General features: G+C 40.4%; 1 protein-coding gene across 1 annotated transcript; it reads right to left on the reverse strand.

Moving 5' to 3' along the window:
• Positions 1 to 8244: 8244 nt before the first annotated feature.
• On the reverse strand, positions 8245 to 54173 carry CCDC81 (coiled-coil domain containing 81). Its single transcript, XM_003781343.1, has 15 exons — positions 54095 to 54173; positions 48857 to 48918; positions 47053 to 47209; positions 42675 to 42931; positions 40757 to 40836; positions 33141 to 33262; positions 31323 to 31437; positions 23425 to 23518; positions 22664 to 22810; positions 21673 to 21777; positions 20508 to 20680; positions 19223 to 19301; positions 18783 to 19003; positions 10772 to 10897; positions 8245 to 8386 (listed from the first exon to the last, which is right to left on the reverse strand). Exons 1-15 carry the CDS (start codon positions 54171 to 54173, stop codon positions 8245 to 8247), a joined length of 1959 nt encoding a protein of 652 aa, XP_003781391.1.
• Between the last annotated feature and the right edge of the window lie 8228 nt (positions 54174 to 62401).

Consider the following 62401-nt stretch of genomic DNA (forward strand, 5'->3'; position numbering starts at 1 on the left):
ATTTGTTTATGTGATATATTATATTTATGGATTTACATATATTGAACCATTCTTGGGACCTTAGGATAAAACCCACCTGGTTGTGATGTATAATTTGTTTGATCCAAGTTGTTGGATTCTGTTTGCTAGGATCTTATTGAATATTTTTGCACCACTATTCATTAGAGATACTGGTCTATAATTTTCTTTTCTTGTAGGGTCTTTTCCTGGTTTGAGTATCAGGGTGATATTTGCTTTAAAGAATGTTTTGGGAATATTCCTTCTTTTTCTATACTTTGGAAGAGGTTAAGTAATATAGGTACTAGTTCCTCTTTAAAGGTTTGGTAGAATTCTGATGTGAGGCCATCTGGTCCTGGGCTTTTCTTTTTGGGGAGATTTCTTATAGTTGTTGCTATTTCAGAATTTGTTATAGGCTTATTCAACATTTCCACTTCTTTCTGTCTAAGTCTAGAAGGGTGGCATGTTTCCAAGTATTGATCTATTTCCTTCAGATTTTTATACTTCTGAGAATAGAGTTTTATGTAATATTCATTAAATATTTGTTGATTGTCTGAGAAGTCTGTTGTTATTTGGCCTTTATCATTTCTGATTGATGAAATTAGGGATTTTACTCTTCTACTTCTGGTTAGGTTAGACAAAGGTTTATCTATTTTATTAACCTTTTCAAAAAACCAACTTTTTGATTGCTTGATCTGTTGTATGATTCTTTTGTTTTCAATTTCATTTATTTCTGCTCTAATTGTAGTTATTTCTTTCCTTCTGTGAGTTTAGAGTTAGAATGTTCTTCCTTTTCCAGGAAGGAAAGGATGTCCCATTAAGTTGTTGACTTCCTCTCTTTCTGTTCTCTTGAGGAAGGCTTGCAATGCTATAAATTTCCCTCTTAGGACTGCCTTTGCAGTATCCCAGAGGTTCTCATAGTTCATGTCTTCATTATCATTTTGTTCCAAAAAATTGGTAATTTCCTTCTTAATCTCATCTATGACCGTCTATCATTGGTAATTTCCTTCTTAATCTCATCTATGACCGTCTATCATTCAGACGTTATTTAGTTTTCATGTTTTTGTATGAGTTATCTAGTTATTTAGTTTTCATGTTTTTGTATGAGTATACAGATTCTTCTTGTTACTGAGTTCAACTTTTATTCAATGATGGCCCAAGAAAATACAAAGAATGATTTCTATTCTTTTAATTTGCTGAGGTTAGACTTGTGACCTAAGATGTGATCGATTTTGGAGGATGATCCATGGGCTGATGAGAAGAATGTGTATTCAGTTTTGTTAAGATGAAATGTTCTGTAGATGTCTGGTAAATGCAAATGTTGAATCGTTAAGTCTCTAAAATTTCTTTGCTTAGCTTCTTATTGAAAGATCTATCCAACCCTGCCAAAGGAGTGCTAAAAATCTCTCACTATTATGGTGCTGGAGAAAATCACATTGCTCATGTCTGTTAGAGTCTCTTATAAATTGAGGAGCATTCCGGTTGGGTGCATAGATGTTAATAATTGAAATCTCATCATGTTGAGTGTTGCCCTTAAAAAAAATGAAGTGACCATCCTTATCTTTCCTTGCTTTTGTTGGTTTAAAGCCTATTGTATCTGTGAATAAAATTACAACATCTGCTTTTTTCTGATTTCCATTTGCCTGAATTATAGATGACCATCCCTTCACCCTGGGTCTATGTTTATCTTTTAAGGTAAGGTGAAATTCTTGTATGCAGCAGATATCTTGCCTGAGTTTTTGTATCCAGTCAGCCAACCTGTGCCTCTTTAGAGGGAAATTTAAGCCATTCACATTAATAGAGAATATTGATAAGCCAGATAGTATTTTGGGTATTGAGTTTTTCAAAAGTCCAGGGGACATTTTTAATCCTTTTGCCACTTTTTAAGTTGGAATCTGATCAAAAGTTTTTGAGTGGTGGAGAATTGTTCTGTTCATTGTGGAGGATAGGCCTGAGAATATCCTAGAGAGCTGATTTAATTATTGGCAAATTTCTTCAACACATGAATATCATTAAAGTATTTAATTTCTCCATCATAGATGAAACTCAGTTTAGCTGGATACAGGATCCTGGGTTGAAAGTTATTTTGTTTAAGGAAATTAAAGGTCAATGACCACCCTCTTCTAGCTTGAAAGGTTTCAACAGAGAACTCTATAGTCATTCTAATGTTTTTCCCCTTGTAGGTTATGGCTTTCTTACATCTAGCTGCTTGCAGAATTTTCTTCTTCATATTAACTTTGGTGAAGCTAATTATAATGTTTCTATGAGAATTTTTATTTGGGTTGAGTTGTGCTGGTGTTCTGAAACTGTCTGCTATCTGAATTTCAGAATCTCTTGGCATGTCTGGAAAATTCTGTTTGATTATTTCATGAAGTAAAGCATCTGTATCCTTCGCAGCAACCTCATCACCTTCAGGAATTCTTATAAGACAAATATCAGATCTCTTCAAATTATCCCTTTCTGAGAGAATGATCCATTTTTGTTCTCCATTTATTTTCCTCTTTGAGCATTTGGGAGTGTTCAAAAGCTTTGTCTTCAATGTCAGAGATACTTTCTTCTGCCTGCTCCATTGTGTTACTGAGGGATTCTACTGTATTTCTCAGATCTTTGAGGGCTGCAAGTTCTTGCCTTAATGTGTCAAAATCTTTGGTGACTTTGTCTTTGAATCCGTTGAATTAATGAGACATCTTTTGAATTACTCCTTGAAATTCTAATTCCATATTTCCCTCCATTCTGTTGATCGTATTTGCTATCCAATTCTGAACTCAATTTCTGACATCTCAGCCATTTGTCTATGAATGGGATCTTGTGCTGTGTCTGCTATATCATTCCTTCAGGAAGTTGATCTACTCTAATTATTCATGTTGCCATAGTTTTTCCACTGATTCCACCTCATAATTGTTTTTCACTGTTGGCTAGATGGGCAGGTAAGGTGAAATTTGATTGAGAGTTCCTGGAGTTGTGGTCAACCAGCCCTTTGTCGAGGATCTGGGACTGATGACTCAGCTTTTTCCTCTATAGCTTTGCAAAGGACCCATACAGTATTACAGTCTGAGGCTGAGGAAACTTGCTTGGTGTGGTGGGGTTAGGTGGCTGTGTCTTGTATTCAGTTGGTTCTTGTCTGATCCTAGTGGATCAGTGACTCTGGTGAAGTCTTAGCTATGGAGAAATACAAGCAACTAAAACATCCCACTCACCATGGACAACAACTGGAGGAGGAAAATCAACCCTTCCCATTATCACACAACCAGGGTACCACCCAAGAGGGTCCTTGGGTGATTGGCCCAGGTTAGGAGTTCCAAACCAATTGACCCAATCAGTACAAACTCTCAAGTGGAAGAGTTCAAAAGGTCTCCAGCAACTAGATGGTGGAGGTCTACTGGCTGCTCAAATTTAGTTCATGCCAGTGCTCTGTGGAGTCAGAAAGGTCTGCCAATAGCAGAATTGGACCAGGGGCTGTGTTTCTTTCTCCACTTTGCTCCTCTTTCATGCCCAGTCACGGGTGACCCCACACGGTTGAGGTCCTACTCCCTCCAATAAGCAGATGTGCTGGGGTTTTGCACCTGTCAGAGTCAAAGGAAGGTCAGTGCCTCTGCCGCCCAGCCACTACCCCCTGCCACCAGCTGGCTGGGGGACCTGAGGCCTGCCTGCCTTGGGTACTCAATAGCCACTGGCAAGTGTTCCACTTGAACTCAGTCTAATCCTGAGGGTAACAAGTCAGCAAATGCTTTTCTCCCTTAGGCTCCTCAAGTTTGCACCAGCCACTCTGCAGCATCAGTATCCCTATAGAGTGGGATACCGATTTACTCTGGCAGTCCTCAGAGTTGGGGAGATTAGACCCTGGCAGGATCACTCTATTGTTGCTGAATCTTTGTGGGAAGTGACCCTGTGCAGCTCCTAGGGGACTGCCACAGCCAGGGAGTCCTTGCTGTAGGAGCAGCTCCAGGAGTGCAAGGCACACAGATCCAGCAGCAGGGTGGGAGACACTGCACACGGCTCTGGCAGTGCCTGGCACCCAGTGACTTTGGCAAAGAGAGTGCTTGGCTCATGCCTCTGGCCGAGTGGGGCACAGTGCGGAGGCTCCTGCAGGGTGGGTCATGGGGGTGGGGCATGGCTCTAGCAGGGTGGGTCGTGAGGCTCTGGACATGTGGGCGCAGGGTGCTTGGTCTGGTGGGGGGCGCTGTTCATAAGCCTCCTCCCACAGTCTCTGCAGGGGTTAGGCTTCTGGTTCCTTAGGCAAGGGGGGAAAGGTGGACTGGATCTGAAGTTCAGAATGGCAGGGAAAATGTTAGTTCAATTTTTCTGCCTGGCAAGAGAGTGCTCAGGGTCACAACGGGGTCCCTCTGGGAAAATAGATCCCACTTCCTACAGCTCTCACTCATGGGGTGAGATAAGAGGTCCTCAGTTCATGGCTCACCTGTAGAAAACCTACAGGATCAAAAACACAACTTTCATGGGGGAGGGGATGGACACTTTTCCTTTGGGATGAACTTTGTACCTGAAGTTTACTTTCTCAGAGTCGCAGCTGGCCTCAGCAGAGGTGACCTGCTGTTATCACTCTTCTCTCTGGACCTCAGCTCCCACTCTTCAGCTTAATTGGGTACTTTCTGGACATTATCCTTCCCTCTGGATGGAAGCTTCTGTCGGAGGCTGGCTCCAGCCAGCCATCTTGCCCCTTCCCCCCCCCTTTTTAAAATTTCACTGAAGTCCCTAAGGGACGGGAGAAAGATATTGGTGCAGAATAAATATTTTAATAATTCCCAACTTTGTGAAAAACATACATTTATAGATTAAAAAAACTTAATGAATTTATAGATTAAAAAAACTTAATGAACCCTGAACATAATAAACTCAAAAAAAAAACCACCAAAAATACATCATAATCAAACTACAAAGAAAAGAGAAAAATCTTGAAAGCAGCCAAATTAAACAATATATTACACGTAGAGAAAACAACAGTTTTATTATCAGAACCCATGAAATTAGAAATCATAGAATAATATATTTAAAGTGCTTAAAGAAAATAATTGTGCACCCAGATCTCTATATCCAGCAAAAATATCCTTCAGAAATAAATGCAAAATAAAGACATTCTCAGATGAATAAAAACAAAAAATTCTGTAGCCACCAAATCTGCTCTAACAAAATGCGGAAGGAAGTTCTTCAGACTGAAGAGAAATGATACCAGAAAAATAACTGGATTGTGGGGAATAAAAGAACAGCAAAAGAAATAGTTAATATCTAGGCAATACAATAGACTATTTTTCTTTTTTAGTTTTTTTTTAAAAACTATATGATATTTAAAACAAAATTGCCTGATAGAGTTCAATATCCAGCATATATAAGGTACTCAAACAACTTTATAAAAAGGAAACAAAGATTTCTATCAACAAAGAAAGAAATTAACAGAGTTAAGAGACAATATCCAGATTGGGAGAAATATTTGCAAGCCATACATCTGATAAGGGATTAATATCCAGCATATATAAGGTACTCAGACAACTTTATAGAAAGGAAACAAATAATCAATTGAGAAATGGGCAGCAGACCTGAATAGACATTTTTGAAAAAACATATGCTGACAGATCCAGGAAAAAATGTTCAACATCACTAATCATTAGATAGATACGAATTAAATCTACAATGAGAGATCACCTCATAGCTGTGAGAATGGCTATTATCAAAGATAAGTGTTGGTGAAGATGTGGAAAAAAGGAACCCTTACTCTTGGTGGGAATGTAAATTAGTACAACCATTTTGGAAAATTGTATGTAGGTTCCTAAAATACTAAAAGTAAAATTACCATATGGATCCATCAATTCTACTTCTGGGTATTTGCCCAAAAGATTTGAAACAAAATTGATCTTGAGGGGCCAACGACAACTTGGACTTTACCTAACAAACACCAACAATGTAACTTAATCATCTGGGCCCTCATATTAATCTGAAATGAAAAAACAAATGATCTAATAGAAGTAAACGGTAGAACAAAGGGCACATGGATAAAATTGGAGAACATTGTGCTAAATGAAATATGCCAAACACAGAAAAATTAGTCCCACACATTTTCACTTGTATGTGGAATCTAAAACAATGGAACTTGCAGAGCAGAGTAGAATGATAGGAGCTGGGAGTGGGAGGAATGGGAGATGACAAAGAGTACCAGGCCTCAATTAATTAGGAAAAATAAGTTTGAACTTTTTTTTGAGGTCTATTACACAGTGTGGTGAATACCGCTAATAACTGAGTACTGAACTTTTCGATATAGCTAAGAAAATAAGTTTCAGCTGCTCTCATCACAAAAATGTTAAATATTTGAGGTAATGGATGTGTTAATAAGACTAATTTAATCGTTCCACATTGTATTCAAAAACTCGTAATACTGTTTTGTATTCCATAAATATATAAAACTATAATTTGTCAATATATAAGTTTAAGAAAATTTAGGCTCAGCGCCTGTAGCTCAGTGGCTATGGTGCCAGCCACATACACTGGAGCTGGAGGTTCGAATCCAGCCCAGGCCTGCCAAACAACAATGACAACTACAATCAAAACTAGCCGGACACTGTGGTGGGCTGCTTGGGAGGCTGAGACAAGAGAATCACATAAGCCCAGGAGTTGGAGGTTGCTGTGAGCTGTGACATCACGGCAGTCTACCAAGGGCGACATAGTAAGACTCTGTCTCAAAAAAAAAAAAAAGAAAGAAAGAAAGAAAGAAAGAAAGAAAGAAAGAAAGAAAGAAAGAAAGAAAGAAATTTTAGAGTCAGTATTGCTACCAGAACTTATTGTAAATTTTAAGTTCAGTTCCTCCAATTAAAAAAAAAAAGTGTATAAAGTTAAATTGGTTTGCACAAACATATTGCAAATGCCTAACATTCTTTTCATTAGTGCAGAAGTCTATATTTTTTTGAATGTTAATACAACATGGTGAGAGTGATGTATTATATACTAGAGACAGAGAAATATTCCAAGGGTGCAGCCAGTGCAGATTCAGACAGGTCAGGCAGTCCTGGCGAAAGGCATATTGCCTTAAATATTGGTTAATGAAGACTGGCCCTCTGTGGAGTAATTTTCTGAGGAAATGGAAGGAGGCAGAAATGTAAGAAGACAGGAGAATAAGTGCCAAAGAATTATAATCAGCAGGAATGCTTGTTTCCACATTAGCAAGAAAATGTGTCCACTACCAGCTCCAGTGAATATTCTTCCCATAATTATTCAGAGCTCAACCTCTTCCTAGTTTCTATTTGTGGTAGGCCAAAAGAAATGTTTAAATATTTACAAATGTCTCCCGGCAGCTGCCCTGACCCATTTACTAAAGGAGAGATGGGGCAGGCAAAAAGCAAATAGTCTAAAAGACTTTGGTCCTAGCTTCTGAATTTCAGAAATCCAGACTTTGCTCTACTCTGTTTGGAGTCGTCAGGGCAGGAAGAAGAGGTGAAGGGTGAAGATAAAGGAAGATAGTTTTTGGTTGCGCACACCTATACCTTAACTGACAAGTGAGTTCCTTCCAACAGCTCAAGAATGGCTGCAAGTGAAGTCCTGTGAGGAGGTGGCACCTACCTGCCTGCCAGCCGTACTCCCCTCACAATGCGCATTTATTTTCACAATGACCAGATGCAGATGATGGGGGGGGGTTGGGGTGGGGCACAATTGGTTGGCGGTAAGTCACCAAGGAAATGCTACCCCCTGAAGCCCCAATACACTCCAGGAATGTCCATTAGCAAACACAGGAAGCATTGCTCCTGAGGTAAATGGCCTAAGTGACCTCCGTGATAGCCACACACCCTCTGGTCAAGTCCAAGGTTGGGGGGAGAAGGGGTAAATTACCATTATGAATGTCATGCAGTCAGGCGCTTAGAAAATATTTATTATGATACTATTCATTATAGATGAAAAAAGATGACGTTTCATACACAAAATCACGGGCCAGCAGCACCCCAGCAGTCAGAAGGAAGCTGGGTGCGCCCCTGTGGCAGGGGCTTCTAGCCCTCAGGGCCATTCACACACCTTCACCACCATCAGAGACCAGCAGGGGAGGGAGGGAGGCGGGAGGGAGCACCTGCCCAGGTGAATCAATAAGGGGTAAGACGCCATCTCGGAAAGCGTCAAACCCCAGCAATGATTTGTTTCTCTGAGGTACAAAGAAGCAGTTTCACAATCACCCCAAACATGTAAAAGACAAAACACACACACACACACAACACAAAACACAACGTTCCCCAGGAAACTGGGATTCAGACTCCAGCTCTACGCGAGCAGCCGCGAGCCGAGCAGGAACCTGTTCCGGGGCCACAGGTTGCTCTCGCCCAGGTTGGAGGGGCGCCTCTGGCACTGCTTGCAGCGCAGGTAATTCTTGCACTGGTCCAGGAGGAACAGCTTGTCTGAAGCCCTGAGGAGAGGGGAGGAGAGGACAGCAACAGCGGTCATCGGCAGGTGTGGCCGAGTCCCTGACAGCCCAGCTCGCAAGCCGGTGGAGGGGGGGGGTACAAAAGAAAAGTGACTCTGGTCCCTGCTCTCAAGACTCAGTCACCCCTGCGTTCTCTGCTCGCCCCACCCTGGCATTTCCTGTCTGCAAACTCCTCTATGGCTTTGTTCTCCACTAAGTACACTTTCCCCACAGTCTGACCCTATGTGCATGTCCCCAACCACAACACACACAAGCCCCAGGAGAGCACAGAACTTGCCCAGGTCACACAGCCCCACAAAGTGGCTCCCAAGCCTCTTGGTGGGCGACCTCTAGTCCTTTGAGAGGGAGCCATTACCCTTGCTGGTGAACAGTTAAGTGCCAGCAGGGAGTTAAGAGTAGACTACAGTGACAATTCCCAACAGGCTGGAGCCTCCCGAGAGGGAAGGGCAGGAGAGGGAATGGAGACAAGGACGAAAAGGCCACGGAAGCAGAGATGAAGGAGCAGCAGTGACTGGTTCTCCCCTGGGATAATTGTTCTTGGTTATTTAAGACAGTCCCTGGTGTGGTCTCTTACCCCATCAAAATTTCTACATGGGTAGAAATTTTGTGAAAGGAAGAAGAAAAGAAAGGAGGAGAAAGGGGGAGGATGGAGAAAGTAGGAGGAGGAGGGAGGAGAGGGAAGGGTAGATGGAGGAGAGGAGAAGGCATAGCCAGCGTAGTCTGAAAAAGAAAAAAGCTTGGAAGTGAGCAGGGAAGACCTCCCTGGCTTGCCTGGCGACAGGACAGAGTAGCATGTGCTAACTGCATACATGTGAATCTCGTTTTGGCTTTTGCTTTTTGCCACCTGATTCCTTTTTCCTACCTGCTTCCTGTTTGAGTCCCTGCCCAGGCCCTCAGATCTGCTCCATTAGTCTGCCCCTCAAAATATTTTCCCCTGTCTCCTCTATCCGTTATCAACATATTGACCAGGCATGCTTTCTAAATCCAGATAAAATGTCCCTGGCAGTAATCTCACTACCCTTTACCTGCTTTCCCACAACACCAAGAAAATGGCTTGAAACCTCCAAGTCCTCTTTCTCCTCCTCCTCTCTAAACTAAATGACCTATGCTGCTCCTTTGGGACCTGTTTTCCACATGATCCCTCATACTTCCATTGTCACAAATATGGCTCTACTCATTAGAAAGACAGGTAAAGAAAAAGGGAAGTTATAAATCAAGATCCATTGCAACAAATCTTATCCATGATAAAAACTAACTGATAATTGGCAATGTAAGCTATTATTTTGGTATAATCCTATTTGAAGAATTTAATTGTATAGACTTGGTCTCATTCATCAAAAAAAGACATTTTTTTTAAGACAGTCTTCCTCTGTCACTTGGCCTAGAGTACGGTGGTGTCATCATAGCTCACTGCAACCTCAAGCTCCTGGGCTCAAGCAATCTTCCTGCCTCAGCCTCCCTTGTGGCTGGAACAACAGCTGTGCACCACTACTCCCAGGTAATTTTTCTAATTTTTTGTAGAGGTGGGATCTCACTTTTACTCTTTCTTAGGCTGGTCTGGAACTGCTGGCCTCAAGCAGTCCTCCTACCTCAGACTCCCAAAGTGCTAGGATTACAGGTGTGAGCCACTGTGCCCAGCCTCATTCACTAAATTTTTAACATTCTGTGAAATAATAACTTACTTTTGTAAAGTTTTTTAATTTTTTCAAAGTATGATACTGTCCCGTCTCTTTATTGGATCCCTAGAACTCCTGAATTAGCTTGGTCATGTGTTTACTTTCCCATTTTACAAATAAGGAAAATAAGATAACAAGATTAGCCTCCTCTCTGAAGTTAGTGGGAATTATCAAAACCATAACTAAAGCCCCAATTCCCTGACTCAGGGTTGTAAAATACACAGCTAAGGAGAGGGGGCAGGGATATAACAATGTTTCAGACAGATGTTCCTGACTGGTTCTGGAATGGCTACCTCACTTTTCCAATTGTCAATCTTACCCACAACTCCTTAACCTTGTTCTCAAATGGCCATTCACTAAGCCTTAGAAGTGTTCAGAGCTGACCCACTCTCCCTACTTTCAAATAATTACTTCCAAAGAGAATTCCTATCTTCATAAAAAAGAAAAGAAAGATGCCCTGAACACAGGCCAAGATTAGAGTGGTCGGTCTAGGGCATCCAATACAGCATTCCCCAGGCCCGTGTCCATAACAGACATTTCTAATCAATCACAGCAGAATTCTCACTGAACACAGAATTGCTTTCTCCACAAAGTTCTCCAGGGATACAACGTATCTGCATCCCAGGATTTGAGGAAAGTGAACAAGAAACATAGGGGACTTTCTTTGCAAACAAAGAACTCCGGCCCTTACCGCTCGAAAGCCTTCTCCTCCAGGTCCCGCTGCTTCTTCATTGCAACACTCCTTTCCCAGTCCTCCTGTAAGCATTGGTTGATTCTGTTCACTCGTTCTAGCTCGGTAATCTTGTCTGCTAAGTACCTAGAGAGAAAAAGACAGTCTGATGCCATTCGTTATAGTTGGAAGAGCACACATCAGCCTGCAGAGGCTCGTTTCTTATTACATGAAAAAGAAAATTTCTAGTTTTGTTCACTGCTCTCTGAAATATAGTAAAAGGCACAATCACTGTGAAAGCATGGTAAAACTCCTAGCTCTCAAATAATTTATGGGTCTAGGACCTTTCATCTTCAATCCTGATTTAATTTAGCAGGATTATATCCTTTTTCCAATTAACGACTTCGGCCTTCAAAGCCCTTAATTCCCTTTGAGGCTAATTTAACTCATCTGAAGAATAATCCCAAATGGATTTTCTATTCAGAATGTTTCTCCCCTTTTATTCAGCCTCTCAACTGTCAGTACCCAGCCTACAAGTTGCTGCAAGCATTTTACAAGACGAAATAGATAGACATACAAATGAAAGTCTAGAAAAGGGAAAAGAAACAAAGGTGACTAAACAAGAGAAAAGCAAATGAAGAAAAGGATTATATAACATTGTGAAGGAGACAAGGAATAAAAGTAGGAGTGTCTGGGGAAGGCCATTCATTAGGGAAGTGACTGCAATAGATCATTTCGCTTTAAGTACAATGTTTCAGTATTCCTGGTGTTGTGCACCTGTTACGGGTCTCCACACACACCATCACTACTATTGTGAATCACCTTAAGCCTGGTTTAAATTATCTATTTCTTGCCAAACTGAAACGTTTACTGTCGGCTCTGGAAGAAGCTTCCAAATGTGATGGTTGATTCAGCCTTTTCTGAAGGGTTTTGTGTTACAGGTAACAACAGCCACCAGGTGTTGGGATCCTCCAATAAAAATCAGTTATGTCCTCTGTACTGGTTCACGTCTTCCTCATAAAAAAGGTAGCCACTTTTTCACCTAACAAGCATTTATTCAATATCTATTGTGCAGTTATTAGAAAGATTAAATGACACACTATACAGAAAGTGCCAACGTCTGTCAAATAATGAGAGCTCAATGACTGAATGCAACCTGTTACGGTAGATTCTCTCTGTAAGTTGACCACCCAAGGGACTGTAACAAACTAGTCAACTTACAGAGGTGGTCAACAGAAGGAACCAGCCTACTGATACATCCATGTGGTACGTGTCCAATCTATGAAAATCAGGTCAACTTAAGGAGGTGGTCAATATAGAGGGGTGGTCAACAATAGAGGTTCTACTGTATTTTTTATCAGCTTTTTTTAAAAGTTTATTTTAATTGTGGTAAAAGAAAAGTATGTAACAAATTTACCATCTTAACCATTTATACGTGTATAGTTATGTGGTGTTAAGTATATTCACCTTACTGTCCAACCAATATCCAGAACTCCTTCATCTTATAAACCTACACCCTTTAAATGATTTCCCATTTCTCCCACATCCAGCCTCTGGCACTTACCATTCTACTCTTTGCTTCTATGATTTAGACTTCTCTAGATACTTTATATAAAAGTGGAATCTTACAGCATTTATCTTTTTGTGACTAGCTTATTTCATTTAATATAATGTCCTCAAGGTTCATCTATGGTGTAGCATGTCTCAATTTCTTTCCTTTTTAAGGCTGAGTAATAATTCCATGTACAGTATACATATACCACATTTTGTTTATCCATTCATCTCTCAGTGGACACCTGGGTTGCTTCTACTTCTTGGCTAATGTAAATAGTGCTGCTATGAACACATATGTGCAGATATCTCTTTGATACGCTGCTTTTGATTCTTTTGGATACAAATCCACAAGGGGAATTACTAGGTCATATGTGATATGGTTTGGATATTTGCACCTCCAAATTTCAGGTTGAACTTTAATCCCCAGAGTTGGATGTGGAGTCTGGGTTATAGGGGCAGCTCCCTCATAAATGGCTTCATTCCCTCCCCAGTATAGTGAATGAGTTCTCATTTTGTTAGTACACACAAGAACTGGTTGTTTAAAAGAGCCTGAGGCCACCATCTCCCTCTATCACCATGTAACACATCTGCTCTCCCTTTGCCTCCCACCTTGACGGGAAGCTCCCTGAAGACCTCACCAGAACCAGCTGCTGGCACAGTGCTTCTTGTACAGCCTACAGAACTATAAGTAACCTCTTTTCTTTATAAAGTACCCAGTCTCAGTATTCCATTATAACATTTGCAAAATGAACTAATACAATATGGCAGGTCTAATTGTAATGCTTTGAAGCATCACCATACTTTTGTCCATGGAAGTTGTACCATTTCACATTCCCACCAATCATGCACAAGGGTTTCTACTTTTCTACATCCTCACCAACACTTGTTAATTTTTGTAAATAGTAGTCATCCTAATGGATGTGACATGGTATCTCACTGGTTAGTGATGTTAAGCATTTTTCACATTCTTCTCGGCCATTATTATATGAGGAGAGGTAAAAATTCACTTTAATGTAAGTACCTAAAAAGTAAGAAAATGAGCTGGGCCTGCAACAGGTGGCAGCTAACATTCTCACAACATTGATAGGAAGCAAACTGCTAAACCGTGTTAGAAATTTGTCTACATCTGGTAATGTTAGAAATGTACCATGTGCTTTACCTAGCAATCTCACCTCTAGGAATTTATCTTATAGAAGCCAAAGAGCCAATATAAAGAATCTTTAATGCAGAATTGTTATAATAGCAAAATATCACTTATCTGGAAACAAAGTGTTCATCAACAATGCAAAAGTTAAATTTAGTACCTCCATGTTATAGATATTACGCAGCTATTTAAAAAGAGTAAATGTGGTATATACGTACTGACTTGGATGTATAATATATAATGACACATAGTTGTGTTAAAGAAAGATTAGATTGCAGAGTAAGGTATAAGACTGCCTGGACTTACAGTATATATTGTTTAAAATGAAAAAAAATTGGGAAGAATAAGAAAAAATGAAAAGGTAATATATTAACATATACTTCTCAGTGGGAGAATTGTTAACTTTTTAAAATCTCTCCTCCAATTGTCTTATTTCAGTGAGCATGAATTATTTTTTAAAAAATAAAAACATTGGGTGGCACCTGTGGCTCAGTGGGTAGAGCACCAGCCCCATATACTAAGGGTGACGGGTTCAAACCCAACCCCAGCCAAACTGCAACAAAATAATAGCCGGGTGTTGTGGCGGGCCCCTGTAGTCCCAGCTATTCCGGAGGCTGAGGCAAGAGAATCACCTAAGCCCAGGAGTTGAAGGTTGCTGTGAGCTGTGTGACACCACACACTCTACCAAGGGTGATAAAGTAAGACTGTCTCAATAAATAAATAAATAAATAAATAAATAAATAAAAACATTACCCCAGAAGTGCATTGATGTACATAGTTACCATTCAATAAAAAATAAAAATTAAAAAAAATAAAAACACAAAAGTTCAAAGAAAAAGAGAGTAAAACAAGTATAATTGCTTAGCATGTCTGTCTAGATCACACTGACTAAATGATCCTCTCTAAAATAAAATGGCCTTCTATTTGCCACAGGAAGACCTAAGATCCAGATCCATTTTGAGATGGACCAGAGAAAGGTCAGGGAATTGAAAAGATAAGGGAAATGGAGAATGAAATAACCCATAAAGAATCTAAAAACAGGGGCGGTGCCTGTGGCTCGATGGGTAGGGCGCCAGCCCCATATACCAAGGGTGGTGGGTTCAAACCCAGCCCTGGCCAAACTGCATAAAGAAATAGCCAGGCATTGTAGTGGGCGCCTGTAGTCCCAGCTGCTCAAGAGGCTGAGGCAAGAGAATCACCTGGGCCCAAGAGCTGGAGGTTGCTGTGAGCTGTGATGCCACTGTACTCTACCGAGGGTGACATAGTGAAACTGTTTCTACCAAAAAAAAAAAAAAATCCCCTTAAAAAAAAGAATCTAAAAACAGGAATCACAGATCTGACCAGTTCAGAAATAGAGATCTATGATCAGAGCTCCAAAAAAGGAGATAACTAAGTAAAGATCACAGTTCAGAACTATTCAGAGCTTCACAGTTTCCAAAAATGTTTTCACATACATAATCTAATACATAATTTAATTCTCACAGTAAGGATAAGCAGGGCAGGTGTGATTATCCTTGCTTTTCATATGAGGAAATAAGGTTCAGAAACTTTAGGTATAATCTGGCCCAGGTCATAAAATTAGGAAGTAACAGGGTAAACTTTCCTGATTCCAAGTTTAGGGAATCATCTAGAGAAGCTAATGGCTAGAAGCAGAAGAGGAAGCTGCAAAAATCTCAGCTACAAATGCAAAGGGTCCCAGAGCCGGCTCTGGAAAGGCAGAACCACTGTGGGTCAAGTAACAGTGTTTTAAAACAGAAGCTAAAAGGAAGCCAAGTGCTTTCACAAGAAAATAAATATTTTATTTAAAAAAAAATCAATGGGAAAGACATCTTCTCAGGCATGTTTAGACTTTATAAATATATCAGATAAAGGACATGTAGACAGAAAATGCAAGGAGATTTCAAAACTCAACAATAACAAAACAACTCAACTGAGCAAAAGATTTGAACAGACACTTCAGACATTTAATTTAACAAGATATACAGATGGCAAATAAGCACATGGAATGATGTTCAACATCGTTAGTTATTAGATCAATGCAAATTAAAGCATGAGATACCACTATCCCCCTAATTTAGGACAGCTAAAATTAGAAACACCGACCATACGAAGTGTTGGCAAGAATGGGGAAGACTAGAACTCACTCCATAGTACAACCACTTTGGAAAAGACTTCAGCACTTTCTTTCAGACTTAAATACAGACCTATGGTATGATCCAGCCACACCACTCCTAGGGATTTACCCAAGACAAAAGGCACTACACATTCTTACAAAGGCATACAAATGTTCAAAGTAGCTTTATTTATAATAGCTAAAAACCAGAAAAAAACCAATGTCCAGCAAAAGATAAAGTATGGTATATCTATGACTGGAATGTATATCTATGACTGGAATGTGCATTGTTATACACAACAATATGAATGAATTTGAGTGAAAAAAGCCAGACACAAATGAATACTGTATGATTTCATTTATATAAAACTCCAGTAAAAGCAAACTAATCTACAGGGACAGAAGGCAGATCAGTGGTTGCTTAAGGATAGGGGACTGGGGAGGAGTAAAGGAGGAATTATGAAGATACACAAGGAAACTTTTAGGGCTGATGGGATATGTTCACCATCTTGACTATGATAATGGTTTCATACAAGGGTGCACATACATGTCAAAATTTATCAGCGTAAACACCTGCAATTTATACTTCAATAAAGGTTTATTTTTAATTAAAAAATAAAGTAAAATTCAGTAGAAGATGTGTGCCTTTCCTCAGGCCTATTTATGCTTTCAGAAATCTTCATAGGCTGCAACTGCCTCCCCTCTTCACTATCAAAATGCACACAGAACTTTTTAGAATTATTACATTACAAACTTTTAATCTTCAAGCAACACATCTTATAATTTTAAACCCATAGACTCTGTTGAAAATAAAATAGCATGGTTAAGAGGAAGAATATAGTAAATTTTTACAGAGTCTCAGAATCATGGCACAGGAGGTAGATTCAAAGTCCTGGGCATAATCTCATACCAAGCCACTTCCAGCTACCTATGTGGTATGATTGAAAATGGGGCTCTGCCTCTTCACCCCACTGCACTTTGCCTGGGTGTTCACTCATAGCAGTTATATTACCATGCCACTGCCCTACACAGATTGAGAGTCCACTGTTGCCTTTCTGGCAAAAGCTTTTTTATCCTCTTGAAAAATCTTTTAGCACCATCTATACTAGGTAAAATGCTTAGAATCGCTCAGACTTAATGTCCTGAGATCAGCAGAGTGGGTTAATAATTATCTATCGAGAAGTCAGACCTAGGGAGGACCATAAATAATACTCTGAGCCATTTAAGTTGATATAATAGAGAATAATTATATCAATTTATCAACCAGAAAAATGTTCTTATGATGGCAATAGCTACCCTCGACTGACCACTTACTCTAAGGCAGGCACTCAGCTAGCTATTTACAAGGTCTAATTAATTTAATCCTCAACCACCCAGAAGAAGGTCTGGTATTATCCCTAATAACTGTTAAGGAAACTAATGCCCTCAGAGGTATGGAAGCTGCTTCACATCACACAACTAATAAAACGGCAGAGCCACACCAACCAATAAGAAAGGATACTGAATGTGAGCATGGAGGCCTCAGGAATTCATCCCTTAGGGGAAAGATCATGGAGAGGTGGGATCAGGGCTCCCAGGGAGGAACTGGGGCAGCTTGACCAGCCGAGGTGCACCTGTGGGCCTTGGGGTAAAATTATTTGTCAAGAAGTATGGAGATGTTTCACTATTTCAGCAAATAGTATAGGTACACAAGTATACACTGCCCTAAGAATATGCAAGACCCTATCTCACTTCCGACTTGACTCCAGAAATCATATCACTCTCACTAATTTCTGCCAATAATCAAACTCCACCCTTATCCCAATAGCCTCCATCTTCAATCTACCATTTTAGTCATATTTTCATGCCTGGGCCTACTTGGTATAGAACAGGACAAATCTATGCACTATCTCACTGACATTTATATATTTTTTTTTTTTTTTGAGACAGAGTCTCACTATGTCACCCTTGGTAGAGTGCCACGGCATCACAACTCACAGCAACCTCAAACTCTTGGGCCTAAGCAATTCTGTTGCCTCAGCCTCCCAAGCAGCTGGGACTACAGGTGCCCAGCACAACACCTGGCTATTTTTTAGTTGCAGTTGTCATTGTTTAGCAGGCCCAGGTTGGGTTTGAACCTGCCAGCTTTGGTGTATGTAGCCAGCGCCCTACTCACTGAACTATAGGCACGGAGCCAACATTTATAAAATTTTAATAAAACAACCTTTTACTGGCTCAGTGCCCATAGCACTAGTTACAGTGCCAGCCATATACGCCAAGGATGGTGGGTTTTAACCCAGCCTGGGCCAGCTAAACAACTGCAACCAAAAAATAGCCAGGTGTTGTGGTGGGCGCCTGTAGTCCCAGATGCTCGGGAGGCTGAGGCAAGAGAATCGCTTAAGCCCAAGAGTTAAGGTTGCTGTGATGTCACAGTACTCTACCAAGGGTGACATAATGAGACTCTGTCTCAAAAAATAATAATAATAATAACTTTTTACCATTTATAAGTATAACTGCCTTCTAAATAGAGTTGCTTCCTTTGAAAAGAAGTCTTTTTGGAATTCTTGGTGATTTTAGCTTATCAAGGATCTGAGAATTACTGAATGCCTACAAAGAAGAAACTGGAGTTCTTCATGATATGTTAAGTAGAGACAAGAAGCAAAAGACAAGGAAGATGGAACGAGTAGAAAAGAACCACGAAGACGCTGCAAGGCTGACAGCAAGCTGAGACCTTTAACAATTCCCCCCTGTTAGGTGGTCAACTAGACGTTTTAAAAAACTAGATATCTGATGTTTGAATTTGAAGGTGTTTTCACTGATACGGTATCAAGTCCTCCCTCCTCAGCCTACCTCACCACCTTCACCAACCCTCTCACCAACAATCATCAGTAAAACTCACAACATGCAGATTTTTTGAAGGATGGGAGTATGGTAAAAGTTGAGAGAGGGCCCAGGTTTCATGTCTGGGCCTACTTGAGCATGGAGACCACATCTGTGGTTCACATTATATTGCCAGTAGATAGTGCTGATACGGGCAATTCATTTTAAGAAGTTGTACTGTGAAGGGAAGGAAAAATCTGGAGGGGAAAATGGCATGAAAAGAGGTTTTAAAAATTCATTTATTAACTTTTTATTCATAGGATAAATCCTGAAGCTAAAATGAGAAGCAGCATATAATGAGCTTAAAACAATGTTTCGTGTAAGGAACTCAACTGGGGGGGTGGGATTGGCAGTCTCCTTACTCTTGCCGTGTCCTCCGAAGCATCTGCAGATCCCGCCTCTGGTCCACCAGCTGGTGCAGAATGGCTTTCCTCTTGCGGCCAGCAGCTGTCTCCATCTGGTGTTTCATGTACTCCTGGTCTCGCTTTCGCTTTTCCACCACCGGCTCCCCCTCGTCCTTACCAAAGATGGGCTCTGAGGAGTCTGGCTCCAACACGGGTAGCTGGATGGGTTTGTTTCTTATCTGAAACAGGGACACACACAATGCAGGTTATCATTCTACCAGGGAATAAACTTTACGCACAACTCTGTAATATAGTAAAATACTGATTCTTTACAGGAAGGAACACAGGGCTCAAAAACCACCAAATGAAAACACGTAAGAGTGTTCAGTCAGTGTTCATATATAGAACGCTATTGGAGCACTATATAATTTTTTAAACTGTAATAATTGTTCCCTCACCTGTGCATCCAAAGCTCTCTTGTAACACTGTGTTTTTTCCATCCTATCTTTTAAATACTTGGCTCTTTGTGCAGCAAGTCTGGCAGTTAAGAAAGGGAGAAGGTGGAGGCATGGTTTTACAGAGGCTTTAGTAACACAGATTAAAATCAAAACATGTTTGCTAAGGATTCATAGAGAGCCTGTTTCATTCCGGGAGCTTTCATTTTAAGAAAGAAAAGAGAAGTTCAAATCCCCAGGCTAGTGACCAAGGAAGTGGTGAACACACAGCACAGACACAAGCAGGTGACCAACTGTATTGTTCAAATGAACTACCACTAAAACAGCAGACACCACCACCCCACCCCACCCCACCCTCAACTGTTCTCTTAAAAATCCAGATAAGAAAGCAGGAAATAACTATTCATTCTACAAACTGATTCATTGTTAAATTTATTTTTAAGAAAAGTAATATATCCTGTTATAAATTATCATTCTATTATATGCAACCTCCAGAGAACCCATACGATCTGCCAAGTGCGTATAATGGAACACATACATTTTATAGAAATACACATTTTTGATCTCAGAAACTAGCTTCTTGTTTTGGGAGTCTCTGCTCACACTACAGTAGCCTCCACAATTGCTCTTCTGACCTCAGTAGCAGAAATGCAGGCCGCCTTGGGTATATAACAACTCCGTGGCCCTGTTCCTATCCCAGGCTTCAGAAAGCACAATCAGAGCCAAGCACATTCACTCCTGAAACTTTGGAATTGAGACTAACATTCTCTAAGTTTAAGCTGGAATTTAAAGACATTGTCAACTAAGGAGCTGTGGGTATAGACAGAGGGAAAGCCAGTCTACATGGCTTCTTAGTCCCTGGTTCCAGGCCCTCCTACGTTCCCTGTACATAGGGCAGCCTTCATTTCCATGGGGCACCACTATGTACTTCCAATAAAGCCTCAGTGTTGCCATGAGGTCACCTAAACATCTAATAGCTGGGAACAATGCCTGCTCAAGACAAATTCTTTCCTCCATCTACTAATGTTGCTGTTTACAAAACAATGCAAAATGAGACTCTATAGTAATTATAGATTGGCACTCATCACTATACTAGTAATTTTAGGGATGACAGCTTTTCCATTTCTCTAATGAAAAGTTATGGTGCATTACTGACTGCTGAGTTACTCTGCCCAGTTGGTTACAGTGGTGCTAACAAAACTACCAGTGCCGACTCAATCCTACACGGCAATTAACTTCCCATGAAAATTCCAAATCCATTCTTCAGAGAATGTGTAGCTGAACTCACTCCTCTGTCAGTTGCACTTGCTCCAGACGGCCCATCAATTCTCTGTTTTCTCTCTCCTTTATTTCCTTTTCTCGTTTGTTGTCCATTTGTTTCAGGAGACTTTGAGAATATCCCTCTTGCTTAAAAGCATTAAGCTCAGGACTGAGTGGCCGTTTATCAAACAGATAGGATTTCTAGAATAAAAAAGAAGCAATTTATTTATGGTTGAATATCAAAAGACAAAAGTTAATGATTCAAAAGACTAAAATCAATCAGAAAATATTTCTTAATTGCTAATAGTTGCCCAGCCCCCAACACACTGACCAGCTGATGCTGTGGATAGCCGGAGTAGTATGAGTGTGGTCAAGAATGAAGCTGAGCTGAACTGACCAGGGCCCCATGTCTGAGGTAGAGATGGAAAAGTGCTCCATAGAGTTGGTCCTGACGTAGCACTTATAACAGGGAAGGAAGGGATTCCAAGTGGGTGCAACAGCATGATCGAGGACAGAGAAGACTCAGACACCGCCAGGGGCCTGGCCCTTCTAGACATGGTGACGCCAAGCTGCTGACTGTCTCTTTAAGATCCTGAGGCCAGACTTTAGTACACTGCCCTCCACCACCCACCCCAGGTCCTGGTTAAGAATTACTGCAATTGGCCAGGCACCAGTGGCTCAGGCCTGTAATCCTAGCACTCTGGGAGGCTGAGATAGGAGCATCGCTTGAGCTCAGGAGTTCCAGACCAGCCTCAGCAAGAGCGAGACTCCTCCATTTTTCTCTACTAAAAATAGAAAAATAAGCTGTGTGTTGTGGCAGGCGCCTGTACTCCCACTACTCAGGAGGCTGAGGCAGAAGGATTACTTGAACCCAGGAGTTTGAGGGTGCTGAGAGCTAGGCTGACACTATGGCACTCTAGCCTGGGTGACAAAGTGAGAATCTGTCTTAAAAAAAAAAAAAATGCTGTATTTAACAAGGGTTGCAATGACTTTGGGAGCCCATAGTATGTTGCGAATACGAACAGTGTGGGGGCTGACACTGGACAATGCCTCCCCTAGAAAAAGCTTCAGACCGTCACCCACTTTTCAACTCTGCCACTTAAAAAATGGCACAGCCTGCAATTTAGGGAGTGGATTCAAACTCCCAGAGATGGGGAAGGTGTTAGCAATAGAAATTTTTAAAAGATTCTTACATAAAATTCAGGTTTCTCATTCTTGTGGCTTCTCATAGCTTCAGCAACTCCAAGATTATAGGCAGCAGTTTTCTGATTCCGCTCTCTAAGAGCCACATTTCTTATCTATTGCAAAAAAACTTAATTTTTAATTATACAATGTAATACAGACTTTAAAATTTCTGATTCTATTACATTAAAATAATCCAACCAAGGTAGAAACCACTGCCTTTTCTACTATTCTGGGGCTTTAGGCAGCACTACTACAGAGATATTAAGAAGAAACAGAAGATTTTATCACAAATGCAGAAAAGGTAGTGGGGTCACTTATTGGAAGCACAGAGATCTGGACAGAGAAAATGTGAAGGTGCCATTCTGTCTTTGTTTGATTGGGATAGGCCATGAATCTGAAGGATAAGAGCCTTGACCAGAGTTATAGTTTATCAGAAATCAAAAATAAAGCAATAAAAATCCAGAAATTCCACCTTTAAAATTCAGTTCTTATAGGTGAAAAATCAGTGATATGTACAAACATTCAATACACACATACTCATCCCAGTGTTGTTTATTTATTTATTTTTTTTTTTTTTGAGACAGAACCTCAAGCTGTCCCCCTGGGCAGAGTGCCGTGGCATCACAGCTCACAGCAACCTCCAACTCCTGGGCTCAAGTGAGTCTCCTGCCTCTGCCTCCCAAGTAGCTGGGACCACAGGCACCCGCCACAACGCCTGGCTATTTTTTGGTTGCAGCCGTCATTGTTGTTTGGCGGGTCCGGGCTGGGGATTCGAACCCGCCACCTTAGGTGTACATGGCTGGCACCTTAGCTGGTTGAGCTATAGGCGCCGAGCCAGTGTCGTTTATTATTAATGGAAAACTTGGACACAAGTTTTAGTTCAGATCCATGATCAGATACAGTATAATACAAACATTTAGTGGAACATTTTCAAAGGCATTTTATAATCGTGTTCTACTTTTCTGTATCAAACACTTTTTAACCAAGGTGTTGGACTACCTGGTCTCTGAAAAGAGCTTCCTGGTCTTTCAACATCTGATACTGCTGTATGACCTGCTCGTCTTCTATCTCTCTCCTCCTTCTCTCCTCTGCGAAGTACAACGGATTATTTCGTTGTGCTCGTTGCAAACATACATAGCACATTTCCTGCAATCCCAATTTCAGGACAAAAATATTTTTACAATTTACTATTTTGCCTTCACCTTCCCTTCAAGGCTCTCCAAACGCTAGGTGCATCAAGAAACACACTTTATAAAGGACACATTAGTGACAATTAGCAAAATGAGATTTGTAGAGTGGACCCCACAAATCATCTAAAAAATTTACTGAACTCTCACCTGATCAGCAGCGATTATCGCAACCAAAAATCAAAATCTCAAAAAGAGATTTCCCCACCCTATTTCTGTTAACTAGTAGAATTTGACTGGTAGATAAATTTACTACGGTTAAGTTTTTGGTTCTGAGTTTTTAAGCCATACCAAAATACCACATACGTGGGTCACTATGAAAGTTCTGAGACAGTGGTCCATTGTTTCAGCATCTTCACCAGTACAGGTTCCAACTTGCTCAGCTTGTCGGTATTGCTGGGAGGGCCTCATTTGTTTCCATCTGTGTGAGTTTTGTGTTTCTTGATTTTTGTCTATCTCAAAACTTTCATAATGACTGATGCATTATAATTAAGAAAGATTCTAAGAATTCTGTTTAGGAAACAACTTTGAATGATATCCTGACTGGGCTTTGTCTGTTTGGAGACACAGTACCTGTCCTGCCCTTTGGTGGTCCTGGCAAGCGGGGGCTGGAGATGTTCTGGGCTTCATTTCATTGTCATTTTTCAGACAACCAGGAGATGATAAGCTGTAAAAACAATGTGACTTTAATTAACGTTTAATACAATCTGACCTGCAGAGCAATGATGACTTTGAAGCAAGTATAAATACAAGATAAGAAAAATATCTCAGTGATTTACTTCAGAACAGTTACATGTGTGGAGGTTAAGAACCTGAACTTTGTGTCAGATAAAGCTGGGTTTGCACTCCAGCTATGCTGCTTACAAGCTAACTGATGTGAGATGAACTCTACAATGTCAGAGTGGACAATGTCAGATACCGGTTCTGTGAAAGAGGGATGAAATTTAATCATTCCACAAAAATGTATTGAGTCTGCACCAGATGTACTGCCCTAGGCACAGGAAAAACAGTGAAAAACAACACACACACACACACACACACACACACACAGAGAAATCCCTGTCCTTGTGGAATTAACACTCCGATGGGGATTGACAGCCAATGTCAAGATAAATAGGTCAACTCTATAGTATGTTCCACGATGGTAAATGACATGCAATGCTGCGGGAAAGGAGTGTTAGATTATAAATATGTGTAGAATGGCCAGGAATGCTCTTACCAAGAAGGTGACATTTCAGTTAATACCTAAAGAAAGTAGGAGAGCTACAGTGTAGATACTTTATGAAAAAAGACTTTTCAGGTGAGCAAAAGAGGGCAAAGACCTTGAGATGCAAGGTGCCTGTGCTCAGTGTGGTGGAGGAGCTGAGTTATGGGTGAGAAGTAGGAGAGAGGTTGGAGACAAGACAGGATCTTAGAGGCATGGTAAGGACTTTGGCTTCTTCTCTGAGCGGGTATGGGAAGCCACTGAGGTGTCTAAACAGTGGAGGAGATCATCTAACTCACATTTAAAGGATTACTTTGGATGCAGTGTTGAAAATAAACTGAATAAAGACAACAGCAGTGGCAGGAAGAACAATTCGGACTACAGGAATAACTTGAGAGAAAAGAAAACGTGGCTTGAACCAGGATGATAGAAGTAGGGATGGTAAGAAGTAGCTGCGTTCTGGATATATGCTGAAGATAGAGCTGACAGAATTTTCAAACTGGACACGAGTGTTTTTGTTTCCTCTTCAGGCCAGTGACCTTGAGCATGTTTCCAGCCAGGACCTCCTAGGTATGGGAAACATTGTCCCATTCTCTTGACTTCACAGAATCTTCCCCTTGTCAGAGACCAAGAACTGAGCCCACACCAGGTGTGAATATGGTTCCCAGCACTGCCCAATGGCCTAGGAAAAGGAATATTAAACATTGATGGAAAGAAGAGTTCGTAATGATATAACCTGAAAGTCACAAAAAACATGCAACAGAGAGAGGTACACACGGGAGAAACTTTTACACAAGATGAATTCTCAAAGCAACATTGCTAAGCTTTTAAAGCACTCCAGAACCAGAGTAACTCTGTAAGCAGACCCAACAAACGACGCGAATCACACCCAAGGAGAGAAGCAAGGAAGCAACTAGTGGTAGAAAGAAACTTCCAAGGAAGCGTCATTCAAATTCTCAGAGGTAAAGATGGAGCCGGCAAGAGCAGGCGCATAATGAAAAAGAGAACGTATTCTGTATTTTGAAAATATAATAAAATATATGGCATACAAAAGATAAAATATATCATATTCACGTTTTATCTCAATAAAGGGAAAAACAGTCCAGCATGGTTTACCTAATACTGGTATTAATTTAATCAGAAAACAGAACTGACAGCATCATATAAAAAGCAGCACAGAGATAAAAAATGACAACATAAAAAAATAAGTTGAGAAATACAGAACAGATTCAGAAGCTCAAATATACATTTAAGAGGAGTGCTGAATTTATAGGATAAAGGGAATGGCAAAGAACAATATTCTTGAAGATAATGGATAGAAATGTTTCAGAAAGTCATGACTCCTAAGAATAGTCAAACGCAGAGCATTAAGAAGGAAGAAAGACTCTTCAAAGCTACAAGAAACGATGGCAACCAGATTGACTCAGACTTCTTAGGACAACTGCCAAGGGGAAATGGGGCGGTATCATGCTGCAGGATGATAACTACGAGCCAACAACCAGCATTCAGGAGTGACAGGTTCAAAATTCACAATATGAATCTTTTTAAGCAATACAAAGATTAGACGTGCTGAAAAGACAGAGCTCCATCACAGGACGCACTTTGTTAAGAAGAAAAATGAACCCAGAGGAAGGGCAAGGATATAAGAAAGAATGTCGAGCAAAGAAACTGGTTAAATGTATTCACAAATCTAAATAATCACTGACCATAACACAAAAAAAAGTTATATACTTAAAAACAAATTGGAACAAAAGTTCTAAATGACAAAAATGCAGGTGGTTTGAAAGGTTAGAGTTTGAAGGAAATGGAAAGTATGTTAAAGAAATGTGGTCTATCCAACAGAAAGTAGAAAGGGGGGGAAATAAAGTTAGATGCATAGTAAATAGAAAATACAAAATAAGATGATAAAGATAGGTTCAAGTGCATTAGTAATTACAACTGAAAAACAAACCTTAGATTGAACTGAAAAAATTCTAATATAAGCTGTTTACAAGAGACACATAAAACAATAAAACGCACGTATACTGAGATAAAAAATAATAGCACGAAAAGGATATTCCAGGTAAATTCTAACCAAATGTTGCATAGTTAATCAGAACAACAGAAAATAAGGCAAAAATGTTGAGTAGAGAGAGAGGAGAAGATTTTATAATGATAAAAGGACTATCTACCAAAACTATATGCTTCATGGACTTAGGTGGAATTCAATGTATTGCTTAAGAAGCAAAAAGTGACAGAATTACTAAAAACTAAAAAATATATCATTACAGTAAAATATTGTTAGCATCTCTCTCAGAGAAAAAATGGCAAATACTTAAAAACTTGCAATACCTTATTCAATAAGATTTGGCATGTGTTTAAATATATGCAAATTTGCATCTAAGGAATAACACCTTTTCTTCACGTATACAGACAATTACTGTACAAATACTCAAGCCACAAAGAAAGGCTCAACAAATTACAAAGTTCCAAGTAACCAACACTGATGGAACCACAGTATAAAATAAGTAGACAACAAAAAAAAATCTCTGTTCATTTATTTAGAAACTTAAAAAAATAAAATACAAGTCTTCTAAATAACCAGTGGATTAAGTAGTGTATGAGTCTACAATCCCTTACAAAACACAGTTACTTTGCAAGTCCAGAACACAAATGCTATGAAGATTTGGTCTTTTTTTTTTGAGACAGAGCCTCAAGCTGTCCCACTGGGTAGAGTGCTGTGGCATCACAGCTCACAGCAACCTCTAACTCTTGGGCTCAAGCGAGTCTCCTGCCTCAGCCTCCCAAGTAGCTGGGACCACAGGCGTCTGCCACAACACCTGGCTATTTTTTGGTAGCAGCCATCATTGTTGTTTGGCGGCCCCAGGCTGGATTCAAACTGCCACCTTAGGTGTATGTGGCTGGCACCTTAGCCGCTTGAGCCACAGGCACCAAGCCAAGATTTGGTCATTTTTTGCAATATCTTATGTCATACTCATGTTTTTCCATTCTATCTTTTATTTCTTTGAACATTTTAGACATCTTATTTTATGTTTTGTACCTTTTAATGTTTAAGATCAAAATTCATGGGAGTTCAATTATTCCATGTTTTGTGTCTGATGCCTCTCATTATGCATTATGTGGCTTATTTACATATGGTCCTTGTAATTCTGCACTGTGACCCTATGTTTGGCCCAACTTAATCAGAAGTCATAGGAGCCTGGGTTGAGAATAAAATCTTCTAGAGCAGGGGTTAGCAAACGTTTCCAAAAAAAGGCCACAGAGTGAATATTTTAGGCTTGAGGGCCATACCATCCCTAACACAACTAGCAGGTATAGATAATAGGCAAGCAAATGGGCATGGCTGTGTTCCAATAAAACTTTATTTACAAAATCATGTGGTGTACTGGATTGACTCTCAGTTGCACCTCTTTCAGAAGATTTAGACCACCATATTGCTGAACATAGAACACTTTACTTTTTAATAACTTCTTTTAAGCTTTAAAACCTAGGGCGAGAGGGAATTCTGATTGATTCTCATCATTTGACTTAAATAACCTGTCAGATGCAACTGAGATAAGAAGATGATAATAAATGTCACATTTCTGAATGCTATGCTCCAAAAGGATTCATTTGTATTTTTAAAAGTCCTCTAAATTGGAGTGAAAATTTCAGAGATTTGCCTGCCATTATTTGCCTTCAGCACCAGCCAACCTGAACTTTCCACAGTGGACCCCGTTTTGCTCAGTGGGGCCACTTTCCCCCAGCTACCCAACCCAAAGTCTGGGGTCATGTTTGAATCTTCCATTTTCTCAGCCCCTCTTAATTAACTAATCACCAAACCCTGCTGATTCTTTCTCCTAAACAGCCAAATCTAAAACTTTCTCTCCATCTGATCTGTTTCACACCTTATTATTTTTCCCCAGACCAGTTGTACTCAATTCTTAAGCAATCAAAGTCCTACTCACCTTAGTTTAAACAAATCCCACTCAAACCCCAATACGTAAAACAGAAAAAAACCCACACACACTCCAGTGGAAGTGAAGAAATAGAGGGCAGAGTCCCACCCCCATATTACCTCACTCTCACCCTCTGAGATGGCTCTCAAGGCCTTCTGCACAGCCCTAGAGTCATTTGTTGGAACAAGTAGCCTAGACTACTGCCTTAATCTTTTACCTTGTGCCAAATCTTTCCATTTTATTATGCCTCTTCCCCTGCAGCACTAACCCTATCACTCAAAATCATTCCTTACTCTTTCAAAATGAAAATGTAATCACATGCTGACAACCCCAAACATGGTGTTTGGGGACTTGGACAGCTTGGTAAATTGGACAGGATATGTTTTAAACTTCCGTGCACTAAATTATACAGAAACAAAATTAAAAAGAAAAAAAAAGTGGAAAAATATTAAAAACATATACAGCAGAAAACTATTAATACTTATGTATAAAGTTCTCTTTATAAGAAATACAACCTGTTGGCCCAGCATGATGGCTCATGCCTGTAATCCTAGCACTCTGGAAAGCCCAGGCAGGTGGATTGCTGGAGCTAAGAAGTTTGAGACTTGCCTAGTAAGAGCAAGACCCTGTCTTTACTAAAAGTAGAAAAAATTAGCCAGATGTTGTGGCAGTGACTTTAGTCCCAGCTACTGAGAAAGCTGAGGCAAGAGGATCACTTGAGCCCAAGAGTTTGAGGTTCTGTGAGCTATTATGACTCCCGGGCATTCAAACCAAGGGTGACAGAGTGAGACTCTGTCTCAAAATTTAAAAAAAAAAAAGAAAGAAAAAAGAAATACTTTTTTCTAGGAAAAAGTGAAATAAACCTCCCAATAGAAAAAGGACACAGAATTCAAAAAACAAAATACCTAAAAAAAAAAAAAAAGCCAAGCATTGTGGCAGGCTCCTGTTGTCCCAGCTACTAGGGAGGCTGACACAAAGGAATAGCTTGAGCCCAAGAGTTTGAGGTTGATGCGAGCTATGATGCCACAGTACTCTACCCGGGATGACAAAGTGAGACTCTGTCTTAATGAAAAAAATAAAAAACCTATAATTGCAAAAGAAGAACTAAAAATGACTAGGAAATACAAATATGAAACTACTGGAAATTTTAAAAACACAAATTAAAATAATAATGAAATACCTCATTTCACCTTTGACAGAATTATCTCTTGAAGTACAATGTCCAATATTAACAAAGCTATAGAACAAATAGCAATCTTCTGATAGCACCGCTACTAGGAAGACGATTTGTTACAACTTTCCAGAAGATAATTGGCAGTGTGTATCAAAGGCATAAAAACTGGGCTCACTCCTTATCTCTGAAATTTAACTTTAAATTTTATATCCTGTGATCTACTCAGATGTGTGTGAAGAATTATGTGTAATATATTTGTCACACCATTATTTATAATGTAAAAGAACCAGAAACAAACTAAATGTCCAACAGAAGACTGGTTATACAAAATATTTAATCTTTCATTTACATAATGTACAATCATCTGTTAATGTTTTGGAATATTTAAAACAATATGGAAATTTTCACCATTTATTATAAGTTTAACAAAAGTTCATACAATATGATTTCAATTTTATCTAAAATGTATATATGTTTCAAGTATAAATATATGTATACAAGCAGTCCCCAAGTTACGGACATCAACTGACATATGATTCACACTTATGAACAGAGGTTATTACAGGCAATAGGCAAAAGTACCTGTTCCAATTTAGACATAAAATTAACAAACACAAACCTACAGAACCTATCTCATTTGTAACCCGGGGACTGCCTGTATACTATAATATATGCTTGGAAATAAAAGTCGTATACCATAATGGTAACAGAAAATTTCCTCTATGTAGAGAGGTTATTGGTGATTTTTTTGTAACTGTTACTTTTTTGTGTTTTCAAAATTTCTATAAACATGCACTATTTTAGTTATCAGTACACAAAACACTTTTTGGTCAACTTCTATGAGAAATCTTCACTAACCATCCCCCTCAACAATGAGTTCCTCCCTCCTCTTGCCAGCGTCTGAACTTTCGTTGTCTTCATAACATGAATTATTTCTTTAGTGTCAAGTCTCCCTACAGGACCATAAGTTTATCCATGAAACAGATACATTTGTAACCCCTTCATATTTTGAAATTTTTTTAAAAGACTATAAGTTTTATGAAAGTACGTTGATATGCCTTTAGCTCCATAGTTTCAGGGGTTGGAATAGTGCCTGGCACACTGGTGCTGAATGTTTATTAAACAGAACTGAATTCCAAAGCCTAATTCTGAAACTAATTCTCAATTATCTTTCATAGCAGTGAGATCATTTTTTAAAAAGCTGGCCTACAGTTTTTAATATAACTTTAATATTCTAAAAAGTACATAAATTACACACATATCTGATAAATTGTGGCACATAAATAAATTGAACACTCACAGCACAAAGCAAAGTACAGAGCTGGATGTTCAATGAACTCATGAGTAGGGTTGACTGATTTGAGGTTTTAAAAAGTCTCCTACTCAGGGCGGCGCCTGTGGTTCAAAAGAGTTGGATGCCGGCCCCATATGCCAGAGGTAGCGGGTTCAAACCTGACTCTGGCCAAAAAAAAAAGTAGAAAAAAAAGGTCTCCTACTCAAAGAGAAAAAGATAAAATATAAATCTTTTTTAGCTGGGCACAGTGGCACACAGCTTTAGTCCCAGCTTCTCAGGAGGCTGAGGCAGGAAGATTGCTTGCACCCAGGAGTTGGAGGTTGAAGTGAGCTATGATGATGCCTCTGCACTCTAGCCTGTGTGACAAGAGTGAGACCCTAACTTAAAAAAACAAAAATCTTTTGATCTAACCTTGTAGAAGACTTGGCCTGATAAATTATACTACATGCATTCATTCAAAGAATGTTTACTGAGAACTAATTTCAGACAGCTGCCACTCCTAAATTAGTTCTCAGTATGAAACTGTCACATCATAATATGCAAGCACTCAGAAAACAAGGAAAGTTGTGTAGATTATCCCAAGTCCTCAGGGAAAGTTGGGTGTTCCCACCTCTGTGCTATTTTGTTTCTGCTTCTGTCATAACATATATCCCACCAAATTGTAATTTATCTCTCTGCCTATGTCTGGCTTTCCCACTAGACTATGAAGCTTGGTCATCTCTTTTACTGCCATCACCTAGTACATTGAATGTTCTCAAGAACATTGAATAAATGAACAAATGAACAATTACTAAAATTTCCTGCATCAAGAAATGACTCAAAAATACATCAAATATAACAGAAAAAATGTCAGAGCATTACCGCGCAGGGTTCATAATCTTCCCACCACTCCCAGTTCTCTCTAACTTGCCAACATCTGTCACTTTGGCAGGGGAGTTAGTTAGTCCATCTTGAGGTCTCTTGGGTGATGAGATCTCTGGAGAATAAAGAACAAATGGAAATAAGTTTCAGCTTTCAAACCACTAACTGGATAGTTTGTACTTAACACAGACAAATTTTGACTATCTTTACCAAAGGAAATTCTCATATGAGATACACTTTCTTACCTTTAAATGATTGTCTCTTATCCTACTGTATCATAAAAAGTGTTTTTGCTGTATGTATGCAAAGAAAGCACTGTGCTAAGCATTTAGAGGCTATGAAGAGGTAAAGATCTTTCCATAGATACACAATAGTTGAAGAGAAAAATAAGATATAAACAAGAATATGAGAACTCCCATTTGTGGAGGTCTCCTCACCTGCCAACAGGGCTGAGTGCTTCAGTGTAGATAGTAACTTAGGACAATGATGCAAAGTGTCTAAATCCCGAATATATGTTACAGTCTTTAAGGGTCTGACATGTTCGGCAAAGAGGGAAGCCACTTCAGAATTCAACAATAAGAGAAGCTTTCGTGGAGGAAGTGAGATGTGAAAAGAAAACTGAATAGGACTCAGATACACTGAATGGAAGGGAAGAACGTGTTGGACTGAAGGAAAAGGATGAACAAAGGGACAAAGCTGGAGAAGGGCAGGCACATCAGAGAATGTGGATAGACGATCTTTCCCAAAGAAGGGGTCTGTGTGGGGCACAGTGGAAAACAAAGCTAAAGAAATGAAAGCACCTGACTCTTAAGCTGAAAGTTTATATGCACTCTTCTGGCCACACACCGAAGACCAACATCCACATGCCAGTGTTGATCCATTGGTATACTTTGTTTTGTTACTATATCAACAAAAGTTGTCAACATTTAGCAATCAATAGATTTCACATTTAAAGTCAGGAACTCTGAGGAGGGCCTAGTGGCTCACACCTGTAATCCCAGCACTTGGGAGGCTGAGGCAGGTAGACTGCCCAAGCTCACGAGGTCAAGACCAGCCTGAGCAAGAGGGAGACTCTGTCTCTAAAAATAATAATAATAAATAGCCAGGTGTTGTGGCAGGGGCCTGTAGTCCCAGCTACTGGGGAGGCTGAGGCAAGTGAATCACTTAAGCCCAAGAGTTTGAGGTTGCTATGGCATGGCACTCTACCGAAGGCAACAAAGTGAGACTCTGTCTCAAAAAAAATAAAAATAAAAAATAAACAAAGTCAGGAACTCTGCTTCTTTTGGAAAATCAGAAGAGTTGATGCTACTTGGGCTACATTTCCACTAAGCAATAATCTGTTACAAGAACAATCCTCACACTGTGGTCTGACAAGCCCCAAGAGTCCTGGGACCCTTTCAGAATGTCTTCTAAGTCCTAGGATTTTCTTCATATGCTTAAGCTAAAACAACCTATCACAACTGCAGACAGGTGTGAGAATCTAGCTATCTTCTACAGATATGAAAGATGTCAAACTGCCCCTTTATTTTTCATTAAAAAATGTTATTTAGGCTAATATGTCTCCCCGTCATCTTATGTCCAGCGCACATCCTGCATTTATGTTACCTGCCTGGGCCCTGAAGGCATCTGACTTTTGGCACCTGTAAGCAGTGGGGAGCCAACAAACAGGTGATAATCTAAGAGCCTGAGAGTCTTAGGGTAATGTAGTTCAGGTGGGATACAGCATTCTCAGAATAGATGACACTTGTTAGAGTGAGATATGGCCAGGCTCATAAGCAGTAAAGAGTCACAGTTTACACCCTGAATCCACTGGCCTACCTCTAATGCCTTCGTCTTTGCTGAACTTGTCTTTTAACTTGAACTTCCTTTGTCTCTCCTCTTCATCTTCTTCTATGATGGTCTCCATAGGTGATTTGTTCTCCATCTCCTTGAGCTCAATCCTGGGAATAAGCCAAGATGTTTGTTCACTGCACAGCAACTGAATAGAGGACTGCATGAACTCTCAATTTTGGGAAGCAACTAAACTAGCTCATTGATTCTGAAATAATCCCATTTCCTTCAGGAGGTGAGTGCTTTGATTAGCTGAGTACATGCCATGGACTCACTCTCTCTGAAGCTATGTCTGGGAGCTGACCCAGACCTTTCCTTTCTACACTATAGGCTCAAAATCAACTTGTATATAGAGAACTTGCTTTGAAGGCCTTGATTTAAGTTTTTGGTTTTGGTTTCAGTTTGAATTTTTCTATATCCTTTCTAATTCTCTAATCAGATGTCATAAGGATGATACAGTAAAAGGCAGTTTCTGGATAGTTTGAAGGCAAGGATTCATAGCATAGTAGACAGAGCATGCTCTGAAATGACCACTTCTCTTCTCCCTCCTTCTCTACTCTACTTCCCCATCTCTCCTCAGACAAAAATGAAGGACTTGCAAAAGTACAAATGGGGGAGAGGGGAAGTCTGTCCTGGGAGGGAGGGAGAATGTGTTCACTAGTGTGTGTAATTGGATGTTTTCTTTGGTCATATATGTGGGGGACCAGGTTGGAGTCAGAAGCAGAGGTGGAAGTATCTTCAGTAGATTCAGGGACCAACTTCACATAAACAAAACACCAACAATTGTTTTGAGTATTTAAGTCTTCCTGTGCATTTCTAGGCTCTCAAATTGCTAGGAGCCTCCACCTCTGTTCTTTAACTCACTACAATTATCATCTTTCTGGAATGCTTAAGCCAAAATATGTCAAAGGAGGCAGCAAAATGTGCTTTTCAAAACAATGAAAATGAAATTATTTTGAATCCAATTATTTATTTTTAGAGAGTTACGCAACGTGGTGCATCAGAAAAAATGCTAGAACAATCAAGAGCCATGTTTTATTTCTAGATTGTCCGCTCATTAGATGCGTAGCCATTTCATCTGTAAGATGAGGGGGTTGCACTAAGGCTTATTCTGGCTTTCACACTGGTTCTTTTGAGGTGAGTGTCAATCAGCTCTTCCAGGATAGGGTGGCTTCAAACTGACAAACACAGGAGATGCATCACTCAAAAAATATGAGAAAATAATAGTTAGGAACTGGTTGTTATTCCCCAAACTTCTTCCAGCTAAAATGGACAATGGTTAATGTAACAATAATTAAAATCAAGACCACAATTAAGGGTACACAACAAGTGAGTGATAGCCAAGCTGGAAATAAAACTCAAGTTTCCTGACTCCTATTTCAGTTTCTTAATAATGCAGCATATAGCTTCACTCATTTAAAAGAAAAATGAACAAAATTTAAATTACATTTGTATCTCTATAAAATAGAAAAAATTATAATACCTATGTCAGATGATTATAGTGAAAATTAAATATAGTGACTACTAACATCATCACCAAATAAGCTGCCCACCACCAGGGCCCATGGGCTACTATACCACAGAGAAGAGTCATGGCCTCCATTCAGGTTGAAGGCAGCATGAATGATCCATGAATGTGTCTTTGGGCATATTTAGCCACATCCTTTGGTACAGGAGAAGGAGGAAAGCCATCACTTGGAAGTCCTGTTTTGAGGGACTCCTCAAAACCTTAGGCCAGAGGCAGAGTAACTTAGAGCAAGAGGAAGTGAAAGGAAAATTAGGGCGAGGAAACAGATGAGGAAGAATCAGCAGAAAAATCCTGGCAACATGAAAAACCAGTCCAGAGCAACCCCTTCCAAGGGACCATGAGGTAGCTACTGCAGAGTATTCTACCTGTAAAGAAATGTTGGAAATGACAGAAGGGGAATTTAAAATACAGATGATGAAAACAATGAAAGAAATTGCTGAGAAAGTAGAAAATAACCAAAAGGAAATCCAAAAACAGAATCAAATAAGAGAAGAGCAATATGAAGAATATAGAAAGGATATATTACAGCTGAAGGAATTGAAGGGAATTCCTTAGGGAATTTAAAGATGCATTAGAAATTATCAACAACAGATTGGACCATGCAGAAGAAAGAATCTCAGAGGTAGAGGACAAAGCTCTTGAGATAACTCAGATAGTTAAAGAGGCAGAAAAAAGAGAGAGAGCAGAACATTCACTAACAGAACTATGGGACTTTATAAAGTGTTCAAACATATGAGTTATAGGTATCCCAGAAGGGGAAGAAGAATGGCCCAGAGGAATGGAAGCCATACTAGAGAATATTATAAATGACAATTTCCCAAATATCACCAAAGATTCTGACACACTCCTTTCAGAGGGATATCAGATCCTAGGTAGCCTCAACTCAAATAGAGCTTCTCCAAAGTCAAGACAAAAGAAAAGATTTTGCAAGCTGCCAGGAGTAAGCACCAATTGACTTACAGGGGTAAATCCATCAGGGTGACAGCAGACTTCTCTAATGAAACTTTTAAAGCCAGAAAACAATGGTCATCTACCTTTAATCTATTTAAACAAAACAATTTCCAGCCCAGAATTCTATATCCTGCTCAGCTAAGCTTTAAAATTGACAGAGAAATCAAATCTTTTACTAATATACAAACATTGAGGAAATTTGCCACAACAAGGCCAGCTCTACAGGTAACACTTTAATCTGTTCTACACACTGAACATCACAACAGACCACCAGCAAAGTAAGCACCCAGAAATTAAAAGACAGAATCTAGCTTCCACAATGATGTAAAATATAAAACTAAGCAATGGATTTTCACAAAATAAGATGAATAGAAGCTACCACATTTATCAATTATCTCAATAAATGTTAATGGTTTGAATTCCCCACTGAAGAGGCATAGGCTGGCTGCATTAAAAACACAAGCCATCCATTTGCTGTCTGCAGGAAACACACCTAACCTCAAAAGACAAATTAAAACTCAGAGTTAAGGGTTGGAAGACAATTTTTCAGACAAACGGAATTCAGAAGAGGGGTTGCAATTTTATTTTCAGATACACATGGATTTAAAATAACTAAAGTCAAAAAAGACAAAGATGAACACTTCATTTTGGTCAAGGGAAAAATATAACAAGAAGACATTTCAATTCTAAATACATATGCACCCAACTTAAATGCTCCCAGATTCTTGAAACAGACCTTAATCAGTTTGAGCAATATGATATCTTATAACACCATAATAACAGGGGACTTTAACATTTCTCTTACAGAGCTAGATAGATCCTATAAGCAGAAATTAAACAAAGATATAAGGGACTTAAATTAGACCCTAGAACAACTGTGCTTGACAGACGTTTATAGAACACTCCATCCCAAAGATAAAAAACATACATTTTTTTCATTGTCCCATGGAACATTCTCCAAAATTGATCATATCCTAGGACACAAACCTCAAAAGAATCAAAAGAATTGAAATTTTACCTTATGTCTTCTCAGACCACAAGGCATTAAAAGTAAAACTCAACTTCAACAAAAACGTTCAACCCCACATAAAGGCATGGAAATTAAACAGCCATATGCTGAATGACAGTTGAGTGCAGGAAGAAATAAAAGAGGAAATCATTAACTTCCTTGAGCATAACAACATGAAGACACAAGCTACCAAAACCTGTGGTATACACCAAAAGCAGTCCTGAGAGGAAAATTTATTGTTTTAGATGCCTACATCCAAAAAACAGAAAGAGAGCACATCAACAAACTCACAAGCCATCTTATGGAATTGGAAAAAGAACAATCTAAGCCTAAACCCAGAAGATGAAAAGAAATATCCAAAGTTAAATCTGAGATTAACAAAATTGAAAACAAAAGAATCATTCAGAAAATTAATGAAACAAGGAGTTGGTTTTTTGAAAAAATAAGTAAAATAGATAAACCTTTGGTCAGACTAACTAGAAATAGAAAAGTAAAATATCTAGTAACCTCAATCAGAAATGATAAAGGGGAACTAACAACTGATGCCACAGAGATACAGGAGATTATCTCTGAATACTACAAGAAACTCTATGCCCAGAAATTTGACAATGTGAAGGAAATGAATCAATATTTGGAATCATGCCCTCTCCCTAGACTTAGCCAAGAAGAAATAGATCTACTAAACAAACCAATTTCAAGCACCGAGATCAAAGAAACAATTAAAAATCTCCCAACAAAAATATGCCCTGGTCCAGATGGCTTCACACCTGAATTCTGTCAAACCTTCAAAGAAGAACTTCCCACACTGCAGAAATTATTCCAAAAAAATTGAGGAGGAAGGAATCTTCCCCAACACATTCTACAAAGCAAACATCACCCTGATACCAAAACCAGGAAGAGACCCAATTAAAAAGAACTTCAGACCAATTTCAACAAAATCCTAGGCAATAGATTACAGCTTATCATCAAAAAAGTCACACATTATAATCAAGTAGGTTTCATCCCAGGGATGCAAGGCTGGTTTAACATACGCAAGTCCATAAACATTATTCACCATATCAAAAGAAGCAAAAACAAAGACCATATGATCCTCTCAATAGATACAGAAAAAGCATTTGATAAAATTCAGCATCCTTTTCTAATTAGAACACTGAACAGTATAAGCATAGGTAGCACATTTCTTAAGCTGATCAAAGCCATCTATGACAAACCCACAGCTAATATTTTACTGAATGGAGTAAAACTGAAAGCTTTTCCTCTTAGAACTGGAACCAGACAAGGTTGTCCTCTAATCACCACTACTATTCAACATAATGCTGGAAATTCTAGCCAATACAATTAGGCAAGAGAAGGAAATAAAGGGCATCCAAATGGGAGCAGAGGAGATCAAACTCTCCCTCTTTGCTGATGATATGATCTTATACTTAGAGAACGCCAAAGATTCAACCACAAGAATCCTGAAAGTCATCAAAACTACAGTAATGTCACAAGATATAAAAATCAATGTCCATAAATTAGTAGCCTCTGTATACACCAATAACAGCCAAGATGAGAGGCTAACTAAGGACACAACTCCCTTCACCACAGCTTCAAAGAAAATGAAATGCCTAGGAATATACCTAACAAAAGAGGTGAAGGACCTCTATAAAGAAAATTATGAAACCCTAGGAAAAGAAATAGCAGAGGATATTAACAAATGAAACAACATACCATGTTCATGGCTGGGAAGAATCAACATTGTTAAAATGTCTATACTTCCCAAAGCAATCTACCGATTCAATGACATCCCTATTAAAATACCAACATCATACTTTCAAGACTTGGAAAAAATAATTCTTCATTTTGTATGGAATCAGAAAAGACCCTGTATAGCTAAGGCAGTTCTTAGTAATAAAAACAAAGCTGGGTGGGGACAGCATAGCAGACTTTAGGCTGTACTCCAAGGCCGTAGTGGTCAAAACAGCATAGTATGGGCATACAAATAGAGACATAGACATTTGGACTCAAATAAAAAACCAGGAAATGAAACTAACATCAAACTAGTCTTTAATAAACCAGACAAGAACATACAGTTGGAGAAAGACTCCCTATTCAATAAATGGTGCTGGGAGAACTGGATATCCACATGTAAAAGACTGAAACTGGACCTGCACCTTTCTCCACTCACAAAAATTGATTCAAGATGGATAAAGGACTTAAATTTAAGGCATGAAACAATTAAAATCCTCAAAGAAAGCATAGGAAAAACACAGAAGATATCAACCTGGGGAAAGACTTTATGAAGACTTCTGTAGCAATTGCAACAACAAAAATAAACAAATGGGACTTAATGAAACTGAAAAGCTTCTGTACAGCTAAGGAAACAACAACCAAAGCAAATAGACAATCTACAAAATGGGAAAGGATATTTGCATATTTTGAATCAGACAAAAGCTTGATAACTAGGATCTATAGAGAACTCAGATTAATCCACATGAAAAAAGCCAACAATCCCATGTATCAATGGGCAAGAGACATGAATAGAACCTTCTCTAAAGAAGACAAATGGTTAGCAAACATATGAAAAAATGCTCATCATCCCTAATTATTAGAGAAATGCAAATCAAAACCACCCTGAGATATCATCTACACCTAGAGAGAATGGCCCACATCACAAAATCTCAAAACTACAGATGTGGGTGTGGATTTGGAGAGAAAGGAACACTTTTACACTGCTTGTGGGACTGCAAACTAATACAACCTTTTTGGAAGGAAGTATGGAGAACCCTCAAAGAACTCAAGCTAGACCTCCCATTTGATCCTGCAATCCCATTAGCGAGCATCTACCCAGAAGGAAAAAAATCCTTTTACCATAAGGACACTTGCACTAGACTGTTTATCACAGCTCAATTTACAATTGCCAAATGTGGAAACAGCCTAAATGCCCACTAACCTAGGAACGGATTAACAAACTGTGGTATATGTACACTGTGGAATACTATGCAGCCATTAAAAAGGATGAAGACTTGGGCAGCACCTGTGGTTTAAAAGGGTAGAGCACTGGCCCCATATGCCAGAGATGGCAAGTTCAAACCCAGCCCCAGCCCAAAAAAAAGATGAAGACTTTATATTCTTTTTATTAACCTGGATGGAAATGGAACACATTATTCTTAGTAAAGCATCACAAGAATGGAGAAGCATGACTCCTATGTACTCAATTCTCATATAAGGAAAATTAATGACAATTAATGAGAGATTATCAATGACAATTTATGACAATGAGAGAAGAAGGCGGAGGTGGGGGAAAAGAAGAGCAGAGAGAAGGAAGGAGGGAGTGGAGGTGGGAGAAGGGAGAAAGAAGGAGGGAGGAGGGTAGGAGAAGGGAAGGGGAGAGGGAAAGAGGGGGGAAGGAAGAGCAGAGAGAGGGAAGGAGGGAGTGGGGGGAGAAGGGAGAGGGAAGGAGGGATGGGGGAGAAGGGAAGGGGAGAGGGAGGGGAGAGAAGGGAAGGGGAGAAGGAAAGGAGAAGGGGGTGGGAGAAGGGAAAGGAGAGGGAAGGAGGGAGGGGAGTGGGGTCTGGGTGTGTGACACACCTTTTGGGGGCAAGAAATAATTATAAGAGGGACTTTACCTAACAAATGCAATCAGTGTAACCTGGTTTCTTGTACCCTCAATGAATCCCCAACAATAAAAAAAAGAAATTAAATATAGCAGTGCATAGCCACCCACTGTGTTCATGGCACAAAGCTGTTCCTTTATTCTAATCTTATCTTTTTAACCCATTTAGTGGTAAAAATCTGAGCTCAGACAGGAAGTGGACTGGACTGCAGGAAGAGGAAGAAGGTAGTCAGGGGAAGTAGTGGATAGTAGGAGAAAGTCCAGCAGGTAAGAAGAATTTAACATTGCAGGGACGAAGGAGTTGGTAGGTGGTATCACAGAATTTCCAGGAAGCCAAGAGTAGTTTAAATAAAGGATATTCTAAACGTCTATTGTTAATTAACTACAGAAAGTGTAGCAGTAAACTCTTCTTTGCTGGTGCATTTAGAAAGGGAGAGGAGCTACAAAAAGCTGAGAAACTGATCAGCAGATCAGCAAGGAGAGCTGGTGGCCTGCAGGGACCCAAGCAGCATGGCACTCACCTTGGAAATGCAAGCCCACCGCTGAGCGGCTTCCTCAAGCCCTCTCTGCTGGAGATCACTGAGTCCACAGTGCCAGGCCTCTGGAGGACAGTGACAGAGACAGAGCAGGGTTACACCCAGGCTGTGGTTCAGGGCACAGACAAATGAGATATTACAGCTATCTCAAAGGCAAAGCTACCATGATACTTTTCATTGTCTTTGTTTAGTGCTTCAAGTTCCAAGCTTAAAATCCAATGAAGAATGATCTCATCTCATCAAACCAGTCACCATGGGGTGGGTAGTAGCAACAATACTGCCTTTTCTTAGAACATTTCCTCTTTGGAAATGGTCTGCAGAGTTGACAACTTCTTTTAGACATCTTTAAGAGAAGAGCAGACTTCCCAAAACTATCTGGAAAATGCGTGAGCTCTCTAATTTCACTCTTGGCCCAAATGACTCCAAAATTAGGCAGTTAAGAGAAGGGGTTTGGAGTCAGGTGGGCTTATATTCAAATCCCAACCTTGCTAACAGCTATGTGGCTTTATCCACAAGGTTTATGGGAAGAATAATAGATCCAATATATAGGACTTCTACAAGGTACTCTATGAAAGTAGCTAATACATAGTAAGCACTGAACAAATAGCTACTGTAATTTTTATATAAATTATATACATCATTACATTATTAGTAAAAAATAATATGTAAAATAGTGACATGTTTTGGCCAGGTGCAGTGGTTCACACCTATAGTCTCAGCTACTTGGAAGGCTAAAGCAGGAGGATCACTTAAGCCCAGGAGTTGGAGGCTGCAGTGAGCTTCGATGACACCACTGCACTCTAGCCAGGGTGACAGAGCAAGACTCTGTCTCAAGAAAAAAAAAAAATTAATTCTGCATGAATGCTATACCTTACAAAAGGCTTTGAAGGGAATTCTCAAAAACAAGTTTTAATATATTTCTAACAAAGCAGCATTGCTGAAATAAACTCTCAGTTTCCCAAGTATTTTTACAGAACTGCACTCAGGTTAAAGTTATGGGACATTTGAGAATAAATGATAACTCCCACTGCTTTACAACAGCCTCCCAAAACATGCAGAGTTAATGAGCTATTAGTAAATACTGGATTCGCTTGGAGCGCCTCTCCATCGGGCAGTTAAACTGGCTGCTACACAGCCAGGCCTTTCAGGACCCTTAATATGTGGCTGTGCTTCATGCCTCTGCCCAGGAGGGAGCTTGATACCATCAGCCTGCTTTAGCTTTCAAACCTTTCTTCACAAAGTATCTCCCAGGACTAGCTTTTTTACAAAATGTTCCTTAAAAATTATGCTTTAGAGTTCAGCAAGTAAAGGAAAATGTCATTTTCTCTTTTAAACATGCATTGAAGCCACAAAGCTCAATAGAATCTCTGAGAGGTAGAGATGAGCTAGCTACTCTGGCCTTGCTTGTGGATTTGCAAATCTTGCCTTGTGCTTGCATGGGGAAAAAGATTTTTCCCTGTGAGTGTTTCCATTTTCCACACACAGAGCTGGTGTCTCTCTTAGCAATCTGGAATGAAACCAGACTGTGTAGAAAACACTGAAAGCCTCGTCACACACAACTTCCATCTCCTAAACCCCTATTCCAAAGCTTCATGAAAGGAGACATGAGCGGAATTAGATGATATGCATAGCCTTTTCATTTAAAAATCAGGTTTTGGGGGCAGCACCCGTGGCTCAAGGGAGTGGGGTGCCAGCCCCATATACTGGAGGTGGCGGGTTCAAACCTGGCCCTGGCCAAAAACTGCAAAAATCAAGCTTTTGCTCTATGAGATAGAGAATTACACAACATTCTGTGGTAATTCAATTCATTCATATCAACTTTGTTAGTTCCCAGATTTATGTACCTAAGGCACATGACATATTCAATATTTCCTATTGATAGACTAGGAAAACATTAACTTACATTAGCTAAGGCTTTTGCCAAAGCCCCACTTCCGTCCATGGCACAAAGGAAGTCCTTATAAAATCTCATCTTCACTTTGCCATCTTTGATCACAAGGACCCCGATTCCTTTGAATGAAAACTCCACGATCTGTCTGATGGAAATGGATCGCGACAAGAAAAGCAACGTCTCCTTCACACATCCTTCCACTACATCCCTGTTGAATGGACTTTCCAGGGATATCAGGACAAAATTCAGTGGAACAACTGGGATATCACCTAGAGGAGAAAAAGACAGTTGGGAAAGGAAGAGATGATTACAATAAAGACACAAATAATTATCTGATTCTCGTTTAATACTGAAAAATAGAATTGTCCGTGTGAAGCCTCTAGTTGTATCCAATGTAATATTGTTACTGCTGACAGTTAACACAGGTAGTTATCAACACATATTAGTCAATAAAGTTTTCTTTAAAAGTATAAGGTTTTATGCTCAAAATAAGGACGATTCACGTCTACACACCACTGTAGACAAGCTGTTGGTTTTCTCTAGGACACATTTTTTTTTTTTTTTTGAGACAAAGCCTCAAGCTGTCCCCCTGGGTAGAGTGCTGTGGCATCACAGCTCACAGCAACCTCCAACTCCTGGGTTCAAGCGAGTCTCCTGCCTCCGCCTCCCAAGTCTCTGGGACAACAGGGACCTGCCACAAGGCCTGGCTATTTTTTGGTTGCAAGCATCATTGTTTGGCGGGCCCGGGCTGGATTCGAACCTGCCACCTTAGGTGTGTGTGGCTGGTGCCTTAGATACTTGCGCCACAGGCGCCGAGCCAAGACATCTTAATAATCAACCACTTCTCTTCATCAGAAGGTTTTCTAAAGTTTTCAGCCCCTTTACCTTTCACTGGGGCACTATTTGCCTGTCTCTACCAGTTATCACATTATTTTTAAATGATTGTAAATATCTACAGATGTTAAATGTTTTGAAAAGACAGTCACCTTCACTCGAAGTTCTTTGAGTGAAATTGGGTCTTACACAGAAGGGCATCAGACAGAATGACTTGCAGAATGTTTTTCCCCTCTACCCAGCCCACCCGTGACAATGCAAAGGAGTAAGATTACATCTGCTTGAAGGAAGCACTGGATCTATTCAACTAGAACAAATGTAAGAGCTGGGCAAGGTCCACAAGTCAGAAAGGGTGAAGAAGAAAGACTCAAGATGATGCAAAGGTCAAGGAGACAACAGAGGAACAGAACAGAGAGAAGCAGAGGGATTCTAAACATTGACTCAGCACGCATGAACTACAACCTTTCAAGTGTCCAACATGGCTGAGTGATGAGGATTGACAGCTCTACCAAACATGAGTTTCACTGTATCAGCCCCCCATCTCCTCCTGCACAGTTTAATAGTAGTTCTCTACCATCATCCTTCTTTTTCTTTTTATTAATATAGATTTCTTAAAAAAGAAAGCGATCTTGCCTGCCTTTGGATTCTCGCCCCTACCATTCTGTGCAATCTTACCCTCTGCCTCTTGCAATTCTGTGCAATCTTACCCACTGCCTCTGTGCAATCTGTCTTTAAACACACTCATCCCCACAAGGGCACTACCATGTCATGGTGGCAAGTCAATGGGTACTTTGCAAATCTCTCACAACCTCCCTGTAACTCCTGTTGTCCACACTCTCTTTTCTTTTGTATCCTTGACACCACTCTTGGTTCTCCAATTTTCCTCTTCCTTGGTCTCCTTTGCTGGTTTCTCTCCTACATCTGAGACGATACTAAGGTTGTTTCTTAAAAAAAAAAAAAAAATCAGGATTCTATCCTTGTCTGTCTCTTCTTTCTATATATCCTTTCCTGGGTAAACTTATCCAAATCTTGATGTCTAGTCTCTATCCCTCTCCTAAGCTCTAGAATCACCTCTACCTCAATATCCCTACAGTGATATTGAACATGTTCTAGGACCCCTGAGCATCAAATTCAACATGTTCAAAAGCAAACTTATTAGTTTATCCACCACCAAAACCCGCCTTTCCCCTTTATTCCCTATGGCAGCTATTGGAGAATACAGCTTCCATCTATTCTCCAAACAAGAACTCTTCTTAAATACCACCTTTCTCCTTTGGTACCCACCACTCTCAACATCATCAGTCGTATCCATCTATCAATTCTATATGTGAAACGTCCTATGAATAGTTTCCCTCATTTCCCTCCTGAGCGTCACGGCCTTCACTTGGGCTTTTACTGTATTGTAGCAAACTTCTATAACTGAAAGAGCTATCTTACAAATAATTCCCTGATCAGTAACTTTCAATGGTTCCTTGGTGCCTACAGGACAAATTCTAACATCCTTATCATACCATACAAGGCCCCTCAGAATTGGCCCCTACCTCCCCTTGTTTTTTTACCTCCCTCCACTTGCTTCCACAATCATATGCCCTAGCCATACAAAAGAACCCATTTCTTCCGTAAAGGCGTCACTCCTCACCTTATTCTTGTTCATTCTGTTCCTGAAATACCTTCCCCAGCTTCTCTGCTGGCAGACTCCTCTGTCATCCTCTAAGACCTTTTCACATGTCATCTTCCTAAACCTCCCCAAGCAGAGGTAGGCGTGCTGTCCCCACAACATTCGATCCAGTTAAAATCAATGCTGCTTTATAACACTTAATCATGCTGCATCATTTGCTTTTATATTTATTGTCTATCTTAGATCCTGAGCTCTTCAAAACAAGACCCATGTCTTACCAATCTTTAAAGACCTCTATACAATGTTTGGTCAGTTACCTCATTAATTGACAATGAAAAATCACAACCCCAAAACTAAACTGTAGACAGCATTTTTTTGAACTAATCAGTCATATATTTTTAACTTTGAAATTTCCTCATCTTGCAAAAAATTAATTCTAGATCTAAACTACTTTTGGGGGACTATACTATAAGTTCTATGGTTAAAAGAAAGTTTTTGTTTATTTGTTTGTTTTTGAGACAGGGTCTTTCACTGAGTCATCCAGACTGCAGTATAGTGGTACAATCATAGCTGACTGCAGTTCAAGAGATCCTCCTGCCTCAGCCTCTCAATATCTGGACCACAGGCATGCATTACCATGCCTCACTATTTTTTTTTCTTTTTATGGATAGATTCTCACTGTATTGCCCAGGCTGGTCTCAAACTCCTAGCCACAAGCAATCCTCTTGCCTCAGCCTCCCAAGTAGCTGGGATTACAGGTGCAAGCTACCATGCCTGGCAAAAATAAGCTCTAATTCAAAAGCACAGATGTTTTTGCAAAAATGTTGGTTTTATTTTCATTTCCTTTAGTAGATTTTTGATGAAATATGATACACTTCATCTCTCATTAGACTCTAGGTAAAAATGGGTGAAAGTTCATCAAACCCAGCCTGCTAAAGATACGCAGAAGGAATTCTAAGCATAGTTTGCCGGCATTTGTTTTTCCAATATGTCACTTTGGTAGAAAGTTACTCTGAAAATTAACTTTCAGGAAAATTATCTTAAAGGAAAATTACAGTTACTATCTTTCCTTATCCAAGTATGAGTCTGATGCAGGAGGGGGAAATAAGGAAGATCAAAAGGCACACAGGCAGGCATCAAGATGGACGCACCCAGAGGCCTCTAAGTGACCAAGGCTGGCGTCAGGAAGCCCACACGTCCATGGAAGTTGATGGATGTGTCCTGCGGCGGGGATTACATCTGCTTTGTTTGCTACTAGGCCTAACACATAGTTGACCCTCAGTAAACATTGGGTGACCCAAAGGTTGCCCATAGAGTCACCACACCCAAGGAAAATGGGAAATTGTAGCCAAATGTACCTTTTTTTTTTTTACAAAATATTCATTACAAAATTTTACAAAATATTTTCTACATGTTGGCCACCTGTTCGTAAACATTACAGAAGGAAGAAAAGTTGGTTTTAGGGTATGAGAAAGACATCTAAGGTATATCTTATGGAATTATTCAATTTCTAACTTTAAATTTTAATAATTCAGATTATATGTATTATTGAAAAGTGTTTAGTTATCTTTTTCACTGCTGATACTGACTGTAATTCTTCTAACTAGAGACCCTAATTAACTTTATCTCTTCATAAATACTTTTAACTTCTTAGATGATGAAATATGAATAAAGGTCTGCACAAGTCTGTGGTGTAGCTCTTGCGTAAATTTGCTTTTCTGTCACATCAGGTCTTTTCATGCCTGACTCAAGTTACTGGGGTTTAAAGTGGCCCCAGGAAGACTCTATGTTTTCCCACCGTGGCTAAGGAGACCATGTGAAAAGTGAGCCCCTCCAATTCAAAACCAATAAAGCAGCACTGTCCAAATCTTTGCCCTTTCATTTCTATCCCCAGGCTGGCAATCCTTTAGAAGAATCTTAAATATTAAAATTATTTACCAGGAGTATATACTTTGTTTTGTTTGAGTCCGTGGAGCTGTATTAATTTCTCCGACATGACAAACACAGGCCTCTGGATTAGAACAAACTTGCTGTGTCCCACATCAGTCTTTTGCCTCGTGAAAGTAAAAGTTCCAAATCCGGAAATGTGAACCCCCTGGAAGGGAAAAGGAAGGAGGAAAATAGTAAGAAAAATAATTCATCAAAGGGACAAGAAAATAATCTTTAGTATTGTTCTACAAAAAACCTGAAAAGAATTAAGCTTAGGCTTTATAACTTCAATGCTATTCACGACCCCTTGTAGCTATAACATTTTATAATTCTAAGTTTTGAAATAAGATGTAATATGTTGGCCTACAATGACTTACAGACATCAGACCCTTCACATCCAGTCATTAAAAGGCTAAGACATGTGCATGAATGTCTTAAATTCTTTTTTTTAATTTTTATTAATTTTTTAATTTCAGATTGATGTGAGTGTACAGTGAGGTTATAATGTTTGCAGAGCTTCTGTTGATAAATATCTATGATTACTTTGTCCTAAACTGTCTTTTAAATTTCAGTCATTTGCCATTAGTGGACTCTAAGAGGGCATGAGACACTTGGCTTTCTCATTCCCTCCGTTAGATTTTGTCTGCCACTTAAAATCAGATAAGCTGGCTCCAAGTCCTATGTTGCAATGTAGTGATGTTTCTGATGGGTAGAAGCAAATGTCGTTGGCTCTCGGAAACTGGATTTCTGTCTCTCTGATTACAAAATCAAATACCTATGGGAACCACAGCAGAATGCTAGGAATTGAAGGTGGCCAAGCAGTGGCTGGACAGTGCATGCTGTATCTAAGGGGAGAGCCCGTGGCTGGCTGCAGCCAAGTATCACCACGTAGGAATGGGAAATTGGCATTATTAGGTCATCTGACTTTTCAAGAAAAGGGAGGAAAAGAATCCAAAACTTTACATAAACATTTCAAATTTAAAGTGTGATAACTAACAAAAATTCTCAAACTGGGCAGTGCCTGTGGCTCAAAGGAGTAGGGCACTGGCCCCATGTGCCGGAGGTGGTGGGTTCAAACCCAGCCCCAGCCAAAAACTGCAAAAAAAAAATTCTCAAACCAAACAAAATATGTCTGAAGAATGAACTCCACGTGGACTTCTCATAGTGCTGAGTAAGGTATAAAAAAGCTTCACTACTTCCCAACTCCCTCAAGCTCCCCCCCAATCTCCACCCTGTTCTACAGCATCTAAACCCAAGACTGACAGGAAGAAATGGTCCGGCCCTGGATAAAGTTTCTCATACCTTTAGCAGGTTGAGTTTGGCTCCTGTTTTCACAAATTTCAGTTACCAACCATTCACTACAAGAAGACCAAGCGAGAAGCAGTGTGTCCTTGTACAACTATACAGGGAATCTATTAGATCCCAGAACTCACTGAGTTTCTTTACAAAAACCCAGGCCAATCAGTACTACACTCTATGTCACTAGATGAGCAGAACTTAAACTTCATCACCTAAGAATAAGATTAATGTTTGTTACCATTCAATTCAATAAAAAAAAAAAAAAAAAAAGATTAATGTTTGTTAAATCTACTATCCACAAGCCCTACATGTGAGTATCATAAAATCACAGGACTGAAGCTTAAACTGAGTGACTCTGAAGTCTATTACTCTGCTTCCAGAAAAATTATATAAGACATGGAGGAAGGACCCTCTGCACTTCTACATTACAATTAAAGTACAAATACTGCCTTGTGCTACTGAGGGCGACAAAGTGAGACTCTGTCTCAAAAAAAAAAAAAAGTACAAATACTACCTTGTGCAGGGTTAGCTGCCGTTCCACAAATTCCGACACATTGTTCCAGATCGTGGCAACTTCTGAAATTCAAAGGAAACCAGAAATAATTTATGTGAGCACCCATGTGATAGTATCCTAGTGCTAATGAATAAAAGTGTAAATATGAAATAAGAAATCAAATGACAATTCCTAGTTAACTTAGAATTAACCAAAAATAAAGTCATTCTCCAAAGTTAATTTTCCTTTTATCCATTTAAGTTCCAAAGATGTGATTTTAAAAAGCAATAATGAATTTTTGAAGAAAACCTTTCTACAATAAAGCAAACTCTGTCAGGCACTGCCTCTCTGCTCTTTAAACAGAGTTAGCCAAGAGGAAGCTAGGCTTCTCTTCATGACCCATTCAACAGCCATTCATCAAGTGTCTGCTCCATGCCATCTGATTAATGCAGACATTTATTTTTATACCATTCCATGACAAGCATAAGAAGAAGGGCCACTAAAGGCAAGAAAGGCTATTGGTTGTCTGGACACTTCTGGACACATCTGTTTTTGCTAAATTCTTAAATCTACATTTTATTCTCATGTTTTCACTGTTAGACCATTATCTTTCACTTCTCTCTGCTGCTCTCTCTCTCCAGGCTCCCTCTCTCATCCTAATTCACTGCTACTTATCTGCTGTGTTCTGGAAATAACAAATATATAATCTCTAAAACACTGGTTCTAAAAAGCACACCTTTGAATGGGGGCCCCCAAATCTTTACTTTGAATTTATTTATACTTTGCACAATCAACTTTGACTAGTTGGAGAGAGGTCCTCTGTGCTTATTTGCTTGTTCTAAACTACGTTCCAAAAAACTGTGGTAGGAAAAGAGGTAGTTGCCCATAACTGAAGTGTTAATGTAAGATAAGAACATACGCTAGGTAGAACTGATATTTAGAAATATAGAAAATTATATCTGTGTGGACATTGTCATTCCAAACTAGTCATGTATTTATTAAAGATACTTTACAGTTAGGAACTCCTTGCAAATAAAAAGTATTACAATTGTTAGTTAGTTAGTTAGTTTGTTTTTGAGATACAGTCTCACTCTGTCGTCCTGGGTAAAGTGCTGTGACATCATAGCTCACAGCACCTCAGACCACCTCCCTGAGGAGGTGGGACTAGGGATGGGGTCTTGCTCTTGCTCAGGCTGGTCTTGAACTCCTGAGCTCAGGTGATCCACTCACCTCAGCCTCTCCGAGTGCTAGGATTACTGGCATGAGCCACCACACCCAGCCCCAAGAGTGTTAAGTTTTAATTCTCAAAATAAAAGATCAAGAGTATTTACCAGGTAGCCATAGATAGACTCAGTGGGAGAAAAAATCCAGCTCTTTTCCCACTTTATTCCCACTTATTTTTCCCGCTTGATTTATCCGTATAACTTATTTTCACCACTGGTTTAAACTACTAACTAAAGCAGGTAGATGGCAATATTTTAATCCTGGCACATGATAAATATTTTGGTTTACATACCAGGCAAGGGGCAGGCTTGGTGGATAAGAAGTAGCAGTGACTCTCATAAACCCCAGAGTTTGAGGTTGGTGGGAGGTAGGCTGATGCCACTGAATTCTAGCCTAGGGCAACAGAGTAAGACTGTCTCACAAAAAATAAAGTGACTCCAAAGTTTCTACTGAGAGGCAGAAAATACAGAGTAGTCAACAAAATATCAAACAAAAAGAATAGGCTGGACGTGGTAGCTAACACCTGTAATCCTAGCATGCTGGGAGGCCTGGGTGGCTGGTTCGCTTGACCTCACAAGATTGAGACTAGCCTGAGCAAGAGTGAGACCTTGTCTCTACCAAAAATGAAAAACTGAGGCAAGAGGATCACCTGAGCCCATGAGTTTAGGGGTGCTGTGAGGTCACGGCACTCTACCCAGGGCAACAAAATGATACTCTGTCTCAAAGAAAGAAGAAAGGAAGGAAGGAAGGAAGAAAGGAAAAAAAAAAAAGAACAAAGTCAGAGGACTGACATTTCCCACTTCCAGACCACCATAAAGCTACAGTTGTCAAGACAGTGTGATACAGACAAAGGAACAGAAAAATGAATCAGTGGAACAGAATAAAGAGGCCCCAAATAGACCCACATAAATAGTCACCTGATCTTTGACAAAGGAATGAAGACAAGATACAATAAAACAAAGATAGTCTTTTATACAAATGTTGCTAGAACAACTAAACATCCACATGCAAAAACAAAAAGAATCTAGGCACAGACTTTACACACTTCATAAAAATTAATTCAAAATGGATTATAGACCTAAACGTAAAATACAAAACTATAAAACTCCTAGGATGAAACCTAGGTGACCCTAGGTATGGCAATGACTTTTTAGATACAACATCAAAAGCATGATCCACCAAAGAAATAATTTATAAGCTGAAATTCATTAAAATTTAAAACTCTACTCTACAAAAGATGTCAAGAGAATGAGAAGACAAGACTCAGCCTGGGAGAAAATACTTGCAAAAGGCACAACTAATAAAAGACTGTCACCCCAAATTCACAAAAGATTTTTAAAACTCAGCACTCAGACAAGGCACCACACACCTGCAATCTTAGCACTCGGGAGGCCCAGGCAGGAGGATCCCTTGAACTCAGGAGTCCAAGACCAACTTAAGCCAAGATCCCCACCTCTACTAAAAATAGAAAAAATGGCCTTGTGTTGTGGCAAGTGCCTGAAGTCCCAGTTACTTGCAAGGCTGAGGCAGGAGGATCACTTGAGCCTGTGAGTTTGGAGTTGCAGCTAGGCTGAGGGAACAGTACTCTAGTCCAGCTGACAGGGTGAGACTCTGTCTCAAAAGGGAAATAAAAGGGTGAAGGACTCAAATACAACTCCAACCCTACCTAACAAATGTAAACAATGTAACCCAGTCCTGTGTAGCCTTATATTAATCCAAAATTTAAAAAAATAAAACTCAGCACTAAGGAAACAAACAACTTAATTTTAAAATGGACCAAAAACTTCAACAGATTCTTCATCAAAAAAGACTTATAGATGATGAGCACATGAAAACGTACTCCACACCATCTATCATCAGGAAAATGCACACTACAATAAGATGCCAAGTCTCAGTGCCCGCAGTACAGTGGTTATGGCTCCAACCACCAGCAATGACTCCTGCAAGGAAATAATAGCTGGGTGATGTGGCGGGAACCTATAGTCCCAGCTACTTGGGAGGCTAAGGCAAGAGAATCACTTAAGCCCAAGAGTTTGAGGTTGCTGTGAGCTGTGATGCCACAGCAGTCTACCAAGGGTGAGACTCTGTCTCAAAATAAATAAATAAACAAACACATACCTATTAGAATGGCCAAAATCTAGAATACTGGCAACACCAGATGCTGGTAATGATGTGGAGAAACCAGTACTCTCAGTCATTGCTATTTGGAATGCAACATGATACAGTCCCGTTGGAGGACAGTCTGGCAGTTTCTCACAAAAATAAATATCATCTTACGATACAATCTAGCAGTCATGCTCCTTGGAATTTACCCAAATAAACTGAAAACTTATATCCCAAAAGATAAAAATGCTTGCACACAGATGTTATGACAGCTTTATTTAAAATTGACAAAACTTGGAAGCAAGCAAAATGTCCTTCCATGGGTGAATGAAATAAAAAAAAGCTGATACATCTAGATAATGGAACTTTATTCAGCACTAAAAAGAAATGAGCTAGTATAGAGTGAGAAGACATAAAGGAAACTTAAATGCATATTACTAAGTGAAAGAAATCAACCTGAAAGGGCTACATAACATATGATTTCAAGTAAATGGCATCCTGGGAAGGGCCAAATTGTAGAAGCAGTAGTAAGATCAGCACTTCCTGGCGGTGGAGGGTGGGCGGGTTGGGGGCTGGTTGAGGTAGGGCCTGGGGTGGGGATGGGATTACTAGACATAACACAGAGGACTCTGGGGCCAGTGAAAACACTGACACTATAATGATGGACACATTACATGTTTGTGTTTGGACATTATACATTTGTCCAAACCCACAGAACGTAGTACAACAGCAAGAGAGAAGCCTAATGTTAAATATGGACTTTGGATGACAGGTCAATGCTGGTTCATCAGCTGTAACAAATGTACCACCCTGGTATAGGATATTGATAATGGGAGAATCTATGCGAGTATGTGGGAAATCTCTGTTCTTCTCAATTTGCTACAAACATAGAACTGCTCTAAAAAATAGGGTTTTTTTTTTTAAAGTTCTTATACGTTTGGGTGATTATTTCATCAATGTGTATCTTTCCCACTAAATTGTAAATTCCAAGATTTTTGCTCGCCATCCGTTCTCAAGTGCTTGGCACTTAGCTGGTTCAAAATTACTTGAATGAATATGTATGTAAACTTACAAATATGGCAGATATCTTTAAATCCATAAAACCATTATTTTTAATGCTTCTCTTAGAATTATTTTGACAGGTAAAAATAAGAGTTATGCAGAGGAAGAGAAAGAGAGTCATCATTCCTATTTATTTTACCTCTAAATCACTTGTTTAAAGCCTGGGCTCCATCTCTAAGTTATAATGGCTTGATTATAATAATAGCTTACATTTCTGGAGCAGCTTTCTTCTGAAGGGCTCTGGTAGCTGCAGACCTCAACATCACTTTGGGGTGACCCTTCTAAGAAACTATGCTAAAAAAAGATTGTGTGTTGCTACTAATCAATCCTAGTAAGTTTTCTCTGTGAAGTTGCCAGGTCACCTTCCAAATGCTTACCCAGTACCTTTTTATGATCATCTCATTTTCTTAATAAAACCACAAGAAGTTGGCGGCAACAAAAGCAAATATGTCTTTGCATGAACTCTGAAAAGAAGCCATTTAAGGTCCTTTTACAACTGCTTCTCTCCAGGGAGGCAAAAAGGTTGTGATCTTCCCCAGTGGGAGGTGGGAGTGGGGGATGGTGGTGCTTGTTTTTAACCAGGATTTGTTGAGCGCTTACTTTGTGCTAGTCCCAGAGCTAAGAGTTGTGTATGCATTATCTCATTTAATCAAAACCCTCTGGTGGCCCCTTTTCTTCCTTAGGGCAGTTAGTAAAGAAATTGTTTCTGGACAACCTGGATAGGCCTGATGAGACTACCGACTAGCTGCCAAAGCAACCCAGCCACTCCAGGACGGACCTCAGCCCAGCAAACAGGGAAGCAGGACCCCTGCCTTACCCCCAAAGCAGGCGAAGCCTCAGTCCCCAGGGGCCCCACCTGGTGCCACTTACCCGCCTGGCTCAGCGAAGGCAGCGTGGGCAGCACGTGCCTGCCCAGGTCCTGCAAAGCCGGGGCTATAGTGTCCAGCATCTTCGGTTCCCAGTCGACTCCGTGCTGGGTCTCGAGGGGTTTCTTTTCTCCCTTTCTTATATGGACTTCGCACAAAAATGATTTTTTTCACTCTCCAGCCCCTTCTCTGCTGAGCGTTCAGTGTGCCTTAATAATACAAATTACAAAAATCTCGAATTTCTAGTTTGGTTTTTTTTTTTTTCTTTCTTTCTTAAATAAATTTAAGCATTCATTCCCTTTCCCCTGCTCTGGCTCTTGGGCCCTCCCACCGCAGGAACCCCGAGAGCTGTCCAGCACTGAAGCAGAATGAGCAAATCCGCTCCCTCTCGCCCAGCGGGAGACGCAGCGAGGAGCCAGCGAAGAGGAGGAGGCACCCGAAAGAGTCGGCTCCGCCGCCCGGGGAGTGCAGAGTGTTGCTGGGACGCGACAAAGAGGCCCGCTCGGTTGCTAAGGCGTCAAAGGAGGCACTCGGCCCCGCCCCTAAGATGGGTGGGAGGCCCCCGGTGGTTGCTCAGGTGATTGGGGAGCTCCAGGCAGGGAGGTTAGGAAGTAGCTTTTTTTTTTTCTGAGACAGTCTCAAGCTGTCACCCCAGGTAGAGCGCTGTGACGTCATAGCTTACAGCAATCTCCAATTCTTGGGCTCAAGCGATCCTCTTGCCTCAGTCTTTCTATTTTTAGTAGAGATGGGGTCTTGCTTTTGCTCAGGCTGGTCTCCTAGTCGTCAGCTCAAGCAATCCACTTGCCTTGATCTCCCAGAGTGCTAGGATTACAGGCGTGGGCCACTGTGCCCGGCCAGAAGTAACTTTTTTTTTAAACTTTTTTCCCCCTGCCCTTCTTACCCCGAGAAGCAAAGCAATTTGCTGGTTAGGGTGGTCGCCTTTGTAAACACCTTGAACAAATCTGGGAGTGATTTTTGCCCAGAGTGATGGATCTGCTTAAGGGTTTGACTTGGAGCTGAATTTTTCTTGTTTGCTTTTTCCTCTAGTCCCCTCCAGGAGATGGAGGGGGAGGTGGGGGGGGGGTGGACTGTAGAATTAGGAAGGGTGGGGTTGACTTTATAAAGGTTATAGTCATGCTTTCTGAGGCACTCACTAGAAGCAGATGCTGCTGCCATGCTTCTTGTACAGCCTGCAGAACCATAAGCCAAATAAATATCTTTTCTTTACAAAATAAAATAAAAGTTACAATCATTTCCCTCCTTCCCTATACAGTATATGTCAGGACTCTCATGCAGAATTGTGTCTTATTCTCTCTCCCCTCTGCTGATAATTATTACAAAGCAAACTCACCTATGAAACCCCTTCCAAGTCGAGAAACAGAATGCTGATTCAGAACCGCAGAAACACACTTCATTTCCTCTCCAGTCTTTATTTCAACAAATACAAAGGATTACTTTTGCCCATTTTTGAACTATTGGTGTCACATGATACATACCGTTTTGTGTCTGGTTCTTTCACTGACATGGTGCTGATGAGATTCATCCACAGTTTCTGTGGCAGCGACTTGCTGGTTTTCACTGTTGCATCCTACTCCTGTGTCTGACTAGGGCACCATTTACTTACCCATTCCATTGCTGAAGGGCATGTGATCGTTTCCATTGAGGCTGTTAGGAAGAACGCTGCTGCAAACATCCTCACAGAAAACGTGTGATGGATATCTGTGCTCATTTCTGATGTGTATATATAACTAGAAGCAAATTGGCAGGTCATGGAAAATGCATATAATCAATTTTAATAGATAAGGCCAAGTAGATTTCTGAAGAGGCTGTTGCAATGGTGGTGGGTGGGAGGAACTGCTGGTACAGGGTGTGCACAGAGACCAGGGAGGGCAGACCACCTGTAAGGTGCCAGACAGTCCTACACAACAAAGCTTGCTCCCTATTCACCACCACTTAGGAATAGCTCATAAGACTTCCATGTAAGGCAAGATGACCAAAAAGCCTAGAAAAAAAATAACATAGAAATACAAGTTATTTTGTTCAATTTCAGTATTACTTGATTTTTTAGGAATTCATAGTGCAAGTAAATTGGAGAAGGGTTCCCCCCCCCCCAGGATTTAAGAATTATTCAACATTTAGGAAAATTGTATCCTCACTATAAACGAGGCTAGCAGTTGAATAGCCAACACACCTGAACCAGGCTGCATTTGCAGCTGCGGCATTCATAGTGATTCCTCCTACGTACATAAGCTTGCAGTGACTGCATTACGCCTTCCAGTACAGTCATGCCTGCACATCCACAAGGCAAAATTATATAGTGTTTTACTATACATTATTTGCCTTTAATGTCTCTATTATATTGGAGTTACAACTTTACATTCTTTTTTTTTTTTTTTTTGAGACAGAGTCTCATTCAGTTGCCATAGGGTTGAGTGCAGTTTTGTGATAGCTCACAGCAACCTCAAACTCCTGGGATCAAGCCGTCCTCTTGCCTCAGCCTCCTGAGTAACTGGGACTACAGGCACCTGCCACACTGCCCAGCTACTTTTTCTTTTTCAGAGACAGATCTCACTCTTGCCTAGGCTGGTCTTGCAGTCCTGAGCTCAGACAATCCACCCGCCTCAGCCTCCCAGAGTGCTAGGATTACAGGTGTGCGCCACTGCACCCAGTCCTCTTTACATTCATTTTTAAATAATGTGGGTAGATAAACTATATTATCCATAAACCTATTCAGGATACTAAGGCATTACAAAATATTTTTTATAAAAATGAATCATTGGGTCTAATAGAACAGAGAAACTCTGTGCTAGAAAATGCCAAGCCCTATAATTCATCTTCTTTCCCTCTACCTTGACTACTAAGAAGCTCAGAACCTAGTGCTGAGCCTTCCTTAAACTAGTTTTTGTAGAAAAATAATTTCCTTCCACTCTCCCTTTTATCACCTGACTTTTGTCCTCTAGTCTGCTGATGATGTTTGGTTCCCAGCAGAGTAGGCTGGGAAATAGGCAGAAAATTTTGTTGAATGGATCAGCTGCAAGCAATGGGCAAAGCAATGGGCAAATTCTTTTTTGTTGTTTCCTTTTTTTTTTCCCCCAGCATTTGCTAAGACTTTATTCTTTAGATATACCTGTACATATATGCAAAAATAGGGAAAGATCTCCAGGGCACTTTCTGCAGCAGGCTCAGAATTGTAGGAGAGTGAGCACCAGGCTTGTATGAGTGGGCACCAGGTCTTGAGGGAGGCGCTAGGAGCGGGACAATCTTCCAAGCCAGACTGGAGATGTTTTGCAGCCCGGAGACAAGCCCTCATTGCATGCTTTAATGAGATAAGATCCCTGGCTCCTTAGCAAGCAGGTGTTGGACCTTGAACATTTGTGGTGCAACAGGGTGGGAGTCCAGCCCTAGAGAAAGAGCACAAAGCTATCATTAAGCACATGATCCTCGTACACGCCCCCCCACACCTATTGTATAACGTTTCAATAAAAGGCCACAGCAGAGGTTACTTGAGGCTTCCCTGCACCTATGGGAAGTCCACCTCTTATAAGCATTTGTACTTCCAATCCATGTCCCAGCTTTTTCCTTCTCACGGTGACACGGTGCCACAGAGGGCACCAACAAAGGTAATGGGGTGCACAGTGGCACAAAGAAGTTATGAAGTTTGAGAAGTCCAAACTCAAGGGTTCCACGTCTGGTGAGGGTTGTCTTGATAGTGAGGATTCTGCAGGGTCCCAGGGCAGTACAAGGCATCACACTTGGTGAGGGGACCAAGTGTGTTTGAGTAAATTCTTTTCTGACTGTTGCCTTGAGAGCGATTGCCAAGACAGCTAATTGTTAGTGGCAATAACATTACTGTTCTACCTTAGCAATGGAATTATAAAAATATATTCGTTTCTTACAGTAGATTAGATTTGGGATTAAATATGGTGATGGCACGTCTAGTCTCTAGAAAAACTGTCCCACTTTCCAGAAGATGGTTATAAATGTTAATTTTTCATAACTTATAGATGGCAAATGGAGGGATCTAAAAATAATAAAGAAAAAGGACTTTTCTTCCAAGATCCTTTTTCCCTTTTGTCAAAGTTTGTTTAACAAAAGAGGATGTGTACCACCAGGCACAGAGGCTCATGCCTACAATCCTAGCACTATGGGAAGATGAGACAGGAGGATCACTTGGGCTCAAGAGTTTGAGACCAGCCTGAGCAAAAGCAAGATGCTATCTTTACTAAAAATAAAAAAATCAGTTGACCATTGTGGCAGGTACCTGTGGTTCCAGCTACTGGGGAGGCTGAGGCAGGAGAATTGCATCAACCCAGGAGTTTGAGTTTGCTGTGAGATAGGCTGACTCCATTGCACTCCAGCTCTGGGCAACAGAGTGAGACTCTGTCTCAAAAAAAAGGAGGTTTTGTAGATTCGCGTGACCCTATGTTTTACTAAGCTAATTCTAATGAGGTATAAACATTATACATCCTGAAAATATGTATTTTTCAGTTGATAATAAAGCTCAGGCAAAGCATGCAATTCCACTGCTAAGGATGTGTTCTTTGGACATACTGGCATGATATGTACAAAGATATATGTATGTACAACACTGTTTGCTGTGCTAAAACTTAGACTTAACCTAAGATGACCATCATCAGGAAGTGATTAAATTGTAAATCCATACATTGGTATATACTTTAAAGAGTTTACTTAAAATAAAATTGTACATTTCTGTACTGATGTTGAAAAGTGTTAAGATAAATTAAGCGAAAAACAGTTACACGGTAGTATTTATTTGTACGTACAAATATATGATCCTATTTGTTTCACAAATAAGTATATATGAAACTATGCATACATATTCATATATATTGTATTTTTGTAAATACACAGGACATTTTAGGAAAGATACACAAAAAATCACAAGGGCGGTATTTTGAAATCATGTAAAATGGAGGGAAAGAGTCCCAGTAAATTTCATTTTCACCTTTGTCCTTTATTTTCTATTTTAAGAACACCAATTACTTTAATAATATTTAAGATAATTTACCAAAGAGAGTGAGATACAGAAGTACAGGGAGAGTGCAGGGATTTATGCAAACACTGAAGTTAAATAAAAAACATGCTGAAGTTTTCCAAAGTATTTCTGAGATTATATACTTTTCTGCTAGCACCAACTTGCCTTGCAAAATCCATATGAGGGCAGCACCCATAGCTCAGTGGGTAGGGTGCCAGCCACATACACCGAGACTGGTGGGTTCAAACCCAGCCCAAGACAGCTAAAACAATAATAACAACCACAACAAAAAAATAGCTAGGCATTGTGGTGGGTGCCTGTATTCCCAGCTACTTGGGAGGCTGAGGCAAGAGAATTACTTGAACCCAAGAGTTTGAAGTTGCTGTAAGCTGTGATGCCATAGCACTCTACACTTCTGAGCCTACTGCAGAAAATGCCATGGAGATCTTGCTCGACCTTTGCATATATGTACAAGTATATCTTAAGAATAAAGTCTTAGCAAATGCTGGGGGGCGGGGGGGGAGGAGAAGGAAACAACAACAAAAAAGTATTTGACCAGAGCTTGACACTCTGTCTCAATTAAAAAAAAAAAAATCCATATTGAATGGACAGTCACTTTTACCCAAGGCACACACTATATTAATTGGCTTATATTAAGGGGAACTGGAATCTATTGAAAAAGAAAATATTGGGAAGGGGCAAGATGGCCAACTGGAGCTAAGGTATGGCCAACTAAGCTCCTGTCCAGAGAGAAGGATAATGTCCAGAAAGTACCCAATTAAGCTGGAGACTGGGAGCCAAGCCGAGAGAGAAGTGATAACTGCAGGTCACCTCTGCTGAGGCCAGCTGCGACTCTGAGAAAGCAAACTTCAGGTACAAAATTCATCCCAAAGGAAAAGTGTCCGTCCCCTCCCCCAAGAAAGTTGTGTTTTTCTTTTTTCTTTTTCTCTTCGTTTGCTCCTGTAGGTTTTCTACAGGCAAGTGGTGAACTGAGGACCTCTTGTCTCACCCCATGGGTGAGAGCTGTAGGAAGTGGGGTCTACTTCCCCAGAGGGACCCGGTTGTGACTCTGAAAACTCTCATCAGGCAGAAAATTTGAACTTATGTTTTCCCTGCCATTCTGAACTTCCAGTCCACCCTTCCCCCCTTGCCTGACAAACCAGAAGCCTAACCCCTGCAGTCTGGGGAGATTTTGGGAGGAGACGCAAGAGCAGCGACCTGTCCCTGTCCCCCTTCCTGGCCAGTAACTGCTAGAGCAGCACTTCCCGTGCCCAGCCCCCCCTTCCACTCAAGATTGCTAGAGCCATGCTTCCTGAGCCCTGCCCTCCACCCTGCCTGAGACTGCTAGAGCCCTGCTTCCCTCACCCTCCCTGCCTCTGCACCAAGCTCCTTCCCGGGCTAGAGTTGTGAGCTGAGAGTGCTCTCCTTGCCGAAGTCACCAGGTGCCAGTGACTGCAGCATCCTCAGCCCTGCTGCTGGATCTGTGTGCTGCATGCTCCCGGAGCTGCTCCTAGGGCCAGAACGCCCTTGCTGTGGCAGACCCCATGGAGCTGCACAGGGTCACTTCCCACAGAGATCCAGCAACAATAGAACGATCCCACCAGGGTCTAAGCTCAGAGAGACACCTCCCCAACTCTGAGGACTGCCAGAAGAAACCAGAACTCACTCTATAGGGACACTGATGCTGCAGAGCGGCAGGGGCTAAGGTGTGGTGGCTGAGGGAGAAAAGCATTTGCTGACTTGTTCTGAGTCCAAGTGGAACACTCGCCAATGGCTACTGAGTACTTGAGGCAGGCAGGCCTCAGCTCCCCCAGCTGGCTGGTTGTAGAGGGCAGTGGACAGGCTTCAGGGGCATTGATCTTCTTTTGACTCTGACAGGTGCAAACCCCCAGCATATCTGCTTACTGGAGGGAGTAGGACCTCAGCCCTGTGGGGTCACCAGTGTCTGGGCATGAAAGAGGAGCAAAGTGGAGAAAGAGACTCAGCCCCCTGGCCCAACTCTGCTCCTGGGCAGGCCTTTTTGACTCCACAGAGCACTAGAGTGAGCCAAATTTGAACAGCTGGTAGACCTCCGCCATCTAGTCGCTGGAGACCATTCAACGTGTCCCACTTGAGCGTTCATACTGACTAGGTCAATTGGGTTGGAACTCCTAACTTGGGCCACTCTCCCAAGGACCCTCTTGGGTGATACCCTGGTTATGTGTTAATGGGAAGGGTTGATTTTCCTCTTCCAGTTCTTCATGTCCATAGGTGATGGGCTGTCTTAATCATTTATATTTCTCCATAGCTAAGACTTCACCAGAGTTACTGATCCACTAAGATCACACAAGAACCAGCTAAATACAAAACAGAGCCACCTAACCCTACCACACCAAACAGGTTTCCTCAACCTCAGACTATAATACTGTATGGATTCTTCACAAAGCTATAGGGAATAAGCTGCAGCCATCAGTCCCAGATCCTTGACAAAGGGCTGGTTATCCACAACCCAAGGTACGCCCATTCCAATTTCACCTTACCTGCCCATCTAGCCAATGGTGAAAAACAATTATGAGGTGGAATCAGTGGAAAAACTCTGACAACATGAATAATCAGTCGATCAACTTCCCCAAGGAACGATATGGCAGATACAGCACAAGATCCTGTTCATAGACAAATGGCTGCGATGTCAGAAATTGAATTCAGAATTTGGATAGCAAATAAGATCAACAGAATGGAGGAAAGGATGCAAGTAGAATTTCAAGGAGTTATTCAAAAGATGTCTCAAGAATTCAATGAATTCAAAGACAAAATCACCAAAGATTTTGACACATTGAGGCAAGAATTTGCAGCCCTCAAAGATCTGAGAAATACAGTAGAATCCCTCAGTGACAGACTGGAACCGGCAAAAGAAAGGATCTCTGACATTGAAGACAAAGCTTTTGAACACTCCCAAACACTCAAAGAGGAAAAAAAGTGGAGAATAAAAATGGATCATTTTCTCAGAGAGTTCTGGGATAATTCAAAGAGATCTAATATTCACCTTATAGGAATACCTGAAGGTGATGAGGTTGCTGCAAGGGATACAGAAGCTTTACTTCATGAAATAATCGAACAGTATTTTCCAGACATGCCAAGAGATTCTGAAATCCAGATAGCAGACAGTTTCAGAACACTGGCATGACACAACCCAAATAAAAATTCTCATAGACACATTATAATTAGCTTCACCAGCTCAGCACCTATAGCTCAACCAGCTAAGGCACCAGCCACGTACACCTAAGGTGGCGGGTTCGAATCCCCAGCCCAGACCTGCCAAACAACAATGACGGCTGC

The sequence above is a fragment of the Otolemur garnettii genome, unplaced genomic scaffold (assembly GCF_000181295.1).
Source record: "Otolemur garnettii isolate 467f Iridium unplaced genomic scaffold, OtoGar3 scaffold00001, whole genome shotgun sequence".
Classification (NCBI taxonomy): Eukaryota; Metazoa; Chordata; class Mammalia; order Primates; family Galagidae; genus Otolemur; species Otolemur garnettii.

What these genes read in the sequence shown, in the direction of transcription:
- CCDC81 (XM_003781343.1), bottom strand. Translation starts at nt 54,173, where the DNA reads ATGCTGGACACTATAGCCCCGGCTTTGCAGGACCTGGGCAGGCACGTG. An exon ending in ATGAGAAACCTGAATTTTAT is followed by an intron (nt 20,681 to 21,672) that starts GTAAGAATCTTT and finishes TTTTTATTCTAG; the next exon opens with AAATCCTATCTGTTTGATAA. An exon ending in AGAGAGCTTTGGATGCACAG is followed by an intron (nt 19,004 to 19,222) that starts GTGAGGGAACAA and finishes TCCCTGTTTCAG; the next exon opens with ATAAGAAACAAACCCATCCA.